The 71,450-nt window shown below is 47.8% G+C and overlaps 1 protein-coding gene and 2 pseudogenes across 2 annotated transcripts; 2 read left to right on the top strand and 1 right to left on the bottom strand.

Annotated features, from left to right (window-relative positions):
- The first annotated feature begins 12,186 nt into the window (after window positions 1–12,186).
- On the top strand, window positions 12,187–16,380 carry LOC104665470 (annotated as a pseudogene).
- Window positions 16,381–40,434: 24,054 nt separating this feature from the next.
- Window positions 40,435–42,754, top strand: LOC104665364 (annotated as a pseudogene). Its single transcript, XR_004058598.1, has one exon. The product of XR_004058598.1 is annotated as an LON peptidase N-terminal domain and RING finger protein 1 pseudogene (transcript).
- A 12,550-nt stretch (window positions 42,755–55,304) lies between these two features.
- On the bottom strand, window positions 55,305–60,520 carry TNFSF9 (TNF superfamily member 9). Its single transcript, XM_010367165.2, has 3 exons — window positions 60,218–60,520; window positions 58,573–58,603; window positions 55,305–56,630 (listed from the first exon to the last, which is right to left on the bottom strand). Exons 1-3 carry the CDS (start codon window positions 60,473–60,475, stop codon window positions 56,164–56,166), a joined length of 756 nt encoding a protein of 251 aa, XP_010365467.1. The 5' UTR covers window positions 60,476–60,520; the 3' UTR covers window positions 55,305–56,163.
- Between the last annotated feature and the right edge of the window lie 10,930 nt (window positions 60,521–71,450).

Genomic DNA, 71,450 nt, shown 5'->3' on the forward strand with positions numbered 1-71,450 from the left:
TCACGAAGGGAAAAAAGAATGGACTGAGCTTGTGAGGCAGGAAGATTTAAGAACCACTTGCCCTGAGTTGGAAAAGACTGGTGGAGCAGGTTTTCAGAAGAACAGTAGATGGGAGTGATAGAGGAGAAAGAAAAATATTGGCCTTCTGGAGTTGGGGCTGGAATATTGGCAGGTGTGGAGGCATTGGCTATTTGTTTTGCTGTCCTGTTGGCATAAGCATTTCCTTTTGCGATAAGATCAGTAGGTTTCTGGTGTCTTTTACAATGAATGACTCCAGCCTTGGCTGGCAGGAGAGCAGCCTTAAGGAGGGCCTTTGTTAGGGAGGCATTAATAATGGAAGAGCCTTGTGTGGTAAGGAAGCCTCTTTCAGTCCAGATGGCAGCATAGTCATGGAGGACGTGGAAAGCATATTGGAGTCAGTATAAATGCTAGTGTGCATTCCTTTAGTGAGAGAGAGCACACAAGTTAAAGCAATTAGTTCAGCTTGTTGGGAAGTGGGGGAGGGAGGAAGTGCAGCAGCTTCGATAATGGAGGTGTGTGACATGACAGCATATCCAGCTTTAGCTGGTGAAAATTGATTGGGTTTAGAAGAACTCCAATTGATAAATCAAGTGTGGTCTAGGTTTGGAATTGGAAGAATAGAAATCTGAGGAAAGGGGGAAGATGCTATGTGTATTAGGGAAACACAGTCATGTGGTTCAGGACTTGTGTTGGGTGTTAAGTGAAAAGCTGGGTTGAAATGGGGCCCTTGGGCAATAGTTACTGTTGGGGTTTCAATAAACCGTGAATAGAGCTGGAGGAGTCAAGGGCCAGACAGTAAGTGTGAAAGGTGCAAGAAGGATATTAATGCTTGAAGGCTGTGAGAACTGTAGCGGGTCAGTGGAGCACAGCCTGTCATTTTGAGGGTTTTCAGATGTATTAAAGCAGTGGCTGCCACCACATACACACATGAGGGCCAGCCTAAAATAGTAAAGTCAAGTTGTTTGGACAGAAAGGCTACAGGGCACGGTCTTGGTTCTTGTGTAAGAATTCCTACTGCACAGCCCTGCACTTAGTCTCTGTGTAATGAAAAAGGGTCAGGATGAGTCAGGGAGAGCTAGTGTGGGAGCAGTCTCCAGAGATGTTTTCAAGGAATGGAAAGAGGAGTGGGGAAAGGATTTAGGATCTATGGGATCAGCTAGGTTTCCCTTTGTGAGTTTATATAATGGTTTTGTTAGGATGGCAAAACCAGGTATCCAAATGCAAAAGTACCCAACCATGCCCAGGAAGGAAGGAGTTTTTGCTTTGTAGAAGGGGTTGGGGTTTGAGAGATCGGCTGGACACAGTTGGCAGGGAGAGCATGTGTGTTTTCATGAAGAATTATGCCAAGGTAGGTAATGGATGAAGAAGAAATTTGGGCTTTGGAGGGGGATACGTGATATCCATTTGAGAATAGATGTTGGAGGAGCAGGAGGGTGTCCTGTTGGGAAGATTTGTAGGAGGGGCTATAAAATAGAAGTCATCAAAATATTGAATCAGGTGAGAAGCAGAGGGGTAGAAAGAAAGTAAATCATGAGAAAGAGCTTGGCTGAAGTAACGAGGGCTGTCCCTGAAGCCTTGCAGCAGTACAGCCCAGGTAAGCTGCTGGGACTATGGGTGTCAGGGTCAGTCCAGGTAAAAGCAAAGAGAGGCTGGGACAAGGGGTGCAGGGGAATAGAAAAACCAAAAGGCGTCTTTAAGATCGAGAATGGAATAGTGAGTTGTGGAGGAAGGTATTGAGGACAAAAGAGTGTATGGGTTGGTCTCCACAGGGTGGAGAGGCAGAACAACATGGTTGATGAGGTGCAGATCCTGAACTAACCTGTAAGACTTGACTGGTTTTTGGACAGGTAAAATGGGGGAACTGTAAGGAGCTTATAGGTTTTAGAAGCCCATGCTACAGCAGGCGAGTGATAACAGGCTTTAGTTCCCTTAAAGCCTGTTGTGGCATGGGATACTGGCGTTGAGCTGAGTAAGGGTGATTAGGTTTTAATGGGATAGTAATGGGCATGTGATCGGTTGCCAGGGAGGGAGCAGAGGTGTCCCATACTTGTGGGTTAAGGTGGAGGGGATACAAGAGGAAGATGTGAAAGAGGCTTTGGGTTGGGGAGAAGGGTAGCAATGAGATGAGGTTGTAGTCCAGGAATAGTCAAGGTAGCGGATAATTTTGTTAAAACTTCTTGACCTAATAAGGGAGCTGGGCAGGTGGGGATAACTAAAAAGGAGTGCATAAAAGAATGTTGTCCAAGTTGGCACCAGAGATGGGGAGTTTTAAGGGGTCTAGCAGCCTGACTGTCAATACCCGCAACAGGTATGGAGGCAAGGGAAACAGGCCCTTGAAAAGAAGGTAATGTGGAGTGGGTAGCCTCCATATTGATTAAGAAGGGAACAGACTTATCCTCCACTGTAAGAGTTACTCAAAGCATCTGTGATAGTCCAGGAGGCTTCTGAGGCAATCGGGCAGTGTCAGTCTTCAGCCACTAAGCCGAGAAGATCTGGGAAGGAGTCAGCCAGAGAGCCTTGAGCCAGAGTTCCAGGGGCTCTGGGAATGGCTGCCGGGCAAGTTGGACAGTCCAATTTCCATTGGGGTCCCAAACAGATGGGACATGGCTTAGAAGGAATCCCAGGCTGCAGGCATTCCTTGGCCCAGTGGCCAGATTTCTGGCACTTGAAGCAAGATCCTGGCGGAGGAGGTCCTGTAGGAATGCCTGACTGCTGCAGCTTAGGGTTTTGAAGTTCTTGTGTGCTGGAGATGTGGTTAAGGTTTCTCTCACAGTACAGGCAAGTAATTGCAACTCAGAAATGCGTTGCAGCTTGGCTGCCTCTTCTCTATTATTGTACACATTGAAGGTGAAGTTAAGTCCTGTTGTGGGGTTTGAGGGCCAGAATCTAATTTTTGGAGTTTTTCTAATGTCGTGAGTGGGTTGGGTAATAAAATGCATATTGAGAATAAGACAGCCTTCTGGACTCTCTGAGTCTAGGGCAATCTAAGGCATCTAAGGGTTGTTGCCAAACAGGCCATGAACTGGGCTGGATTTCTATACTCAACAAAAAAGAACCTCAATGCTAACTGATTTGGGAGAGGTCAGCTAAAGAAAAAAGAGCATTAACCTTGACTATGCCTTCAGCTCCAGCCACCTCTCTAAGAGGAAATTGTTGGGCAGGTCAGGGAAAGCTAGTCATGGAACAAAACTGTAAGCCAGACCAGGTGAGAGGAGGGGAGGTGATAGAAGGATTACAGGGTGAGGGAGTGGAGGCTGAGGAAGAATTGGGATCTGCCTCAGCCTGGTGAGGAGCAGCCTGGGGAGGAGAGGAGAGGCCAGATGAGTCCATAGAAAAGGGGGATTCAAAGGACTCAGAGCTTGGAATGGAGATTGAAGGAACAGACAGGAGGGAAAGAAGAAAGATTTGAGATGAGTTGCATTGGGAGCAGAGACTAGGGAGGGACTGATGTGTAAAAGAATGCCTGAAGTCAGGCACTCAGACCATTTGCCCATTTTTCAACAAAGTTATCTAGATCTTATAGGATGAGAAATTGGAAGTGCCATTTTCTGGCCATTTAGAACCATTGTCGAGTTTGTACTGGGGCCAAGCGGTGTTGCAGAAGAAAATAAGACGCTTAGGTTTTAGGTCAGGCGAGAGTTGAAGAGGTTTTAAGGTTTTTAGAACACAGGCTAAGGGAGAAGAAGGGGGAATGGAGGGCGGAAGTTTGTCCATAGTAAAAAGCTAAGTTTAGAGAAAAAAGAGGGTAGAGACACGGAGAGAGGAAGATGGTACTTGCCACCCAGCGGAGGTGGTACTTGCCACCAAGGTGAAGGATCCAGGCAGGGGTCCCAGAGACCTCTGGAATGTGGGTGAAAAATCAGGCAGGCGTCCCCACAGTGATTAAACATCAAAAGAAGACTGTCTTCCCAAGTCCACGACCAGCGCCAGAGTTTTGAGTTCACGGATAAAACGCATCTCCTCTGTCTCTACCAGAAAGGGAAAGGAACTGAAATTAAGGAAGGGAGAGATTGAAGCGTGGAGGGATAGTGAGAGAGGTTGGAGAAGATAATAAAAAGAGGCCACTTACCTGATTTAAAATTGGTGAGATGTTCCTTGGGCTGATCTGAGGACCCGAGGTCATAGGTGGATCTCCTCATGGAGTGAGGGCGAGGACAGGGGACCAGTCTCCTGAAGGAGTCCTCCTGTCCCGGGTCTTTGGCACCAAATCAATACTGCTAAAACTTCCAGAGGAATCTACAAATTCAATGCAATCCCTACCAAAACAACAATGACATTCTTTACAGAAATAGAAAAAAAATCCTCAAGTTTATATAGAAATACAAAACACCCAGAATAGCCAAAGCTATCCTAAGCAAAAAGAACAAAACTGCTGGAATCACATTACCTGACTTCAAATTACACTACAGAGATATAGTAAACAAAACAGCATGGTACTGGCATAAAAACAGACACATAGACCAATGGAACAGAATAGGGAACCCAGAAACAAATCCATACATCCAGAGTGAACACATTTTTGACAAAAAAGCCAAGAACAAACATTGAGAAAAGGATAATCTCTTTAATAAATGACCCTGGGAAAACTGGATATCCATATTCAGAAGAATGAAACTAGACCCTTATCTCTCACCATATACAAAGATCAAATCAAATGAATCAAAGACTTAAGTGTAAGATCTCAAACTATAAAACTACTAAAAGAAAACATTGAGAAAATTCTCCAGGGCATTGGACTGGGCAAAGATTTCTTGAATAATATCTCACAAGCACAGGAAACCAAAGCAAAAATAGACAAATGGGATTATGTCAAGTTAAAAAGCATCTGCACAGCAAAGGAAACAATCAGCAAATTCAAGAGACAACACATAGAATGGGGAAAATATTTGCAAACTACCCATCTGACAAGGGATTAATAACCAGAATATATAAGGAACTCAAACAATTCTATATGGAAAAAATCTAATGATCTGATCTTAAAATGGGCAAAAGATCTGAATAGACATTTCTCAAAAGAAGACATACAAATGGCAAACAGGTATACAAAAAGGTGCTCACATCATTGGTCATCAGAGATGTGCAAATCAAAACTACAATAAGCTATCATTTCGCCTCAGTTAAAATCGCTTTTATCCAAAAGACAGGCAATAACAAATGCTGGTGAAGATGTGGAGAAAAGTAACCCTCGTACACTCTTGACGGCAATGTAAATTATTGTAGCCACTATGAATAACAGTATGGTATTGCAAGATCTGGCCAGCAGCCCGCGATGTAATGGGGCTCTCTCTTTGTTCCCAGGTGGATCGGCAGGTCGAGAAATAATAGACACACAACATAGTGAAAGCTGGGTACAAGGGAGTCACTGCCTTCTGGTCCCACAATGCCAACAATGCACTGGATATGCCAGCATTTATTATTAAGTTTAGTGAGGGTGGGGGTAGGTTAGTGAGGTATTTAGGGTCATTTGATTATGAGGTGAGATGGTTACATGGGGATGAAGTAATTCTGTATCATAACATCTGTATGCAGAAGTACAGTATACAGAGATAAGAATTTACAATATAGTGTGTGCATCAGTAATTTCTAACAGAGCCTTAAAACAGAAACACAGTCTTTCCATAACCTACAATTAGCAAGATATTAATCAGCAGTAACAGTTGCAACAAGAGCTGGTTACAAACAATCCATAGTAACAGGACGTGAAGCTAGACAACTGGTTAGACCAGAAATGCTCAGAAGAGAGTATGCCTTAACCCTAAAGAGGCCTAGAAGAACCATGGCAAGATGAGGGCATTTATAGCCCTATCTTATCCATATGGACAGGCACCCCCTATGCATCTGTTTATAGGCTCTCCACAAAGGTTGCATTCCATTCCCAGAGCTATGAACATCTGCTTTTCTGGGATAGGAATCTTGGTGATGTGAAACCTCCCTGACTGCACATCCATTCATAAGCTCTCTACAGGGGGAAGCACATCACGCACTGTTGGCTCATTCTGGCAGTCCAACCTGGCATTGTCTTTACACAATCCTGCATGCAATTTTGTATTTACAATAATCAGAAGCATTTCATCTTTTATTCCATAGCAATAGTTTCAGGGGGTCTCCCTACATCATGGAAGTTCCTCAAATAACTAAATCCATACAATCCAGCAATCCCACTGCTAGGTATATACTCAAAAGAAAGGAAATCAGTATATCAAAGAGATAGCTACACTCCCATGTTTATCATAGCATTATTCACAATAGGCAAGATTCAGAAGCAATCTATTTCCATCAACAGATGAATGGATACATAAAGTATGGGACATATACACAATGGAGTACTATTCAACCATAAAACAAGAGTGAGATCCTGTCATTTGCAACATGGGGATGGGACCTTTTAGCCCAATGGGGGCGTCACTCTGCAGATCCCTTTCTAATAATGGCCACTGTTATTATCCCTCCCCTACCCCTGATGTGGCTCCGTCAAGATCCAATTTGGGTAGAACGGTGGCCTCTGAAGGGAGAGAAATTGCAAAGAATCCATGAATTAGCTGAAGAGCAATAAAAAGCCAGCCATATAGAACCATCTAACAGCCCTTGGAATTCGCCCATCTTTGTTATTCCCAAAAAGTACGGTAAATGGAGACTTTTGCATGACTTACGTGCTATTAATACTAATTTGCAACCTATGGGGTCCCTTCAGCTGGGGCGATCAACCCCTCCCCCATGGCAATTCCTTGAGATTGGCCTATAATCGTCATCAGCTTAAAAGACTCCTTTTATACGGGAGGCTGAAGCAGGAGAATGGCCACTGCACTCCAGCCTGGGCAACAGAGCGAGACTCCATCTCAAAAAAAAAAAAAAAAAAAAAAGATTCCTTTTATATCATTCCACTTGCAAAGCAGGAGGGAGAAAAACTTGCGTTTACCATACCAGCTACCAATAATGAAAGGCCAGCTTGCCGATTTTGTTAGAAAGTGCTTCCTCAAAGAATGCTGAACAGTCCTACCATGTGTCAGTATCATGTAAATCAAGCTTTGCTCCCCAGTAGAAAAGAATTTTCTAATTGCAAGAGTATTCATTTTGTGAATGATATATTACTAGCAGCCCCAGTGGAGCCAATGCTTTTAAGTTTATATACCTCTGTTGTAAAGAATGTAAAGTTAAGAGGTTTCATCATAGCACCCACCTGAAAAAGTACGAATGTCTTCTCCTTGGAAATATCTTGGGTACGTACTAACTTCCTGATCAGTAAGACTTCAAAAGGTTAAATCAAATACTAGCAACTTACACATCTTAAATGATTATCAGAAATTACTAGGCAATATTAACTGGCTTCGCCCCAACTTGGGCATTACTAATGGTAAATTGCAAAACCTGTTTTCTATCTTAAAGGGCAATACAGCCTTGGATTCTCCCAGGTATTTAACCCTCACAGCGAAAAAAGAAATTGAAGAGATAGAGCAAGCTATCTCTCCAAGGCAACTAGATTACTTTGATCCATGGTATTCAATTCAATTGTTTATTTTTCCCACTAAACACTCCCCTACAGAGTTAATAGGACAGATGGCCCCAGGGCTACACTTTCTAGAATGGGTTTTTTGCTCACTCTCTCCCTATATCCAGTTAATCAGTGAAGTCATCTATTCAGGCCACAGATGATGCAATCTGTTGCTAGGTTATGATCCTAATGTCATAAGAATTCCTTTAAGTAAAAAGCAATTTGAAGCAGTTTTGCCCCTGTCGTTAGATCTACAAATAGCCCTCTCTGATTACACAGGCCATATAGAGCATGCCCTTTCTGCTGACAAACTCCTTCAGCTCTTATCTCGAACTACTGTGATTTTACCTACAAAAAAAGTTCACTCCCCCATACCTAATGCTTTCATACTGTGTACTGATGGCTCGGGTAAACATGGAAAAGTGGCTGTCTGGTGGAGACCACATAATTCTCTCACTCGATATGGGTTTACTAGCACTGAAAGAGCTGAAGTTGGAGCCTTAATATTGACTTTGGAGACTTTTTCCACTCAGCGCATCAATATTGTTAGTGACTCTGCTTACTATGTTTATTTATTGCAGAACTTTGAGACAGCACCCACTAAGTTTACTCTGGAGCCCACCCTGTGCACTGTTTTTCTCCAACTTCAGAAATTGCTAGATCAATGTACACAACCTATTTTTATTACCCATATTCGAGTCCACAGCTCACTGCCTGGCCCATTGGGTTAGGGCAATGATCAAGCAGACCTACAAGTTATGACATCACTGCTTGACCAAGCCACCCAATTGCCAAAACTGGAGAAACATATCTAATTTTTCCACCGAAACTGGAGAAACTTATCTAAACAATTTCAACTTACCCAGAGACTAGCTAAACAAATTATCCTACAATGTCCAGATTGCCAACTCACAGGCACACCCCCTCCTTCTACAAGTGTTAACCTTAGCGGACTCAAACCTAATCAGTTATGGCAAATAGATGTACACACATCCCTGAATTTGGAAAACTATGATATGTACATGTACCTGTTGATACCTACACTCATTTAATTAGCGCACATGCTCTTCCTGGAGAGTCCACTCAACATGTCATTAAACATCTTCTTTTAACTTTTGCGTTTATGGGGCAGACCACAAAAATTAAAACTGATAATGGTCCAACTTACGCCAGTTCACAACTTCAACAATTTCGTCACACATGGAACATCCAACATTCCACAGGCTTTATATACAACCCCCAAGAACAGGCCATAGTAGAACATGCCCACTCCATCCTTAAAAATATGCTCAGAAAACAAAAAGAGGGAAAGTATGAGTAAGCACCCTGCAACACTACTAGCACATGCCTCATTTACCCTTCATTTTTAAAATTTAGGTGACAAATTTCCACCAGCTATAGAAAAGCACTTTGCTAAAACTTCTCAAGACACAAAACCTGTAGTTTTATGGAAGGATGTAAATAGTAATGAATGGTGTGGTCCACATGATTTGCTAACATGGGGAAGAGGATATGCTGGTGTTCACACCCCCTCAGGTTCTCTTTGGATTCCAGCATGATGCATCAAACCTTACCATGGCATGGCTAGGACCCAACCCAATACCAGAAATGAAGGAGATGACCCTGCAGGACCCACAGCCCCAGATGATGTGACTTCATCAGACAACACAGGCCCCAGACATTATCTGGAGGATGCTGAAGAGGACAACTCCGAAGGCTAAGCAAATCCTACTCCAAACACAAACACCGTTCACTCCAGATAATCTGTTCCTTTTTCATTCTCTCACTTTGCCTGCTACCTGTACCTGCCACACTCTATTAAGCCCATCTTCTAATCTGCCTTTTTTCTGCCCTGTTGCTTAGACAAACAACCCCTTTCCAGCTTCTAAAAATGTGAGTGCTTCACTGGAAGAAACTAACATACCCCCAGTGGAGATCTTTAGTAACAGCACACATCAAACTAAAGTGCCAAGTAACATTACAGGTCACTCCTTGATTGGAAAAGAATGTTACTGATTATACTCACGTTTATCTCATGTGATTTGCTAATTCTAGGATGCAAAGCCAGAATAAGAGCAACGACTGCCTCGCCTGACAGACCTGTTGCTGCACACATCTGTACTCTTCAAACAACAAGGCCTGATGTGAAAAACAGAGAAGGGGGAGATGTAGGGGATCGGTCAGGGTGGTGGGAGAAATTATAAAGTTACAGGAAATAGACACAAACTTTCTTGGAAGCCCAGGAGTTTGTATAACTTAAGTAGAAGATTTGGCTGAAGGCAGCTGGATTATCTTAAAAGCTTAAGGCATAGATACATAGGACTGTAGAGGAGTTTATCTAAATAGCTTGTTTACTCATGTGGTCCTAAGACTGACCTTTGGTCATCTGTGGGTGCATGTCTGCTCTCTACTCAGGAGGTCGGCAATGTTAATTACCCTCCAGTGGTGTTTACTTGAGACCTTTGTCATTTAATCTGTACTAAATAAATGTGAATTTCACTGGCTTATCAAGGCCGATTCTGCTGACTCAGGCAGCAGAGCCCCTTAGCCACACTGACAGGCAAAATATCTGTGTCAGTGTATGTCTTTCATCCGTCACTGGGTCAGGGTCCGTAGGTCAGACCTGGCAACCTGGTACTACAGGTGCATACCACCATACCTGGCTTAATTTGCTATCTTATTGTTACAGTAAGTCTGTTGCATTCGTCTTGTGATTTTTATTTGACCATTAAGGCTGGTCAGTTATTGTGTCTAAACCACAAAAGGAAGGTATGTCTGGCCTCCCATCTCATTATGTCTGGGAACTAAGCTTTTAAGGTTTTTTTTTACAGGGGGTTCCCTTGGCCAAGGGGGGATCCATTCTGTCAGTGGCAGTGGGAAGGGGGAGCTTGGGATTTAATTATTAGTTTACATTCCCCCTTTTTTTGGTCATTATATACCAGATGCAGCATCAATGGCCAAACTTTTATTTTGTCCCATATTATTGCTGGGGTGGTGTGTCTGCCTACCCAGTCCCAACATGTCCCTTGGTGGGGCCCCTATGGCCAAAGGTCTTGGAGTCAAAATATTTATAGCCGACTAAATGTTCCAGGCCAGATGGGAATGGCAGTGGGCAGGTTCTCATTAACCTTGGGAATCCTTTAAGTAACATAAGAGCCAAAAATCAAATGCCAAAAGGCGAGGTTATAAAATTGACATCTATTTAAGTTCTATGCACTGAGCTACTGTAATATTGGTTGTAGTTACACACTTGCAGCACTTAGTAATACAAAACATAAGCATTTTCCTAAAACCATTTAAGGTAAGGAATTTAGAGACTTTCAATGTGCTGCAAGGCTTTTTGTAGTCTTTTTAGTAATTTCTCCTAAAGTGGCTGATAAACTTGTTTATATAATTGGCATAATTTTATTACTGGGAGCACTATACCCAGAAGGCTTTGTCACCAGGTGATATGGTTTGCCTGTGTCACCACCCAAATCTCATCTTGAATCCCCATGCATTGTGGGAGGGACCTAGTGGGAGGCAATTGAATCATGGGGACAAGTCTTTCCCATGCTGTTCTCATGACAGTGAATAAGTCTCATGAGATCTGATGGTTTTAAAAACAGGAGTTTCCCTGCACAAGCTCTCTTGTTGCCTGCTGCCATCCATGTAAGACGTGACTCGCTCCTCCTTGCCTTCCTTCATGATTATGAGGTTGCCCCAGACATGTGGAACTGTGAATCCTTTTTCCTGTATAAATTACCCAGCTTCAGGTATATCTTTACCAGCAGCATGAAAACAGACTAATACACCAGGCATCTGGATATCCTCTCCATAATTTTTGTTTAATTCTATGGCAAGCAAAACTTTCTGTGGTTGGGATGGATGGAGAGAGGCCACATAGCAGCCCAAGAGACAGTCTTATTTTTGGCAGATGTTTGGGCATCTGTGTGCCTGTTCTTGAGTATGAGGGTCTGAAATAATTCTATCCCTCAAATTTGGCCCTTACCATCTAACATGCCCACCTCTTCTGTGACAGTCCCTGGGCCTAGAGGGAAGGCGCTTATAGTTTTAGCAGCAGGCCATTAGCAATGAAAGCACATAAGTCCCAGTGATATTCTAAATAGTTTTTAAATTTCAGAGATATCAGGCCAGGCATGGTGGCTCACACCTGTAATCCCAGTACATTAGAAGGCCAAGATGGGAGGATCACTTGAGGCCAGGAGTTCAAGACCTGCCTGGCCAATATGGTGAAACCCCATCTCTACTAATAACACAAAAAATTAGCAGGGCGTAGTGTCAGGCACCTGTAATCCCAGCTACTCAGGAGGCTGAGGCAGGAGAATCACTTGAACCTGGGAGGCAGAAGTTGCAGTGAGCCAAGATCGCACCACTGCACTCCAGCCTGGGTGACAGAGTAAGACTCCATCTCAAAAAAAAAAAAAAAGCCTGGCATGGTGGCATGCACCTATAATCCCAGCTTCTGGGGAGGCTGAGGCATGAGAATCACTTGAACCTGGGAGGCAGAGTTTGCAGTGAGCCAAGAGCATGCCAATGCACACCAGCCTGGGTGACAGAGAGAGACTCTATCTCAAAGAAAAAAAGAAAAAATGAGAGTTGGCTAGGTAAAGGATAGATAAGTTTCAAAGAGAGAAAAGAAGGGAGTTCCTGAGCACAGGAACACCACTGGGGCAATGGCTGGAAATGGGAAGAAGGCAAAGGAGGCTAATGTGGATGAGGAAGAGGGCGGTGCAGTATCCTTCTGAAGAACTAGGCAGGGACTTGTTCACTCAGGCCCTTGCAGGACCCCTGAGGCACCATTTTCATGGTTGGCAAGAAGTTGAGTCTGTAGACCCTGACAAAATCTGACTGGTCCAGGGATCAGTGCTCAGGTCAAAGATGGTCCAATAGGATCTCTCCAGTTTGGATGGTAGCTAATGCAGCCAATCACCTCTCCCCTGGCATGTGTTCCACTGTCCATGGTTCTGAAGTATCTATGCAAAATAGGACTGGGGATCCCAATCAACAGGTTGGCCACATAACCCAGTGTATTAATCAGCTACTGCAGTGTAACAAATCATCACAAACTTAGTGGCTTGAAACAACACTCATTCATTATTTTCATGGTGTTTGTGCATCAGGAATCTGGCCAAGATTTATCTGGATTCTATTCTCAGGGTTACATAATCAAGGAGTTGACTACGCCGTGTTTTCATCTGGAGTCTGGGGAAGAATTGTGTTCAGACTCATTAATGTTGTTGGCAGAATTCAGTTCCTTGAAGTGCAGAACTGGGGCCCCTGTTTTCTTAGCTCATTGTTAGCCAGGGATCACTCTGCTCCTAGAAGATGTTCTTGGGTTTTTGTCATGTGGCCCCTACCATCTTTAAGGCCAGCAATGACAGGTCAAATCCTTCTCAAGGTCTGAATCTCTCTGGCTTCTTACTTTCTTGATATTTGCCTTCTACATTCAGATTTATAGAGTTTGTGTGATTAACTCAGGCTCACCTGGACAATCTCCCTTTGATAAATTTAAAGCTAGCTGAGGAAGTGGCTCAAGCCACAAGTCCTCAATGCCAGACTGTCCAGTGAGCAGCATGGCCCCAGCCATCAGCCAGAGCAGCCCTGGAGCAGAAGCAGCAGCTGCCACCATTTGCAAAGCCCAGTTGAGCTGGCCTTGGCATTGTCAATGACACTGAACAAGTTGAAGGAGGAAGACAAAGAGCCCCTCACTGAGCTCTGTGTCAAGGCGGTCAGTGATGGTGAAAGCACAGGAATCTGCCTTTTTTCCCAGAGATTCCTCATGATTCCAAAGGAGTTTTCTTTAGTGTCACAACTGTTGATCTTAAAAGGAAACCTGCAGATCTGCAAAGCAAGGCTCCTGGGAACAACCCACCACTTATAATTTTCAACTGTGAAGTCAAATAAGATTGAGGAATCTCCTGAAGAAGTCTTATGTCCTCCCAAGTACTTAAAGCTTTCACCAAAACACCCAGAATCAAATACTGCTGGAATTGACATCTTTGCCAAATTCTCTACATAGACCAAGAATTCAAGGCCAGAAGTTAATGAGGCATGAGTGAGGGATCTCTTAAAAACCCTACAGAAAATGGTGATTATTAAAAAGTCAAGAAACAACAGATGTTGGTGAGTTGTGGAGAAAAAAAAATGCTTTTACACTGTTGGTGGTAGTGTAAATTAGTTCAACCATTGTGGAAGACAGTGTGGTGATTCCTCAAAGATCTAGAAGCAGAAATACCATTTGACCCAACAATCCCATTACCGGATATATACCCAAAGGAATATGCATCATTCTATTATAAAGATACATGCATGCATATGATCACTACAGCACTACTCACAATAGCAAAGACATGGAATCAACCCAAATGCCCATGAGTGATAGACTGGATGAAGAAAATGTGGTACATATACACCATGGAATACTATGCAGCCATAAAAAGGAACAATATTATGTCTTTTGCAGGGACATGGATGGAGCTGGAGCAGGTATTCTCAGCAAACTAACACAGGAATAGAAAATCAAACATTGCATGTTCTCATTTGTAACTACGAGCTGAATGATGAGAACACATGAACACAGGGAGAAAAACAACACACACTGGTGTCTGTCAGCGGGGTGAGGAGAAGAAGAGCATCAGGAAGAATAGCTAATGAATGCTGGCCTTAATACACAGGTGATGGGTTGATCTGTGCAGCAAATCATCATGGCACACATTTACCTATGTAACAAACCTCCACATCCTCTGCACGTGTACCCTGGAACTTAAAAGTTGAAGAAAAAAAAAACCTGCAAAAACTTATGAATATGTGAGTTATCCTCTCCCTGATGAAATTGATGAAAATAGCATGGAGGACACTAAGTTTTCTACACGTAAATTTCTGGATGGCAATGAAATGGCATTAGCTGATGGCCATCTGCTGCCCAAACTGCATATTGTCAGAAACAAATCACAACTTTGATATTCCAAAAGAAATGACTGACCAGGCACAGTGGTTCATGGCTGTAATTCCAGCACTTTGGGAGGCTGAGGCAGACGGATCACTTGAGGTCAGGAGTTTGAGACTAGCCTGGCCAACATAGCGAAACCCCATGTCTACTAAAAATACAAAAATTAGCCAGGTGTGATGGCTGCCTGTAATCCCAGCTACTCGGGAGGCTGAGGCACAAGAATCGCTTGAACCCAGGAGGTGGAGGTTGCAGTGAGCCAGGATTGTGCCATTGCACTCCAGCCTGGGCGACAGAGTGAGACTCCAACTCAAAAAAAAAGACATACCCAAGACTAGGTAATTTATAAAGGAAAGAGGCTTAATGAACTCACAGTTCCACATGGCTAATGAGGTCTCACAATCAAGGCAGAAGATGAAAAAGAGCAAAGAGACGTCTTACGTGGTGGCGGGCAAGAGACCTGGTGCAGCGGAACTCTCCTTTGTAAAACCGTCAGATTTCCTGAGAGCACTTCACTACCATGAGAAACAGTATGGCGGAAACCCCTAATGATTCAATTATCTCCGCCTGGTCCCGCCCTTGACTTGTGAGGATTGTTAAAATTCAAGATGAGATTTTGGTGGCAACACAGCCAAACCGTATCACCTGGTGTTGACTTTTTTTTTTCCTCTCATCTCTGTCATGCCTGCCTGACCACCATTTGAAAAAAAAGAAAAAAATCTATTTTTGCATAAATCACTCACTGGATTCCAACACAGATTGAATTTTCAGTCTCAGGTGGTGTCTGCAGTTAAAGCAAGGTCATTGATTGTGAAGGAATATGGGATTATGAAAATTGGAATGGGGACTGAATTAGCCTGGTCTGCGAGCCATAACGAAATACCAGAGACTTACCCAGCCACAGCTATAATTCCTATAATTCCACCTATAATTCCTCCACTTTGGGAGGCCAAGTCGGGAGGATTGCTTGAGTCCAGGAGTTCGAGACTAGCCAGGGCAACATAGTAAGACCCCATCTCTACAAAAACAAAAATTAGAGAAATAGTCAGGGATGGTGGCTCATGCCTGGAGGGAAGCTGAGGCAGGAGGATGACTTGAGCCCAGGAGTTCTAGGCTGCAGTGAGCCAAGATGATGCCACTGCACTCCAGCCTGGGTAACAGAGCAAGATTCTGTCTCAAATGCTCTCACTGATAAGTGGGAGTTGAACAATGAGAACACATGGACCCAGGGAGGGGAACATCACACACCGGGGCCTGTCGGGGGGTGAGGGGCTAGGGGAGGGATAGCATTAGGAAAAATACCTAATGTACCGAGACGGGCGGATCACGGGGTCAGGAGATCGAGACCATCCTGGCTAACACGGTGAAACCCCGTCTCTACTAAAAAATACAGAAAACTAGCCGGGCAAGGTGGCGGGCGCCTGTAGTCCCAGCTACTCGGGAGGCTGAGGCAGGAGAATGGCGTAAACCCGGGGGCGGAGCTTGCAGTGAGCTGAGATCCGGCCACTGCACTCCAGCCTGGGCGACAGAGCAAAACTCCGTCTCAAAAAAAAAAAAAAAAAAAAAACCTAATGTAGAGGATGGGTTGATGGGTGCAGCAAACCACCATGGCACGTGTATACCTGTGTAACAAACCTGCACGTTCTGCACGTGTGTCGCAGAATTTAAACTATAATAAAAAAATAATAATAATAAATTAAATAAATGCTGGGCCAGGCATAGGATTCCCATTCCAAAAGGGAAGAAAATCAGAAGGAAGAAAGTGATGATGGGCCCCAAGCAAGTTCAAAATAGCAAGGCAAATTCCATTAGATCTTAAGGCTGGAGAATAATCCTCTTTGCTCCCATGCTCTGCCTCCAGGCCCACTGCAGCGGCAGCATCACCATTTTGGGAGACAGCGCATCAAATCCTAACCACTAGACCACCAGGGAAGCATCATCAATTCAGATCCGCAGGACAGATTCACCCCTCGGCTCAGGATCCCGAGGCTGTCTGTGGTGGTCCCTGATCCTTTGACAGTGAGGAAGAAATCCTGCCCTCTGAAGGTGAAGAGGAGCCAGACTCCTTTTGCTCTGAAAGGGACAGCCCTGATGATCTCCGAATTGCCTTTAAAGTCATTCCTCCCTTTTCTTTTTTTTTTTTTTTTTTTTTTTTTGGAGATGGAGTCTCGCTCTGTTGCCCGGGCTGGAGTGCAGTGGCCGGATCTCAGCTCACTGCAAACTCCACCTCCTGGGTTCACGCCATTCTCCTGCCTCAGCCTCCCGAGTAGCTGGGACTACAGGCACCCGCCACCTCGCCCAGCTAGTTTTTTGTATTTTTTAGTAGAGACGGGGTTTCACTGTGTTAGCCAGGATGGTCTCGATCTCCTGACCTCGTGATCCGCCTGTCTCGGCCTCCCAAAGTGCTGGGATTACAGGCTTGAGCCACCGCGCCCGGCCCCATTCTTCCCTTTTCTTAAAGGCTAATGCATACTCACAGCCGAATAGCTTCATCATCCCATCCTGTTGAATCCTAGAAGTCTGAAATCCTTCCTTTAGGTTGTTCTGTCTCTGTTCCTTTTAGTTTGAACCGGCAGTGTCTCTGCTGGTATAATCCCATCTGTATTCCTAGCTTCTGGGGAGATGGCTGATTAAATCCATGGCTCACATCTATGCTTGCGTTCTCTTCAGAACAAGCTTTCTCGTTTTTTGCAATGTGCGTAGACCAAGAAGTTTCCAAATCTTCAAGTTCTAGTTCCTTTTTGCTTAACAATTCCTTCCACTTACCTTTCTCTTCTTGCATTTTGCTATAAATTGTAAGAAGAAACCAAGCCACTCCTTCAACACCTTGCTTAGACATTTCCTCAGCTAAGTATCCAGTTTTGTCACTTCTAAGATCTGCCTTCTGCAAACCACTAGAACACAGTTCAGCCAAGTCCTTTGCTACTTTCTTAAATTTTTTTGGAGACAGGGTCTCACTCTGTTGCCCAGGCTCGAGTGCAGTGGCACAATCACAGCTCATTGCAACCTCAAATTCCTGTGCTCAAGTGATCCTCCCACCTCAGCTTCCCTAGTAGCTGGGACTACAGGCACACATCATTATGTGTAGCTATTTATTTTATTTTATTTATTATTTTTTTAGATGGAGTCTCGCTTTGTCACCCAGGCTGGAGTGCAGTGGTGCCATCTCAGCTCACTGCAAGCTCCGCCTCCCAGGTTCACGCCATTCTCCTGCCTCAGCCTCCCAAGTAGCTGGGACTACAAGAGCCTGCCACCACACCCGGCTAATTTTTTTTCTTTCTTTCTTTCTTTTTTAAGTAGAGACGGGGTTTCACTGTGTTAGCCAGGATGGTCTCGATCTCCTGACCTTGTGATCCACCCGCCTCGGCCTCCCAAAGTGCTGGAATTACATGCATGAGCCACTACGCCCAGCCTGTTTCATTTTATTTTATAGAGATGAGGTCTCACAATGTTGCCCAGGCTTTTTGATAAGTTATAACAAGGATCATCTTTTCTCCAGTTTCCAATAACCTATTCTTTATTTCCATCTGAGATCTCACTAGAATGATCTTTAACAGCCATATTTTTACCAACATCATTCTCACGATGTATTCTCTAAGATGACAGAGGTTTTCTCTGTAGCTCTCCTCTTTTCTTCGTGAATCCTCACCAGAATCATCTTTAATTTCCACTCCAAAATAACAACATGATTTTTCCAATTTACATAGTCAGAAAATCAGGGAAAATGTTCGAGACCAGACTGGCCAACATGGCAAAACCCTGTCTCTACTAAAAATACAAAAAATTAGCTGGATGTGGTGCAGCACACCTGTAATCCCAGCTATTCAGGAGATTAAGGCAGGAGAATCGCTTGAACCCGGGAGGCAAAGGTTGCAGTGAGCCAAGATCGCACCACTGCGTTCCAGCCTGGGCGACAGAGCGAGACTCCATCTAAAATAAAATAAAATAAAACTTGTAGGGGCTGGATGTAGTGTCATGCACCTGTGGTCCCAGCTACTTGGGAGGCTGAGGTGGGAGGATGATTTAAGCCCCAGAGTTCCAGGCTGTAGTAAGCCATGATTGCACCACTGCACTCGTGCCTGGGCAACAGAGTGAGACCCTGTCTGGAAATAAATAAATAAATTTGTTTAAGGAACCCCAGCATCCTTGAAGAGTTCTGTGATCAAGCCTTCCTGTAAATTAGTTCAAGGCTGGGCATGGTGGCTCGCACCTGTAATCCCAGCACTTTGGGAGGCCGAGATGGGTGGATCCCTCCAGGCCAGGAGTTCAAGACCAGCCTGGCCAACATGGTGAAACCCCATTTCTAAAAAAAAATACAAAAATTAGCTGGGTGTGGTGGTGTGTGCCTGTAATCACAGCTACTTGGGAGGCTGAGGCAGGAGGATCCCTTGAACCTAGGAGGCAGAAGTTGCAGAGAGCCAAGACCGCACCGCTGCACTCCAGCCTGGGCAACAGAGAGAGACTGTGTCTCAAAAATAAATAAATAAGTTCAGAAATTACAGTGGAAATACTGCCACTGAATCTGGAACCCTAAATATTATGGGGATAACTGGGTACCAGGTTATCAGGGGTCTACTGTCCCCACTTAATCACCAGCAACAAGGTGAGCATATTTACCATAATGAACAGAAAGTCAAAGCAGCCATCAGAACAGTCTAACTCACAGAGACTGACAGCACTAGCTGCTTCATGATAGTGTTCCCCGCAGGGAAATTGATGGGAAGTTGTTTACTAAATTATTATTATTATTATTATTATTATTTGAGTCAGAGTCTCACTCTGTCACCCAGGCTGGAGTGCAGTGGCGCGATCTCAGCTCACTGCAAACTCCACCTCCTGGGTTCATGCCATTCTCCTGCCTCAGCTTCCCAAGTAGCTGGGACTACAGGCACCTGCCACCACGCCCCACTAATTTTTTTTTTTTATTTTTTAGTAGAGACGGAGTTTCACCGTGTTAGCCAGGATGGTCTCAATCTCCTGACCTTGTGATCCACTTGCCTCTCAGCCTCCTAAAGTGCTGGGATTACAGGCGTGAGCCAGTGCATCCGGCCGATTTTAGCTAATTTATAGACCCGGAACACCTTGAGTAAATGAGAGGCCAAGCCCTCTTGGGAACGGATCCCAGCATGCTGTCAAAATATTTGTCTTGTTCATCTCTCTTTCAGTTGTCACCTCAGCGAAATAAAACCTTTTACCAGTTTGACTGTGCACTACACAAAAGGAAATCAAGCAGACTTTTCAGGGACTACTGCATACTACTTCTAAATGCCAATTTCAAGAGACCTGAAAGGCCACTGTGGTCTAACGGTCAAAGAGTAAAGGTTTATGGAGTTCAGATGACAGATAAAATTTTAAGCTTAATGAAGCATTGACTAATTGCAGCTGCTGTACCAGTTTTGGTTCATTATCTGAATAATCAACACATCCCCTGGTGCCTACTGTGCAGCTATTGATCTGGTCAATACTTTCTTTTTTTTTTTTTTTTGAGATGCGAGTTTCGCTCTGTCACCCAGGCTGGAGTGCAGTGGCGTGATCTCGGCTCACTGCAAGCTCCGCCTCCCGGGTTCATGCCATTCTCCTGCCTCAGCCTCCCAAGTAGCTTGGGACTACAGGCACACACCACACACCCGGCTAATTTTTTGTATTTTTAGTAGAGACAGGGTTTCACCGTGTTAGCCAGGATGGTCTTGATCTCCTGACCTCGTGATCTGCCCGCCTTGGCCTCCCAAAGTGCTGGGATTACAGGCGTGAGCCACTGTACCCAGCAATCTGGTTAATACTCTTTTGTCTTTTTTTTTTAATGGGGTCTCATTCTATCACCCAGGCTTGAGTGCAGTAACGCAATTTCAGCTCACTGCAACCTCTGCCTCCCAAGCTCAATTGATCCTCCCACCTCAGCCTCCCAAGTAGCTGGGACTACAGGCACACACCACTACACCCAGCTAATTTTTTTTTTTTTTTAGATGGAGTCTTGCTCTGTTGCCCAGGCTGGAGTGCAGTGGTGTGATCTCAGCTCACTGCAACCTCTGCTTCCAGGGTTCAAGCTATTTTTCTGCCTCAGCCTCCCAAGTAGCTGCGACTAAAGGTGCACACCACCACACTTGGCTAGTTTTTGTATTTTTAGTAGAGACAGAGTTTCACCATATTGGCCAGGCTGGTCTCGAACTCCTGACCTCATGATCCGCCCACCTCGGCCTTCCAAAGTGCTGGGATTACAGGTGTGAGCCACCATACCTGGTCACGCCAGGCTGATTTTTATATTTTTTATAGAGATGAAGTTTCGCCATGTTGTCCAGGCTGGTGTCAAACTCCTGAGCTCAAGCAATCCTCCTGCCTTGGCCTCCCAAAGGGCTGGGATTACAGGCATGAGCCACTGCATCCAGCCTGTTCCATGGTTTTTCACTCCATACGTTAATAAAGACGACCAGAAGCAGTTAGCATTCGTCCGGCAAGGCCAGCAATACACCTTCACGGTCCTGCCATAGGAGAATATCAACACTCCAGCCTTACATCATAATTTACTTTGCAGAGATTTTTTTTTATAATTTCGACTTTTATTTATTTGTGTATTTATTTAGAGGCAGAGTCTCCCTCTGTCGCCCAGGCTGGAATGCAGTGGTGCAATCTTGGCTCACTGCAACCTCCGCCTCCTGGGTTCAAACAATTCTCCTGTCTCAGCCTCCCTAGTAGCTGGGATTACAGGCATGCGCCACTGCTCCCAGCTAATTTTTGTATTTTTAGTGGAGACGGGGTTTCACCATGTTGCTCAGGCTGGTCTCAAACTCCTGACCTCAGGGGACCCACTCGCCTCGACCTCCCAAAGTGCTGGATTACAGCCACGGTGCCTGGCTTAGAGACTAACATTTAAATCAGTAGACTTTGAATAAAGTCCCTGGGAGACCCTCCATAATGTGGGTGGGCCTCAACCAATCAGTTGATGGCTTTAAGAGAAGAAGACTGAAATCCACCACAGGAAGAAGGAGTCCTGCCTCTAGTCTCTGACTTCAGAGTCAACAACTCTCCCCAGGGTCTCCAGCCTACCCTGCAGATTTCAGACTTGACAGCCTCGTCAATCATGTGAGACAATTTCTTAAAATCTCTCTCTCAACCTACAAAGAACTCAAACAAATTTACAAGAAAAAAACAAACAACCCCATCAAAAAGTGGGCAAAGGATATGAACAGACATTTCTCAAAAGAAGACATTCATACAGCCAACAGACACATGAAAAAATGCTCATCATCACTGGCCATCAGAGAAATGCAAATCAAAACCACAATGAGATACCATCTCATACCAGTTAGAATGGCAATCATTAAAAAGTCAGGAAACAACAGGTGCTGGAGAGGATGTGGAGAAATAGGAACACTTTTACACTGTTGGTGGGATTGTAAACTAGTTCAACCATTATGGAAAACAGTATGGCGATTCCTCAAGGATCTAGAACTAGAAGTACCATATGACCCAGCCATCCCATTACTGGGTACATACCCAAAGGATTATAAATCATGCTGCTATAAAGACACATGCACACGTATGTTTATTGCAGCACTATTCACAATAGCAAAGACTTGGAATCAACCCAAATGTCCATCAGCGACAGACTGGATTAAGAAAATGTGGCACATATACACCATGGAATACTATGCAGCCATTAAAAAGGATGAGTTTGTGTCCTTTGTAGGGACATGGATGCAGCTGGAAACTATCATTCTCAGCAAACTATCGAAAGAACAGAAAACCAAACACTGCATGTTCTCACTCATAGGTGGGAACTGAACAATGAGATCACTTGGACTCGGGAAGGGGAACATCACACACCGGGGCCTATCATGGGGGGGTGTGGAGGGATTGCATTGGGAGTTATACCTGATGTAAATGACAAGTTGATGGGTGCTGACAAGTTGATGGGTGCAGCACACCAACATGGCACAAGTATACATAAGTAACAAACCTGCACGTTATGCACATGTACCCTAGAACTTAAAGTATAATAATCCCTTCTCTAACCCCCCCCATATGTGCATATCCACAGAGGTTACACAGTGTCTGTTGCAGCTGCTTAACTCTGCTATTGCAGCATGAAGGCAATTATAGACATTACGTAAACAAATGATCATGGCTGCATTCCAATCAAACTTAACTTACAAAAACTGGCAAGGAGGCCGGGAACAGTGGCCCACGCTTGTAATCCCAGCACATTGGGAAACCAAGGCAGGTGGATCGCTTGAGCTCAGGAGTTTGAGACCAGCCTGGGCAACATGCCAAGACTCCATCTCTACAAAAAAAATCAAAAACCAGCCGGGCGTAGTGACACATGCCTGTAGTCCCAGCTACTTGGGGGGCTCAGATAGGAGGATCGCTTGAGTCTGGGAGGTCGAGGCTGCAGTGAGCCATGACGGTGCCACTGCATTCCAGCCTGGGCGACACAGTGAGAGCATGTCTCAGAAACAAAACAGACCATGGACTAGATTTCACCTGATCTAGATTTGACTCATGATCTAAAATGTAAACTGCTTGAGAGCAGAAACTAGTCTCTCTTCTTTTTATTCTGTATCATTGCACCTAGAAAAATGTGGGCACAGCTGGTGCAGTGGCTCACCCCTGTAATCCCAACATTTTGGGAGGTCAAGGTGGGAGAATTGCTTGACCCCAGGAGTTTTAGACCAGCCTGGGCAACATGGAGAGACCCCTGTCTCTACCAAAAAGTTTAAAACAAAAAATTACCTGGGCATGGTGGTGTGTGCTTTTAGTCCTGCTACTTGGAAGGCTGAGGTGGGAGGATTGCTTGAACCTAGGAAGGAGGCTGAGGCTGCAGTGAGCCATGATCATGCCACTGCACTCCAACCTGGGTGACACAGTGAGACTCTGTGTTTAAAAAAAAAAAAAAAGTAATAAAAATGTTAAAACAAAAAAAAAAGAGGACTGCTGATTAGCTGATATTTCATGCCCCCAGGGGCTAATGATATCATTTGATCTGCTTCAAACATGGGCCAAAGGACAGATCAAAGCTCACCCAACCAGTTCTGTATTTCTTTCTAAGAAATCGCCTTCACAAATGCCCCAAGACTCCCTCCTGTTTTCTCAAATCCTCTCACACTGCATGGGAAATTTCCCAGAACTTCCCTGGACTCTGAGGCTGTGGTATCCTCTGGCTTTGATTCTTAACCCCGGTCTTGTCAGATATAGAGAGATCAAGAGATGGATTGAGATAAAGAGACAGATAGAGATAGAGATGGAGATGGAGGGATAGAGATAGAGATAGAGACAGAGATAGAAAGATAGGTAGAGATACAGAGATAGGTAGAGACAGAAAGATAGAGATGAGATAGAGATGGAAGGAGAGAGATAGGCAGAGATAGAGAGATAGGTAGAGAAAGAGATAGAGGTAGAGAGATAGAGATGGAAAGAGACAAAGGGAGGAAAAGATTGAGAGATTGAGATAGAGAAGTACATGGAGATGAAGAGATAGAGATAGGAAAAAGGAAGAAAAAAACAAAAATAGAAAAAATAAGAAAATTTAAGCATATTTTAAAGAGATAGAGATAGAAAGATAGAGAGATATAGAGAAACAAAGAGAGACAGAGATAGAGACAGAAAGGGAAAGAGACAGAGAGAGGAGGAGAGCAAATGATAATGCAAGCGGGCCTGAATATTAACTGGGGAACCTGGGTAAAAGACACGATGGGTGTTCCTTGTACACCTTTCATTCATGTAACTTTCCGTTTTGTTTTGTTTTGAGAGAGTCTTTCTCTGTTGCCAGGCTGCAGCGCAGAGTCTCTATCCCGGGCTCACGCAGTCCTCCCACCTCAGCCTTCCAAAGTGCTAGCACTACAGGCAAGCACCACTACGTGTGGCTAATTTCTTCCAATTTTTGTAGAGGCAGGGTCTCACCCTGTTGCCCAGGCTGATCTCAAACTCCCAAGCTCAAGCAACCTTCCCACCTCGGCCTCCCAAAGTGCTAACATGACAGGCATGCGCCACTGTGCCCGGCCGACTTTGCTTTACATTTGAAGTTATTTTCCAAAAACAGTCTTCTAAAAGAAGCTCTTTCCATAGGCGATCTTAAATTCTTCCCTTCTCACTAATTTCTCAAGCCACTCATGCAACTAGAGTCATTCCCATCACTAAAAATAGCCCTTGTAGGGCCGGGCGCGGTGGCTCAAGCCTGTAATCCCAGCACTTTGGGAGGCCGAGACGGGTGGATCACGAGGTCAGGAGATCGAGACTATCCTGGCTAACACGGTGAAACCCCGTCTCTACTAAAAAAAAAAAAAAATACAAAAAACTAGCCGGGTGAGGTGGTGGGCGCCTGTAGTCCCAGCTACTCGGGAGGCTGAGGCAGGAGAATGGCGTGAACCCGGGAGGCGGAGCTCGCAGTGAGCCGAGATCCTGCCACTGCACTCCACCCCGGGCGACAGAGCGAGACTCCGTCTCAAAAAAAAAAAAAAAAAATAGCCCTTGTAAAATCACCTTGTGACTCCAGTTGTTCAAACTCCAGTCAATGTTTTCAGTTATCTTTTAAGTTTTTTTTTTTTTTTGAATGTGTGGGAATGTGTGGGTTCCGCGTGAGACCAAATGTTAGAGTGGAACAAAAACTGAGCCACAGAGACAGCCCAGATTCACCGGGCTGGGTTTACTTGTGTTTCATTTTGTTTCGTTTGAGACAGAGTCTCACTCTGTCACCCAGGCTGGAGTGCAAGGATGAACTCTTAGCTCACGGCAAACTCCACCTCCCAGGTTCAAGTGATTCTCCTGTCTCAGCCTCCTGAGTAGCTAGGATTACAGGCACCCACCACCATGCCTAGCTAATTTTCTGTATTTTTAGTAGAAATGAGGTTTCACCATATTGGACAGGCTGGTCTCGAACTCCTGACCTCAAGTGATCTGTCCACCTCAGCCTCCCAAAGTGCTGGGATTTCAGGCATGAGCCACCTCGCCCAGCCTGGGTTTACTTTAAACTCACAGCTAAGGTAGAAATGGCTAAGCAAAAGCGACTGAAGAGAGAATGAGCCTCTCTATGATTCTTTTTTTACAGAAGTTTATTCTTGAGGGGGAGAAGGAAGAGAAGCTGATTAATGCGTACAAACACACAGTTTGATAAAAGAAATAAGACCTAGTGTTTGTTAGCTCAATTGGGTGTCTAAAGTTTACAACAATCTATTGTCTCACTGGGTGTGGTGGCTCACACCTGTAATCCCAGCACTTTGGGAGGCCCAGGTGGGCAGATTACTTGAGGCCAGGAGTTCAAGACCAACCTGGCCAACATGGTGAAACCCCATCTCTACTAAAAATATGAAAGTTAGCCAGGCATGGTGGCAGGCACTTGTAAACCCAGCTACTCGGGAGACTGAGGCAGGAGAATCGCTTGCACCCAGGAGGCGGAGGTTGCAGTGAACCGAGATCGCGTCACTGCACTCCAGCCTGGGCGACAGAGTGAGACTGCCTCAAAAATATATATATATATATATATATATATGTGTGTGTTTAAGATAAAAAATATAAACACATAAACTGGGTCTGTGACCACAATATGTTGCTGCAATCAGGACCATTGCAATAAAATAAAACACTCAACTACTATGAAGCCGTCGCCTGGCCCAGGTCTCATAGAACTGGCAGCTGCCATTGCCTCCTCCGCATCTCACTCATGTTGATGATCTGTTTCTGCCACAACCACACTGTCACTCACCATCGAGTGCCAAATAAAGAGGACTCTTCATTAGATCATCCTTTTATTTCAGAGGGCACTACGTTAAAAGATTTAATTTACAATATGACAATATCAGGCTCCGGATCAGGTCTACCATTGCTTGTTCAGAGAGCAATTGTGAAAACTCTCATTGTTACAGGAAAGCACTGGCAAAGGTGGATGTGAAGATTTTTGGCGAGGCAAGTGGCGGGGAGAAGTTGCCATTAAGGTATTCCCTTCTTGCCTGGGCACAGTAGCTCACGCCTGTAATCCCAACACTTTGGGAGGCTGAGGTGGGCGGATCACTTGAGGTCAGGAGTTCGAGACCATGGTGGCCAACATGGTGAAATCCCGTCTTTACCAAAAATACAAAAATTAGCCGGGCGTGGTGACGCAAACCTGTAATTCCAGCTGCTTGGGAGGCTGAAACAGGGGAATTGCTTGAACCCAGGAGATGGAGGTTACAGTGAGCTGGGATCACGCCACTGCACTCCAGCCTGGGCAACAGAGGGAGACTTCGTCTCAAAAAAAAAATAACTTTAAGGTCAGGGGTACATGCGCAGATTTGTTATATGTGTAAACCTGTGTCATGGGGGTTTGTTGTACAGATTATTTCACCCAGGTGTAGGGCCCAGCCCCACAAGGCCAGTGGGTTTTTCTTCCCGTGTGTGGAGTTGAGAGATTGTAGAAATAAAGACACAAGACAAAAAGATAAAAGAAAAGACAGCTGGGCCCAGGGGACCTCTACCACCAAGACGCGGAGACCAGTAGTGGCGCTGAATGCCAGGCTGTGCTGTTATTTACTACATACAAGACAAGGGGGCAGGGTAAGGAGTGTGAGCCATCTCCAGTGATAGGTAAGGTCACGTGGGTCACGTGTCCACTGGACAGGGGGCCCTTCCCTCCCTGGCAGCCAAGGCAGAGAGAGAGAGAGGAGAGAGACCGTTTATGCCATTATTTCTGCATATCAGAGACTTTTAGTACTTTCACTAAGTTTGCTACTGCTATCTAGAAGGCAGAGCCAGGTGTACAGGATGGAACGTGAAGGCAGACTAGGAGCGTGACCACTGAAGCACAGCATCACAGGGAGATGGTTAGGCCTCCGGATAACTGCAGGCAGGCCTGACTGATGTCAGGCCCTCCACAAGAGATGGAGGAGTAGAGTCTTCTCTGAACTCCTCTGGGGAAAGGGGGACTCCCTTTCCTGGTCTGCTAAGTAGCGGGTGCTTTTCCTTGGCACTGACACTACTGCTAGACCACGGTCTGCTTGACAACAGGCAGCGTCTTCCCAGATGCTGGCATTACCACTAGACCAAGGAGCCCTCTGGTGGCCCTGCCTGGGCATAACAGAAGGCTCACACTCTTGTCTTCTGGTCACTTCTCACTGTGTCCCCTCAGCTCCTATCTCTGTATGGTCTGGTTTTTCTTAGGTTGTGATTATAGAGAGAGGATTATTATAATATTGGAATAAAGAGTAATTGCTACAGACTAATGATTAATGATAGTCATATATAATCAAATCTATGATCTATATCTAGTATAACTATTCTTATTTTATATATTTTATTATACCGGAACAGCTCGTGCCCTCCAGCTCTTGCCTCGACACCTGGGTGGCTTGCTTCCCACACCCAGGTACTAAGCCTAGTACCCATTTGTTATTTTTCCTGATTCTCTTCCTCCCCCAACGCTCCACCAGTCTGAGGTCTTGCTCTGTCACCCAGGCTGGAGTGCCGTGGCGTGATCTTGGCTCACTGCAACCTCCACATCCCAGGTTCCAGCGATTCTGCTGCCTCAGCCTCCTGGGTAGCTGGAATTACAGACGCACGCCACCACGCCCAGCTAATTTTTGTATTCTTAGTAGAGACCGGGGTTTCACCATGTTGGCCAGGCTGGTCTCAAACTCCTGACCTCAGGTGATCCATCCGCCTTGGCTTCCCAAGGTGCTGGGATTACAGGCGTGAGCCACTGCGCCTGGCCCCAAGTCAAATTTTTAAAAATTTATGTGTATGGAATCATGGAGAACTTCTCCCCTAGAGAAGAATGTTTGTGACTCCATGAGGCAGAGATTTATCAAATTGGCAGATTACGTCATGATAACCTCCTGGGAGGGCCGGGCCCCACCACGCCTGGCCACAGACTAATTTTTTCCACAAGGGAAAGTTTGACCAGCTTCTTGTGAAAACTCGTGTGGTATTGATGGCTGTAGTGGGCTGTCTGGCTGCTGGCATCACACCAGCTGCTGTAGGGAGGGCCCAGGGAGGAGGCTGACAGCTCCCCCACCATGCAGCCCGCAGCCCACAGCCCTCAGCACAGCACTGGAGCAGCAGGGTCCGGCAGAGAGGGGCCCCGATGTGGAGCCGAGGCATGCTTTGCAGGGCAGGGGCAGGAAGAGGGAGCAGCGCCCTCTTTGGGGACTAGCCAGCAGCGCAGCCACTGCACCCACCCCACAGAGGGTTCAAGGATCCTGGGCCTCAGGAGGAGGCTCTGTGCAGGGCCTCCCAGCCGTGTTCCTGGGGTTCATCCAACATCAGGGCGACCGTCAAGCCTGCCACTCCCCATGGCCAGGCCGGGGCCAGGATCATCTCCCCCGAGGCTGCCCCTGAGTGCTGGGGCAACAGGGGCAGTTCCTGGTGATACTGCCCTGCCCTGGACGCCAGCCCAGGCCCAGCAAGGTTCAGGAATCCCCGCCCCAGTCTGCAAGGGGGCTCACCTGAGGCTGCATCCTGGGCTTCTGCAGCCACCCAAGTTGTGGCCACAGATTCAAGCCTCCCTCTGCTCTTGGGAGGCCAGGGAGGCCCCCCTGCCCTTGCAGGCTCCAAAGCACCTGCTCCCACTGCCTGGTTTCTCCCTGCTCTCAGCACCCGCTCTGATCTTGGAGCAAAGTCAGGGCCCAACCTGGGGCCACGAACAGCAGCAGGAGTCAGTTTGGTTCCTGGCAGAAGGGAGCAAGTCCCCGCTAAGACCCCACCTTCAGGCCAGGGAGGGCCTTAAGGCTGAGGGCCGCCAGACCTGTGGACCAGAGTGGGAACTTCTGATGCCTTTTCCAGGCCCACCCACAGCTGTCGATGGACCAGTCGGCACACACTGCATCCCCTCTGCAGTCCATAAAAGCCCCAGGCTCAGCCAGAGCAGGGCAGAGAAAAAGAGAGACATTGGGATGACCAGCTGCAGAAAGGAGCTACCCTCTCTACTGAAAGCTGCAGTAAGGATGGGATGACCTGCTGGGCAAAGAGAAGCTACCCCCTCCAAGGCCTCCTCTCTGCTGAGACCTGCAGATACCAGGAGGACCAGAGAGGAACTACCCTGTCTGGGGTCTCCGCTCTGCTGAGAGCTGAACACTCAGTGGGACGACCTGCCTACCGAGAGGAGCTGCCCACTGTGAATCTTCTCGGAGCTGCTCTAACACTCAATAAAGCTCCTCTTCATCTTGTTCACCCTCTACTTGCCTATGTACCTCATTTTTCCTGGATGCAAGACAAGAACTCCGGCAAAGGTGCCCGGATCCACAGATGTTTCTGACCAGGAAAGTGACATCCTAAAGGTTCTGTAACAGTATTATGTAAGCCTTTTGTTTTTTCTTTCTTTTCTTTTTTTTTCTTTTTCTTTTTTTTTTTTTTTTTTTTTTTTTTTGAGAGGGAGTCTTGCTCTGTCACCTGGGCTGGAGTGCAGTGGCGCAATTTTGGCTCACTGCAACCTCCGCCTCCCAGATTCAAGCGATTCTCCTGTCTCAGCCTCCCGAGTAGCTGGGATTACAGGCACACGCGGCCATGCCCGGCTTTTCGTATTTTAGTAGAGATGGGGTTTCACTGTGTTGCCCAGGCTGGTCTCAAACTTCTGAGCTCAGGCAATCCACCCACCTTGGCCTCCCAAAATACTGGGATTACAGTCGTGAGCCACCGCACCTGGTCTGTGTAAGTCATTTTTATCTGTTCAAAGACGGTGGTTTTTAAGAAATGAATTACATTTAAACTTAGAATATGGTTAATGTTCAATAATAGGCCTTTTTCTAGAAAGGCAAAGAAAGTTAATGATTTGGATAGATAACAGGTGTGCCAGAGCCACATTTGTAATGCAGAAGTAAATGTTCAGTGTGTCCTCTGTCTTGGTGACTGAGGTTACAGTTGGAGCGGTTGTGAGGTCTCACTACACTTTGAGGAAGGCAGCTTTTCATTTAGCGTTTCCATTTGTTTGTATGCCATTGGAACTAATTCACACGTGATTTCTGCCATGAACTCAGTGCACCCTTGATATTTGAGAGAGAGGTAACTAAAGAACATTCTGAGTACAGCTTCTCCATTTACAGAGCTTTTCAGTCAAATTAAATGCTTTGGTTTTTTGGGTTTTTTGTTTGTTTGTTTTTTGTTTTTGTTTTTGTTTTTGTTTTTGTTTTTTGAGACAGGGTCTCACTCTGTTGACCAGGCTGAAGCGCAGTGGCACAATCATGGCTCATTTCAGCCTTGACCTCCCAGGCTCCAGTGATCCTCCCACTTCAGCCTACATAGTAGCTGAGACTACAGGCGTGCACCACCATGCCTGGTAACTTTTTAATATTTTGCAGACCTGGGCCCCAGAGGTGGGGCACTAGGTTGCCCAGGTTGGTCTTGAACTGAGCTCAAGCAATCCTCCCACCTCAGCCTCTCAAAGGGCAGGGATTATAGGCATGAGCCACAGTACCCAGCCACATCATCTGTAGTTTCTGTTTTCTGTATTGTATTTGTGGAAAAAAAAAAATTGAGACAGAGTCTCGCTCTGTTGCCCAGGCTGGAGTGCAGTGGCACAATCTTAGTTCACTGCAACCTCCGCCTCCTGGATTCAAGTAATTCTCCTACCTCAGCCTCTGAGTAGCTGGGATTACAAGTGTGTACCACCAACGCCTGGCTAATTTTTATATTTTTTGTAGAGACAGGGTTTTGCCATGGTGCCCAGGCTGGTCTCAAACTCCTGACCTCAGGTGATCCACCCACCTCAGCCTCCCAAAGTGTTGAGATAACAGGCATGAGCCACTGCACCCAGCCTTGCACAGTTATTTTCTTTATGGGTGTAATCTCTACCCTTCAAGATATGTACAGAGGCGGGCGCGGTGGCTCACACCTGTAATTCCAGCACTTTGAGAGGCCGAGGCGGGCGAATCACAAGGTCAGGAGATCGAGACCATCCTGGCTAACACGTTGAAACCCCATCTCTACTAAAAATTAAAAAAAAGTTTAGCCGGGCGAGGTGGCGGGCACCTGTAATCCCAGCTACTCAGGAGGCTGAGGCAGGAGAGTGGCATGAACCCGGGAGGCGGAGGTTGCAGTGAGCCAAGATTGCGCCACTGCACTCCAGCCTGGGCGACAGAGCAAGACTCCATCTCAAAAAAAAAAGATATGTACAGAATATGTCCATATAAATTTCCACTTACATGATATTGAGAAGCAGTAAAGAGGAAAAAAATAAATAAAGCTTCATTTCCCCGTTAGTTTGTTTTTTGGGTTCTTTTGTTTTTGTTTTTATTTTGTTTGTTTGTTTGTTTGGTTGTTTGTTTGTTTGTTGAGACAGGTTCTGGCTCTGTCACCCAGGCTGGAGTGCAGTGGTGCAATCTCAGCTCACTGCAGCCTCTGCCTCTCAGGTTCAAGCAATTCTTGTGCCTTAGCTTCCCGAGTAGCTGGGACTACAGGCGCATACCACCATGCCAGATAAGTTTTGTATTTTTTAGAGACAGAGTTTCACCATGTTGGCCGGGCTGGTCTCCAACTCCTGACCTCAGGAGATTGCCCACCTCGGCCTCCAGAAGTGTTGGGATTATGGGCCTGAGCCACCACACTGGGCCCCCCATTAGTTTTTTCAATTGCATACTGTATTTGTAACAATAGCCCAAATGAATGTAAGTAGGAAACGGAAGAGTGGTGCCTATATGAAGTGCTAATACTGCAGTAGAAAAATACTGCAGTAGAAAAAAATTAGCAATGCAAATAAATTACTTTTTCCCAAGTGACAGTGGTATACTTTTTTAAAGTGTATATATTGGAAAAATAAAAGTAAAAAATAAAATAAAATATATATAATATAAAATATAAATAATATATGTATAAATGTATATAATATTAAGTATTATTTTTTACATTTTTATTCTTTCTTTTTGGAGACAGGGTCTGGCTCTGTCACCCAGGCTGGAGTGCAGTGGTGCAATCTTGGCTCACTTCAATCTCTGCCTCCCGGGCTCAAGCGATTCTCATGCCTCAACCTCCTGAGTAGCTGGGACTTCAAGCACATGCCACCATGCCCAGCTCATTTTTCATATTTTTGGTAGAGATAAGATTTCACCATGTTGGCCAGGCTGGTCTTGAACTTCTGGCCTCAAGTGATCCACCCACCTTGGCCTCCCAAAGTGCTGTATTACAGGCATGAGCCACCATGCCCCGCCTTTATTCTTTAAAATTATTTACTTCACTTGTATTTCTATGCATCGTATTCAACCTCAAATATTAAATAGAAATATAAAACAAAAATAAATTTAGCCTGGGTGCAGTGTCTCACAACTGTAATTCCAACTCTTTGGGAGGGCAAGGCGGGCAGATCGCCTGAGCTCAGGAGTTCTAAACCAGCCTGGGCAACATAGCAAGACTCTGTCTCTACAAAAAAAAAAATATATCTATATTAGCTAGGCATGGTGGTGCACCCCTGTAGTACCAGCCACCTAGAAGGCTGAGATAGGAGGATTCCTTGAGCCTAGCAGGTCAAGGCTGCAGGGAGCCGTGATCACACCTCTGTACTCCAGCCTGGGCAACACAGCAACACCCTATCTCACAAATCAAGTAATTAGTTAATTTTAAATTTAGCCAGCCCCAGTGGCTCGCTCCTGCAGCCCTAGCTACACCAGAGGCTGAGGCAGGAGAATCGCTTGAGCCCAGGAGTTTGAGGCTGCGGTGAGCTATGTGACTGCATCACTGCACTCCAGCCTGGGCAACCAAATGAGACTCTGTCTGAAAAAAAAAAAAATGAAATCCTGTCTTTTACAGCAACATGGTGTGAAGCTGGAGACCGTTATCTTTAAGTGAAACAACTCATAAACAGAGAGTCAACTACTGCATGCTCTCACTTACAAATGTGTTGGGAACAGGCCCCCCAAAATCTGCCCATAAACTGGCCTCAAAACTGGCCCTAAACAAAATCTCTGCAGCTCTGTGACATGTTCACGATGGCCATGACGCCCACACTGGAAGGTTGTGGGTTTACCAGAATGACGGCAAGGAACACCTGGCCCACTAGGTGTTCTTTAAGGACAGAAAACCACTTAAAGGCATTCTTTTTTTTTTTTTTTTTTTTAAATTAAGTTCTAGGGTACAGGTATACATGTGTTAAAGGCGTTCTTAAACCACAAACAATAGCATGAGCAATCTGTACCTTAAGGACATGCTTCTGCTGCAGATAACTAACCAAACCCATCCCTTTATTTCAGCTCATCCCTTTGTTTCCCATAAGGAATACTCTTAGTTAATCTATAATCTATAGGAACAGTGGTTATCACTGGCTTGCTGTTAATAAATACGTGGGTAAATCTCTGTTCGAGGCTCTCAGCTCTGAAGGCTATGAGACCCCTGATTTCCCACTCCACACTCTATATTTCTGTGTGTGTCTTTAATTCCTCTAGCACCACTGGGTTAGGGTCTCCCCAGCCAAGCTGGTCTTGGCATAAATGGGAGCTAAACACTGTGTAGATGTGGACATCGTTTTTGCCTCAAAGCCCTGTCTTCTACATTCATCTCCCTGGCCTGTTTCAGAGGATTCTTGCCAACTTCATGGCCGGACATGGTGCCTGCCTCCCTTCCTGCCTCAGCTTCTCATCCTAACAGACTCTCAGAAGTTGAATCAGACACCACTGACCACCACTTCCTTCTTGAAACACATTTCTCGAAACTTAATTTTTTTCTTTCCTGTCTGGTCACTCCTCCAAACCTCCAAATATGCTGAACACCTGACTTACAGACACTGCATATATATATATATATATATGCACACACGTATATATGTATATGTATATATACACACACATACAGTGAAACCCAATCTCATATACATATATAGGCTTTCTGTTGTATATCTAAGTTTCTCGGCACATGGTGAAACCCCATCTCATATATATATATACTTTCTGTTATATATCAGAGTTTCTTGGCAGTTGAGCTTAGACCCTCCTCTCTTCTACACCTTTGTCTGTGTAAGAGATTCATCCTGCCCCCAAAACTTGTATTATAGAAAATATAGCAACAACTCTCAAATGTGCATTCCAGGCAAACAGCTTGCATAGCTACAGAATGGATTCAACACTCCCCCTTGGCCATCCAGGTCAAAGTCCCTCAAAGACATCTAGAAATCCCACACAACTCAAAGTGACCTGTGATCAGGTTCCCCAAGTCCATAAATGCCTCCACCGTCTACCCTGTTTGTGGCATTATTATATATACAGGCTTTCGTCCATGGTTCCTGGCTCAGAACTACTAAAATCCTTGAGATCTCCAAAATGCTGTCTTTTGTGTATCTTTTGTCTGATAGGTTCAAGGTGGGGCTGGTCACCAGAAAGGACCAAGGCAGGATTAGAGGGTTGGGACTTTCAGTCCCAGCCCTCAATCTTCAGGGGAAGGAGAGAGGGGCTGAAGGTCAAGTTGATCCCAATGGCCAATGGTTTAATCAATCATACCTATGTAATGACGTCTCCATGGAAACCCCAAAAGACTGGGTTCAGAGACCTTCCAGTTAACTGAACACGGGAGGATCTCAGAGGGTGGTACGTCCAGGGAGGGCATGAAAGATCCATCCCACTTCCCCCATACCTCACCCTATACATCTCTTCATCTATATCCCTAGTAACATCATTTATAATAAACCAGTGAACGTAAGTATTTCCCTGAGTTCTGTAAGCCGCTCCAGCCAATTGATCAAACTCAAACAAGGGGTCGTGGGAACCACAACTTGAAGCCAATCAGTCAAAAGCTCCAGGCCAGGCGTGGTGGCTCACGCCTGCAATCCCAGCACTTTGGGAGGCCGAGGCGGGCAGATCACAAGGTCAAGAGATCGAGACCATCCTGGCCAACATGGTGAAACCTCATCTCTACTAAAAATACAAAAATTAGCCGGGCGTGGTGGCAGGTGCCTGTAGTCCCAGCTACGTGGGAGGCTGAGGCAGGAGAATTGCTTGAACCTGGGAGGCAGAGGTTGCAGTGAGCCGAGATTGTGCCACTGCTCTCCAGCCTGGGTGACAGAGCAACACTCCATCTAAAAAAACAAACAAACAAAACCTTCCGGAAGCCCAGACTTGCAACTGGTGTCTGGGGGAGTGGGGGTCACTCTTGGGGACTGAGCCCCCAGTCTGTGCAATCTGACACCATCTCCAGGTAGATGATGCTGGAATTGAATTGTAAGACACCCAGCTGGTGTCAGCTGCTGGGTGTGTGGGGGGAAAAAAAAACCCCACACATTTGGTCACAATAGACTTCTTCTGTATTGATGATTCCGGTGGTAGTGGTGGTAGTGGTTTTGGTGTTACAGCAGAGGAAAAATACAGTTTGAGGCGGGCTCAGTGACTCACGCCTGTCATCCCAGTATTTTGGGAGGCCACGGCGGGTGGATCATTTGAGGTCAGGAGTTCAAGACCAGCCTGGCGAACATGGTGAAATCCCATCTCTACTAAAAATACAAAAATTAGCCAGGCATGGTGGCGGGCGCCTGTAATCCCAGCTACTCGGAAGGCTGAGGCAGGAGAATTCCTTCAACCCGGGAGGTGGAGGTTGCAGTGAGCCAAGACCATGCCACTGTGCTACAGCCTGGGCAAGACAGGCAGGCCACCTGAGGTCAGGAGTTCGAGATCAGCCTGGCCAACAGGGTGAAACCTTGCCACTGCTAAAATTACAGAAATTAGCCAGGTGTGGTAGCTCACACCTGTAATCCCAGCTACCTGGGAGAGTGAGGCAGGAGAATCGCTTGAACCCAGGAGGTGGAGGTTGCAGTCAGCCAAGATCGCACCACCACACTCCAACCTGAGCAACAGCACAAGACCCTGTTTCAAATAATAATAATAATGATGATGTTAGTAATAATAACAGATTTCACATATGAAATCCGACGTCAGCCACTGTACAATTGAAACTGTTAGCTCATTTAAAACTCCCAAGAGCACCGGGCACAGTGACTCACACCTGTAATCCCAGTACTTTGGGAGGCCGAGGCAGGTGGATCACCTGAGGTCAGGAGTTCGAGACCAGCCTGGCAAACATGGTGAAGCACCATCTCTACCAAAAAATACAAAAATTAGCCAGCCGTGGTGGCAGGCGGCTGTAATCCCAGCTACTCGGGAGGCTGAGGCAAGAGAATCGCTTGAACCCGGGAGGCAGAGGTTGCAGTGACCTGAGATTTGCGCCACTGCACTCCAGCCTGGGAGATAAGAGCGAGAATTCTCAGAGGGTTTTCCACCCTGCTTTCCCCACCCAGGCATCTCACCCCCTTGAGATACCATGACGAGCCCAACCAAGGCCCTCATCTCCATCCCCATCTCGGGCACCAGAGATTTCCTGAGCAGACCAAGCCAGAGATTGTGGGTAGCAAGACAAAGCTGAGATGCACCACGACAAGATGTGACCATCAGGAAAGTCGACTTGAAAAGTATCCCCTGCTGGGAAACCTCAGAATGGGGATCCCCTGAACAGAAATCCCCCCTGAAAGGGGCACACCTACCTCAGTGGTGTGGGCATATCTCTGCTTCTTGACATCTGACCTCTTATAAACATGCAGTCTTTGTTCCTACCCTATGCCCTCGGACAAATCCGCACTCCCTGATCCCAAACCCTAGAAGCCAAATTTGGATATCTAGAATTTAGAGGCCAGGCGTGGTGGCTCACGCCTGTAATCCCAGCACTTTGGGAAGCCGAGATGGGTGGATCACTTGAGGTCAGGAGTTCGAGACCAGCCTTGCCAATATGGTGAAACCCTGTCTCTAAAGATTTTTTTTAAAAAAAAGAATTAGCTGGGCGTGGTGGTGGATGCCTATAATCCCAGCTACTTGGGAGACTGAAGCAGGAGAATCTCTTGAACCTGGGAGGCAGAGGTTGCAATGAGCTGAGATCTCCCCATTGCACTCCAGCCTGGGCAATAGAGCAAGACTCTGTCTCAAAAAAAAAAAAAAAATTAGAATTTAGAAAGGTAGTATGATGTGTGTAGCATGGATTACCCGCTCTGGGGGCTCCCAGGACACCCGTCCATAATCAAGCATACTTGATTGATGTAAACATCCCTGTGTCATTGCAGGTTATGCAATGAATAAAGACCATCAATACAATTACATGGGCACAGTCAAGTTCAACTGCCAAAGTAGTTACGACAAAGGCAAGTTTCTGCTTGGGAGATTAACATTTTTCCAGCTTTAGATATATGAATACACCATGTATGTAAATTACATATAATTTTAAATTATATGTGTAAAATGTGTATATATGGTTTACCTTTTTTTTACATTATTAAGGATACAGTTCAGTGATAATAAATACATTTGTATTCTTATTTTTTCCTCATCCCCCTCTCCCCTCTTCCTAGCCTCTGATATATATATCTGATGAGAGAGAGAGAGAGAGAAAGAGAGAGAGAGAGTCTGGTTCTGTCACCCAGACTGGAGTGCAGTAGTGCAATCATGGCTCACTGCAGCCTCGAGCTCCTGGCCTCAAGCGATCCTCCCGCCTCAGCCTCCCAAGTAGCTGGGACTACAAGTGCACGCCATTGCACCCAGTTAATTTTTTGCAGAGACAGGGTCTCCCTATGTAGCACAGGCCAGTCCTGAACTCCTGCACTCAAGTGATCCTCCTGCCTCGGCCTCCCAAAGTGCCGGGATTGCAGGCATGAGCCACCACAACCAATCATATTTATATATATATACATATATTTAGTCCCTGGACTAAAGATGTGAGTGAAGGCTCAAATCCAGCCGATAATCTGCCCCCAGTCTGTGCACCTTGGCTTCTGTCTGGTAGAAGAAGGCGGTTCTTGGCCAGGCACAGTGGCTCACACCTGTAATCCCAGCTACTCAGGAGGCTCAGGCAGGAGAATTGCTTCAACCCGGGAGGCAGAGGTTGCAGTGAGCCAAGATCACGCCACTGTGCTACAGCCTGGGCAACAGAGTGAGACTCCATCTCAAAATTTAAAAAAAAAAAAAAAAAACAGGTCAAGCATTGGCCAGGTGCAGTGGCTCACGCCTGTAATCCCAGCACTTTGGAAGGCCGAGATGGGCGGATCACGAGGTCAGGCAATCTAGACCATCCTAGCTAACACGGTGAAACCCCGTCTGTACTAAAAATACAAAAATCCCAGATACCTGGAAGAGTGAGGCAGAAGAATCGCTTGAACCCAGGAGGCGGAGGTTGCAGTGAGCCAAGATTGCACCACTGTACTCCAGCCTGAGCCACAGCACAAGACCCTGTTTCAAATAATAATAATAATAATAACAGATTTCACATATGAAATCTGATGTCAGCCACTGTACAATTGAAACTGTTAGCTCATTTAAAACTTCCAAGAGCACCAGATGTGGTGGCTCATGCCTGTAATCCCAGCACTTTGGGAGGCCAAGGTGGGCGGATCACCTGAGGTCAGGAGTTCGAGACCAGCCTGGCAAACATGGCGAAACCCCATCTCTACTAAAAATACAAAAATTAGCTGGCCATGGTGGCGGGCGCCTGTAATTCCAGCTATTCGGGAGGCTGAGGCAAGAGAATCACTTGAACCTGGTAGGCAGAGGTTGTACTGACCTGAGATCGTGCCACTGCACTCCAGTCTGGGAGATAACAGCGAGAATTTCTCTCTGAATAAATAAACAAATAAATAAATAAATCTCCCAAGAGCCTATGAGAATTATTTTCCAGTTTTATAATTGAAGACACCAGCACAGAGAGGTGAAGACCCTTGCCCGGGGGTGCACAGCCTAGCCAGCACTGGCAGAACCAGGGCTCAAACTCAGCTCTGTCCGCTCCAAAATGCATCCTCTGCAGACCACACTATCCATCTCCACTCCTTCCTGGCCACATAACCCCAACACACACATATTCACAAGAGTTGCTGGTGGAAGGTGCTGGGTTTTCCACTCTGCTTTCCCCACCGAAGCGTCTCACCCCACTGAGATACCGCAAGGATCCTGACTAAGGCCCTCATCTCCATCCTGATCTTGGGCACCGGGGGTTTCCTGTGCAGACCAAGCCAGAGATTGTGGGCAGCAAGACAAAGCTGAGATGCACCACGACACGATGCGACCGTCAGGAAAGTCGACTTGAAAAGTATCCCTGCTGGGAAACCTCAGAATGGGGATCCCCTGAACAGAAATCCCCCCTGAAAGGGGCGCACCTACCTCAGTGGTGTGGGCATACCTCTGCTTCCTGACATCTGACCTCTTGTAAACATGCGGTCTTGGTTCCCACCCCATGCCCTTGGACAAATCCGCACTCCCTGATCCCAAACCCTAGAAGCCAGATTTGGAGATCTAGAATTTAGAGGCCAGGCGTGGTGGCTCACGCCTGTAATCCCAGCACTTTGGGAGACCGAAGCGGGTGGATCACTTGAGGTCAGGAGTTCGAGACCAGCCTGGCCAACATGGCGAAACCCCATCTCTAGCAAAGATTTAAAAAAAAAAAAAATTAGCCGGGCGTGGTGGTGGATGCCTATAATCCCAGTTACTTGGGAGACTGAAGCAGGAGAATCTTTTGAACCCGGGAGGCGGAGGTTGCAACGAGCTGAGATTGCACCATTGCACTCCAGCCTGGGTGACAGAGCAAGACTCTGTCTCAAAAAAAAAAAAAAAATTTAGAATTTAGAAAGGTAGTATGATGAGTGTAGCATGGATTACCGCCTCTGGGGGCTCCTAGGACACCTGCTCCATAATCAAGCATACTTGATTGATGTAAACATCCCTGTGTCATTGCAGGTTATGCAATGAATAAAGACCATCAATACAATTACATGGGCACAGTCAAGTTCAACTGCCAAAGTAGTTACCACAAAGGCAAGTTTCTGCTTAGGAGATTAACATTTTTCCAGCTTTAGATATATCAATATACCATGTATGCAAATTATATATAAATATAACTTTAAATCATATGTGTAAAATGTGTATATATGGTTTACCTTTTTTTTTTTTTTTTTTTTTTTACATTATTAAGGATTCAGTTCAGTGATCATAAATACCTTTGTAGGGGCCGCTTGCGGAGCCGCGCGCCCGGGAGGCTCCGGGACCGTGGCGGCGGGTGGCGGCAGCGCAGCCCTCCGTGGGCCATGTCCTCTCCCGCAGTGGCGAGGAGTTCCCCGGGAGGGAGTCGGGAGATGGCCCCCGGCGCCGCAGGGCCGAGGCCGGTTCTGGGAAGTGGGCGGCGGCAGCGGCCTTCGGCTGGAGCGCGCGGCCGCGGAGTCGGAGCGCTGGGACCTGCTGCTCCGCCTGGGGGAGCTGCTGGCGCTGGGCGGCCACCTGAAGGGCGCGCTGGAGACGTTCGCGGCGGCGCTGCGCCGCGGGGCCCCGGCCAGGCCCGAGTGCCTGGGCGCCCTGGTGGACTGCCTGGTATTCAACTACCGGCTCCGTCACGGGCTGAGCTGGAGCGCGGCCTCGGCTGCGGGCGCGGACGGCGGCGCCTGTGGGCTCCTCAGATGCCTGGGCTGCCTGGGCTTCCTGAGCGAGCCGGTGCCGTGCCCTGTGGCCACAGCTACTGCCGCCGCTGCCTGCGGAGGGAACTCCGCGCCCGCTGCCGCCTCTGCCGGGACCGGCTGCCGCCCCCCACCGCCAGTGCCACCGATGCTGAAGGGACCGCCCCGCGGCCGCCGCTTCTGGCCGCCGCCGTCGCCGCCTCAGACTTCAGACCCAGCTTCGTCCTCAACCACCTGGCGGAGAAGTGGTTCCTGGGCCAGCGCGAGCGGGCCCGGGCGGCTGGCAGACTCGGGAGCTGCTGCACCAGGGGCGCTACCGGGAGGCCCTGGCCGCCCCCTGCGAGGCGCTGCGAGCAGAGCCCAGGGACTTGATTGTAAAAATGTACACAGCGGAATCATATGCTGGTCTCCAAGAGTTTAAAGCAGCCATAGAAGATTTAAATGCAGTTTTTTCCACTTCCAGATTGGCCTGAGGTCTACTTCAGGAAAGGAAAAGTACTCTATGATGCTCGTTTTTTAGGTGATGATGCCTGACAACTCTTTCTTCAGTGCTTAGCCCTTGATGAAGATTTTGCACCTGCAAAGCTGCAAGTGCAAAAGATTTTATGTGATTTATTATTACCTGAAAACTTAAAAGAAGGCCTGAAGGAATCTTCCTGGAGTTCATTACCATGTACTAAAAACAGACCTTTTGATTTTCCTTCAGTGATGGAAGAGTCTCAGTCTCCCAGTGAACCTAGCCCAAAGCAGAGTGAAGAAATACCAGAGGTCACTTCAGAGCCCGTCAAAGGAAGCTTAAACCGTGCTCAGTCAGCACAGTCTATACATTCAACAGAAACGCCTGCCAGAGAGGACCGTTTAAAAAGAGTGTCCTCAGAACCTGTTCTGTCTGTTCAAGAAAAAGGTGTTCTGCTGAAAAGAAAGTTGTCTCTTTTAGAACAGGATGTGATTGTAAATGAAGATGGAAGAAATAAGCTTAAAAAACAAGGAGAAACTCCCAATGAAGTCTATATGTTTTCCTTAGCTTATGGTGATATTCCAGAAGAATTCATCGATGTCTCGGATTTCGAGTGTTCTGTCTGCATGAGGTTGTTTTTTGAGCCAGTAACAACCCCTTGCGGACATTCATTCTGTAAGAATTGTCTTGAGTGTTGTTTAGATCATGCACCATATTGTCCTCTTTGCAAAGAAAGCTTAAAAGAGTATCTAGCAGATAGGAGGTACTGTGTCACACAGCTGTTGAAAGAATTAATAGTGAAGTATCTGCCTGATGAACTGTCTGAGAGAAAAGAAAATATGATGAAGAAACTGCTGAACTCTCACACTTGACAAAGAATGTTCCAACATTTGTTTGTACTATGGCCTACCCCACTGTGCCTTGCCCTCTCCATGTATTTGAGCCAAGATATAGACTGATGATTCGAAGAAGTGTACAGACTGGAACCAAACAGTTTGGCATGTGTGTCAGTGATGTACAAAATAGTTTTGCAGATTATGGTTGTATGTTACAAATTAGAAACGTGCATTTCTTACCTGATGGAAGGTCGGTGGTTGATACAGTTGGAGGAAAGTGGTTTAGGGTTTTAAAAAGAGGAATGAAAGATGGATATTGCACTGCCGACACTGAATATCTGGAAGATGTTAAGGTTGAGAATGAAGATGAGATTAAGAATCTCAGAGAGCTTCATGATTTGGTTTACTCTCAAGCCTGCAGCTGGTTTCAGAATTTAAGAGACAGATTTCGAAGCCAAATTCTTCAGCACTTTGAATCAATGCCCGAGAGGGAGGAAAACCTTCAGGCAACCCCAATGGACCCGCATGGTATTGGTGGCTTCTTGCAGTTCTCCCTGTACATCCATGATACCAGCTGTCAGTTTTGTCAATGAAGTCTTTGAAAGAACGGTTGACAAAGATACAGCATATACTGACCTATTTTTCTAGAGACCAATCTAAGTAACTGCTTGGATCTCCCTTTAAAATTACCCTAATCTGGCTGCGTCGATGGCCAGATTGTCCGCTGCCTTTGCATATCTAGTGCTGTTTTCAGAAATGTAATGAAACTTTTCTTTTTCCTTCAACCTCCTGAATCATGTGGTTCTGCAAATGAATACCTTCAACTAGGATTTAGACCACTAAGAACTTGCACAGAAAAACACGCACTGAATGTGTGTTAAACCTCTACATTGTGAAGTTGCACTATGTACCATACTCTAAAATGAAATAAGGACTCTGTGAGAGAGTGTGTGCGCGTGCGTGCGTGTGTGCTTGTAGGGGTTGGGTAGTGTGTGTGCATTTTCTCTGGCTTTAAAATTTTAAAACAAACAAGCCATAGAGAGCAGAACTTGCTGAGGGTCATTTGTTGCCCAAGTTTACAAGAATAGCGATACACGTTTTTGGAAATTGAATTTGCCTCAGATATATCTGTCCTAATGCTTATATTTGCACAAGTATGTAAAATATCGTGTTGAGGATCATTCTTTGTTGGAAATACTGCTCTTGCTGAACTGTCTTGACCATTGATGATGACACAGTTTCTTATTTATGTAACTACTTGCATCACAGTGGCTGACAGGCATTGGATGCAGAACCTAGAGCCAGATTTCAGGAACAATTGTAAACCTGACATGGTACTGTGCATCTATTCATAAAACACTCAAAACTGTGAAAATATGGTTTACATTTAATTGTACGTAAAGGTAAATGGAGAACTCAATTCAGTACCAGTTAGTTTATACATTTTAGGAGGCTTTTCACATTAACTGCCCATTTATGTAATTTATAGTTTGACATGATGTGTTTAAAAAAAAAAATGCATAGTATAAACCCATTAAGTATCTGGGAGAAGAGAAGAAGTTTAATATAGAACTAAGCTTTTAAAGTTTGTTTTTGTTTTTAATTCTGGTCTCGGTGCAAATGTTAGTTATGCCTTATTCTTATCACAGTTAGATGACCATGCTGTGACATGGCTTATATTCATGCTGCCCTAGAAACTTTTGTAATTATTTGTTGCAAATTTGTGACTGTCCTTATTAACTTTTATGTAAGTAATTTGTAAAAATGTCTTAAAATTTTTGCTTTTGCTTATTGAATTTTGAATAAAAGCTAAATTCCTTAAAAAATAAATAAATAATAACTAAATAAATACATTTGTATTCTTATTTTTTCCTCATCCCCCTCTCCCCTCTTCCTAGCCTCTGATATATATACCTGATGAGAGAGAGAGAGAGAGAGAGAGAAAGAGAGAGTCTGGTTCTGTCACCCAGACTGGAGTGCAGTAGTGCAATCATGGCGCACTGCAGCCTCGAACTCCTGGCCTCAAGCGATCCTCCTGCCTCAGCCTCCCAAGTAGCTGGGACTACAAGTGCACGCCATTGCACCCAGTTAATTTTTTGCAGAGACAGGGTCTCCCTATGTAGCACAGGCCAGTCCTGAACTCCTGCGTTCAAGTGATCCCCCTGCCTCGGCCTCCCAAAGTGCTGGGATTGCAGGCATGAGCCACCACACCCAATCATATTTATATATATATATACACATATATTTAGTCCCTGGACTAAAGATGTGAGTGAAGGCTCAAATCCAGCCGATAATCTGCCCCCCAGTCTGTGCATCTTGGCTTCTGTCTGGTAGAAGGGGGTCCTTGGCCGGGCACAGTGGCTCACACCTGTAATCCCAGCACTATGGGAGGCCAAGGTGAGTGGATCACTTGAGGTCAGGAGTTCCAGACCAGCATGGCCAACATGGTGAAACCCCATCTCTACCAAAAACTACAAAAATTAGCCTGACTTGGTGGTGAGCGCCTATAGTCCCAGCTACTAGAGAGGCTGAGGTAAGAGAATCACTTGAACTCGGGAGGTAGAGGTTGCAGTGAGCTGAGATCACCCCACTGCACTACAGCCTGAATGACAGAGAGAGACCCTGTCTCAAAATTAAAAAAAAAAAAAAAAAAAAAAAAAAAAGAGGAAGAAGAAGGAGGGGGTTCCTTATCAATCCAAAAAGACCCCCCCCCCTTTTTTTTTTTTTTTTTTTTGAGACAGAGTCACGTTCTGTCTCCCAGGCTGGAGTGGTATAATCTCGACCCACTGCAACCTCCACCTGCAAGGTTCAAGCAACTCTCCTACCTCAGCCTCCTGAGTAGCTGGGATTACAGGCACCCGCCACCACAGCTGGCTCATTTTTGTATTTTTAGTAGAGATGGGGTCTCACCATGTTAGCCAAGCTGGTCTTGAACTCCTGACTTCAAATGATCCACCCACCTCGGCCTCCCAAAGTGCTGGGATTAGAAGCGTGAGCCATCTTTCCTTCTTTTTTTTTTTTTTTTTTTTTTTTTTTTTTTTTTTTTTTTGACGGAGTTTTGCTCTTGGTGCCCAGGCTGGCGTGCAATGATGTGATCTCCGCTCACTGCAACCTCCGCCTCCTGAGTTCAAGTGATTCTCCTGCCTCAGCCTCCCGAGTAGGTGGGATTACAAGCATGCAGCACCACGCCTGGCTAATTTTCTATTTTTAGGAGAGATGGGGTTTCTCCATGTCGGTCAGGCTGGTCTCAAACTCCCGATCTCGGGTGATCCATTCAGCCTCCCAAAGTGCTGGGATTACAGGCGTGAGCCACCGCGTCCGGTCTCATCTTTCTTAACTGAATGTTTGTATCCTTTGACCAATAGCTTTCATTTTACCCACCCAGAGCCCCTGGCAACCACCACTCTATTCTCTGCTTCTATGTGTTTGATTATTTAGATTCCACATATAAGTGAGATCATGTAGTATTTGCCTTTCTGTTTGGCAATGTTAGAGTAATGGCTATGATATTATAAAGCTGTGGTTGGTTTACAATATCCCATCCTTGCATAATTGCTTTTATAACATTATGACTTTGTAATGCCCTTCTTGGCAAGAGGGTTCTTTTTTTAAAGATAGGGTGTCTCTCTGTTGCCCAGGCTAGAGTGCAATGGTGTGATCACAGCTCACTGCAGCCTCGACCTCCTGGGCTCAAGAGATCCTCCCGCCTCGGCCTCCCAAGTAGCTGGAGCCACAGGTATGTACCACCATGCCCAGCTTGAGGATATGTCTGTAACATCACAGCTGTGTCATGGCAAGGCTCTTCTGTGAGCTGTTGCTTCTTTCTAAAACCCACATCTGTCATTGTATGATGTCATCTGTAAACCTGTGTGTCACTGCTTGAGAAATGTACCTTTGTGTTGTCTTAGTCATATCTCTCAACGCATCCTGTTCAACGTATAGTATTTTCACTATCTCTTATTTCACTATCTCTCATGGTATTTTCACTATCTCTTATTTCACTATCTCTCATAGTATTTTTACTCTCTCTATATTATTGCTTGCCAGTTTTGAATCAAACCTTTTTTGTTTGTTCGTTTGTTTGTTTGCTTGTTTGTTTGTTTTGAGACAGAGTCTCGCTGTTTCACCCAGGCTGGAGTGCAGTGGCAAAGTCTCAGCTCACTACAACCTCTGCCTCCCGGGTTCAAGCAATTCTCCTGTCTCAGCCTCCAGGTAGCTGGGATTACAGGTGCCCACCACTACGCCCAGCTAATTTTTGTATTTTTAGTAGAGGCGGGGTTTCACCATGTTGGCCAGGCTGGTCTCAAACTCCTGACCTCGTGATCTGCCTGCCTCAGCCTCCCAAAGTGCTGGGATTACAGGCACGAGCCACTGTGCCTGGCCACAACCCCTCTATTGTACCATTGTGTTTCTGTAACATCGTTTCTGTCCATTTGAGTGTCCTTAATAATTGCTAACCAGGAGCCAGACACTGTGCATTGAAAGTGTATTAAATTATCAACTCCTGGCTGGGTGCAGTGGCTCACGCCTGTAATCCCTGCACTTTGGGAGACCGAGGCGGGTGGGTCACTTGAGGTCAGGAGTTTGAGACCAGCCTGGCCAACATGGCAAAACCCCATCTCTGCTAAAAATACAAAAATCAGCTGGACATGGTGGCATGTTCCTGTAGCCCCAGCTACTCGGGAGGCTAAGGCAAGAGAATCACTTGAGCCCGGGAGGCAGAGGTTGCACTGAGCTGAGATCGTGCCATTGTACTCCGCTTGGGTGACAGAGCGAGACTCCATCTCAAAAAAAAAAAAATATATCAACTCCTTTAATTCTCTTTTTTAATTGATATGGCTGTTATAACAAAGTAGCTCATACTGGGGGCTTCAACAGCAGAAATTTATTGTCTAACAGTTCTGGAGGCTGGAAGTCCAAAATCAAGGCACTGGCAGATATGGTTCCGTCTGAGGGCTGTAAGGGAAGGTTCTGTTCCAGGCCTCTCTCCTTGGCTTGTAGATGACATTTTTCTTCTTCTTTTTTTTTTTTTTTTTTGTTTTTTGTTTTTTGTTTTTTGTTTTTTTTGAGATGGAGTAGCTAGGATGACAGGTGCATGCCTCCACACCCGGTTAACATTTGTATTTTTGGTAGAGACGAGGTTTCACCATATGGGCCAGACTGATCTCAAACTCCTGGTCTCAAGTGATCCACCAAAGTGCTGGGATTACAGGCGTCAGCCACTGGGGCCTGGCCATAGATGCTATTTTCTTCTGTACATGGTGCTCTCCCTGTGTGTGTCTGTGTCCAAATTCCACCCCCCCATCCCCACTTTTTTTGGAGACAGGATATTGTTGTGTCACACAGGGTGGATTGCAAGTGGTAATTATAGCTCACTGCAGCCTTGACCTCAAGGTTCAAGTGATCTCCCACCTCAGCCTCCCTAGCAGCTGGGACTACAGGTGTGCACCACCACACCCAGCTAATTTTTTGTATTTTTTGTAGAGACGGGGTCTTGCTATGTTGCCCATGACTGGTCTCAAGCCCCTGGGCTCAAGCAATCCACCTGCCTCAGCCTCCCAAAGTGCTGGAATTACAGGCATGAGCCACCCTACCATATCTAGCCAAAGCCTCCCTTTTATAAGAACATCAGTCATATTGGATCAGGGATTACCCTAATGACCACATTTTAACGTGATCACCCCTGTAAGACCCTATCTCTAAACAGATGCAAAGTCAGGCTGAAAAGGCTGGAACTTAGGTACTTTCCCCATTTGGGACTAAACTTACTCGTCAGAGAATGGGCCTCAGAAGCAAGGTTCCCGAATTTGTGGTTGGGTCATTGTAGATTCAGGGTGTGGAAAAGAAACCTCAAACAAGAAAAACTGTTCCAATAAGAAATACCGGGGAGGACGGACTTGGTGGCTCATGCCTGTAATCCCAGCACTTTGGGAGGCTGAAGTGGGTGGATCACTTGAGCCCAGAAGTTGGAGACCAGCCTGACCAACAAACCCTGTCTCTGCTAAAAATGCAAAAATTACTGGGTGCAGTGGTGTGTGTCTGTAACCCCAGCCACTCAAGAGGCTGAGGCAAGAGAATCGTTTGTGAACCAGGGAGGTGGAAGTCGCAGTGAACTGAGATCGCACCACTGCACTCCAACCTGGGTGACAGAGTGAGACTCCGTCTCAAAACAAACAAACAAAAAAAAAAACAGAAATATAATTTTCCTTTTTTCCCTTAACAATTATACAATACAATCAACAGACTGTAATAGAAAACTGTCCCTGCTTCCAAATCAACAGAGGACCATTGTATACATTGTCAGGTCTTTACATAAGAGTTAAGCTTTATTTATAATTGTTTGTGGGCCAGGTGCGGTGACTCATACCTGTAATCCCAGCACTTTGGGAGGCCGAGGCGGGCGGATCATGAGGTCAGGAGATTGAGACCATCCTGGCTAACATGGTGAAACCCCATCTCTACTAAAAATACAAAAAAAAATTAGCTGGTCGTGCTGGCGGGCACCTGTAGTCCCAGCTACCCAGGAAGCTGAGGCAGGAGAATGGCGTGAACCCAGGAGGCGGAGCTTGCAGTGAGCTGAGATCGCGCCACTGCACCCCAACCTGGCCGACAGCGTGAGACTCCATCTCAAAAATAAAGAAATAAATTAATTAAATAATACTAATAATTCTTTGTGACTAGAGAGTGAATTTAAAAACTTCTTAGGTGAAATTAAAAACAGGCCAGGCACAGTAGCTCACGCCTGTAATTCCAGCACTTTGGGATGCCGAGGCAGGCAGATCACTTGAGGTCAGGAGTTTAAGACCAGCCTGACCAACATGGTGAAACCTATCTCTACTAAAAATGCAAACATTAGCCAGGTGTGGTAGCACATGCCCATAATCCAAGCTACTCAGGAGGCTGAGGCAGGAGAATCGCTTGAACCCAGAAGATGGAGGTTGCAGTGAGCCGAGATCGCACCACTGCGTTACAGGCTGGGTGACAGAGTAAGACTCCATCTCAAAAACAGAAAAAAAAGGGAATTAAGAACAGTGACTCATCCCTATAATCCCAGCACTTTGGGAGGCCAAGGCTGACAGAGTCGGAGCATTGTCATCTCAGACAAATCCTGCCACTTCAAGTTCCAGCTCCCTTTCTTTCTTTTTTTTTTTTTTTTTTTTTTTTTTTTGAGACAGGAATTTCACTCTTGTCGCCCAGGCTGGAGTGCAATGGTGTGATCTTGGCTCACTGCAACCTCCACCTCCCGGATTCAAACGAATCTCCTGCATCAGCCTCCTGAGTAGCTGGGATTACAGGTGCATGCCAGTGTGCCCAGCTAACTTTTGTGTTTTTAGTAGAGACAGGGTTTTGCCATGTTGGCCAGGCTGGTCTCAAACTCCTGACCTCAGGTGATTCACCCGCCTCGGCCTCCCAAAGTGCTGGGATTACAGGCGTGAGCCACCGCACCTGACCTCCAGCTTCCTTTCTAGCCTCATGCATTTCAAGAAAATCACTTCTTTTCTAACTACAAGCAGCCAGAAAGATCAGACAGTAAAACACAGATAAGGCAGCTCAGACACAGCAGGAGGTGAGGGGGAAGTCTCTTGGGTAATTGCCAAACTTCACCCTCAATCAATGGGCCCCAGTGAAACAGTGGGGTCTTACTTAATAAGCACATTCCTTTCCCTTCAGATGCACTAACATAGGGAAGCTAAAGGCAGACTCCGCGGGGAATGCCTGCAGCTGCAGGAAGATGCATGGGGACAGACATGCAACTCTCCCTCCCAGATAAGCACAACAAAGAAACACAGGACTGGGCATGGTGGCTCACACCTATCATCCCAGCACTTTGGGAGGCCAAGGCGGGGCAGGTCGTCTAGGTCAGGAGTTTGAGACCAGCCTGGCCAACATGGCGAAACCCCATCTCTATTAAAAACACAAAAATTAGCTGGGAGTGTTGGCGCACGCCTGTAGTCCCAGCTACTCTGTAGGCTGAGGCAGGAGAATTGCTTGAACCGGGGAGGTAGAGGTTCCAGTGATCCGAGATTGTGCCACCACACTCCAGCCTGGGCAACAGAGCGAGACTTCAACTAAGAAAAAAAAAAAGAAAGAAAGAAACACAGAAGCAGTCCAAGCTTCTGATAAATTCTCCCCGACTAAATCTTTAAAAACTCCTAGTCTGGGCCGGGCGCGGTGGCTCAAGCCTGTAATCCCAGCACTTTGGGAGGCCGAGACGGGCGGATCATGAGGTCAGGAGATCGAGACCATCCTGGCTAACACGGTGAAACCCCGTCTCTACTAAAAAATACAAAAAACTAGCCGGGCGACGAGGCGGGCGCCTGTAGTCCCAGCTACTCGGGAGGCTGAGACAGGAGAATGGCGTGAACCCGGGAGGCGGAGCTTGCAGTGAGCTGAGAGCCGGCCACTGCACTCCAGCCTGGGCAGCAGAGCAAGACTCCGTCTCAAAAAAAAAAAAAAAAAAAAAAAACTCCTAGTCTGTAAGAGAGTGTGCCTCTGACCTAACTCGGCCAGAAGCCCCTCTCAGGTTTATTTTCTCTGAAAATAAGAGAGAAAGGTGGCTTGACTGTTAAGCCACCTTTCATGTTTCTTTCCTCTTTCTTTAATTCTTACAGAGTTGGGAGGATCACTCAAGCCCAGGAGTTTGAGACCAGCCTAGGCAACATAGCAAGACCTCGTCTCTACAAAAAAACAAATAAAATTGCCAGGCACAGTGGCTCACACCTGTAATCCCAACACTTTGGGAGGCTGAGGTGGGCAGATCATGAGGTCAAGAGTTGGAGACCATACTATCAACATCGTGAAACCCCATCTGTACTAAAAATACAAAAATTAGCCAGGTTTGGTGGCGGGCACCTGTAATCCCAGCTACTCGGGAGGCTGAGGCAGGAGAATTGCTTGAACCCAGGAGGCAGAGGTTGCAGTGAGCCGAGATCGTGCCACTGCACTCCAGCCTGGTGACAGACCAAGACTCCATCTCGAAAAATAATAATAATAATAACGATAAATTTTAAAATAATAATAAAAATAAAAATAAACAAAATTAGCCAGGCTTGGTGGTGCACACCAGTAGTGCCAGCTACTCAGAGGCTGAGGTGGGAGGATCACTTGAGCCTGGGAGGTTGAGGGTACAGTGAACTGTGATCATACCACTGCTCTGCAGCCTGGGTGACAGAGCAAGACCCTGTCTCAAAAACAAAACAAAACAAAAAACAGATCATGTTAGAACAAAAAATAAACAAATAAATAATTTTATTTATTCTGCAGTTCTGGGGGTTAAGACTTCAACATGTGAATTTGAGGGTGGAAGGAGCATAATTCAAACACGCTACCCTCTTGTATATTCCATGGGATTACTTGGAAAAGATCCAGGGCTCCAGGAAGTCCATCTCTAGAACTCACATTGTCAACCACTCTGCCTGTTACTGGGACTGTGTGGTGTTAAGCCCACTTCCCTGGGCTTCAGTTTCCTTGTCTATAAAATGGGAATGATTACAGAATAGCAGCTTCACACAGGGGTCATCATAAGGCAATTAGTGCCTGGGACCAGTAAACATTAATAAATGCATCTGGGCCAGGCGCAGTGGCTCCCACCTGTAATCCCAGCACTTTCGGAGGCCAAGGCGGGAGGATCACTTGAGGTCAGGAGTTCAAGACCAGCCTGGCCAACGTGGCGAAATCCCTTCTCTACTAAATATACAAAAATTAGCTGGGCGTGGTGGTGGGCACCTGTAATCCCAGCTACTAAGGAGGCTAAGGCAGAAGAATCACTTGAACCCAGGAGGCAGAAGTTGCAGTGAGCCAAGATCGTGCCACTGTACTCCAGCCTGGGTGACAGAGGGAAACTCTGTCACAAAAACAAAAAAATAAAGTAAATGCACCTGGGTTGAATAGTGATTCACAAAATTCATGTCCTTCCTAACATTTCAGAGTATGACCTTATTTGGAAATAGCATCTTTGCAGATGCAATAAATGCATAATGCCTGGGACTAGTAAACATCAATAAATGCATCTGTGGTTATTGTTACTACTGTAGAATTTCAGCTGCATGCATAGTCTTGGGTCTTGAGAACATCCTAGAACATTATGGAGTCCAAGCATCCCTGCTGTGAGGCACACCCAGGCCCCACATAACCCCAAAAGCAGGGCAATCACTCAAATGCCAAAGCCACCTGAGGGGACACTGAGGGACCTGGAGGCCTGCATGCTTAGGGGTTCTTGTCTTAGAGGTTATTTGGCTACAAATTTGGAACAAAATCCACGCCAGAAGAAAATTCATGGGAACACACCAGACATTCCATGGTCCTCAACACTTGATACTAGACTGAGTTGAACAGTGGCCCCTCACTATTTTCACCCTTCCTGGGTATGACTGTATTAGTCTGTTTTCACACAGCTATATAGAACTACTTGAGACTGGGTAATTTATAAAGAAAAGAGGTTTGGCTGGGCGCAGTGGCTCATGCCTGTCCAGCACTTTGGCAGGCTGAGGCAGGCAGATCACGAGGTCAGGAGATTGAGACCATCCTGGCTAACACAGTGAAACCCCGTCTCTACTAAAAATACAAAAATCACCTAGGCGTGGTGGCAGGCGCCAGTAGTCCCAGCTACTCGGGAGGCTGAGGCAGGAGAATGGCGTGAACCCAGGAGGTGGAGCTTGCAGTGAGCCAAGATCGTGCCTCTGCACTCCATCCTAGGTGACAGAGTGAGACTCTGTCTCAAAAAAAAAAAAAGAAAAGAAAAAGAAAAGAGGTTTAATGGACTCACAGTTCCATATGGCTGGGGAGGCCTCAAGAAACTTACAATCATGGCGGAAAATGAAGGGGAAGCAAGGCACATCTTACAAGGCAGCAAGAAGGAAAGCGCAAGCAGGGAAGTGCCACACTTTAAAACCATCAACTGCCAGGTGCAATGGCTTATGCCTGTAATCCCAGCACTTTGGGAGGCCAAGACAGGAGGATCCCTTGAGGTCAGGAGCCCAAGACCAGCCTGGGCAACATGAGGAGACCCCCGTCTCTACAAAATAGAATTAAATTAAATTAAAAACAAAGCCTCTAGACGTTGGGAAAACAAGGAAAGCAATTCTCCTCTAGAGCCTCCAGAAGAAATGCAAACCTTCAGTCACCTTGTTTTTAGCTTAGGGGAGCTCAGAACCCCAAGGGGGCCGGGTAAGGTGACTCACGTTTGTAATCCCAGCACTTTGGGAGGCCAAGGCAGGCAGATCACTTGAGGTCAGGAGTTCAAGGCCAGCCTGGCCAACATGGCAAAACCCTCCACAGAAAGCACAAAAAAAATAGCCAGGAGTGGTGGCCTGCTCCTGTAATCCCAGCTACTCAGGAGGCTAAGGCAGGAGAATCCCTTAAACCCAAGAGGCAGAAGTTGCAGTGAGCCAAGACTGCACCACTACACACCAGCCTGGGCGACAGATGAGACTCTATCTAAAAAAAAAAAAAAAAAGAGCCGGGCGTGGTGGCTCAAACCTGTAATCCCAGCACTTTGGGAGGCCGAGACGGGCGGATCACGAGGTCAGGAGATCGAGACCATCCTGGCTAACACGGTGAAACCCCATGTCTACTAAAAAATACAAAAAACTAGCTGGGCGAGGTGGCGGGCGCCTGTAGTCCCAGCTACTCAAGAGGCTGAGGCAGGAGAATGGCGTAAACCCAGAGGCGGAGCTTGCAGTGAGCTGAGATCCGGCCACTGCACTCCAGCCTGGGCGACAGAGCGAGACTCCGTCTCAAAAAAAAAAAAAAAAAAGTGGGTGGGGACACAGAGCCAAACTATATTAATGACCTTCTTTGGAAATAGGGTCTTTGCAGATGTAATTATTTAAATTAAGATGAGGTCATATTGGAAGAGGGTGGGCCCTGAATCCAGTATGACTGGTGTCCTTATAGAAAGGGGAGAGTTCAGGCCTTGTGCCTTACACCTGTATTCCCGGCACTTTGGGAGTCTGAGGCAGGAGGGTTGCTCCGAGTTCAAGATGAGCCTAGGCAACATAGCAAGACCCTGTCAGCAGCAGGGACCCCTGCCAAGCCCCTTGAGGTAGAGAAATTACCAGAAAAAAAAAGAAGAAGAAGAGGGCAGGCACAGAGGCTCATGCTTGTAATCCCAGCACTTCGGAAGGCCAAGGCGGGCGGATCGCTTGAGGTCGGGAGTTTGAGACCAGCCTGGCCAACATGGTGAAACCCTGTCTCTACTAAAAATACAAAAATTAGTTGGGTGTGGTGGTGCGCCTGTAATCCCAGCTACTCTGGAGACTGAGGCAGGAGAATCGCTTGAACCCAGGAGGTGGAGGTTGCAGTGAGCCGAGATGGCGCCACCACACTCTGGCCTGGGTGACAGAGTGAGACTCCTTCCATCTCAAAGAAAAAAAGAGGAAGAAGAGACAGGGAGATGGAGTCACACAGAAAGAACACAGCCATGCGACCAACAGAGGCAGAGACTGGAGGATTGCTGGTAACCACCAGAACCCAGGAGGCGGCAAGGAAGTCCTCTACCCTGGAGTCTTTAGAATGAGCATGGCCCTGTCAACATCTTGACTTTGGACTTTGGCTTCCAGAACAGAGCGATAACAACTCCCGTTTGCTTTAAGCCACCCACTTTACGGTACCTTCTTATGGCAGCCCTAGAAAACTATTAGGTTGATGCAAAAGTAATTGCAGTTTTGCCATTAAAATGGCAACCCATGTCACCAGCAAGAGGCAAGAAGGAAATCAAAGTAGCTCCTGTAACTCTGTGGTCGCATCTGAGTCTTTGCACAACTTCCTCCTCTCCACTCTCCAGCCTCTGTGGCCCAGCCCACTCACATTCCTGGGGAGGAGATCCGATTAGCCCAGCTTGAGTCACGGGTCCAACCTGACCCAATCAGCTGGGACGAAGGAATTGAGTCACCTGTTGCCAGGAGTGTTATTCAAAACAGGCAAACTACCCTGTAGCCAGACAGACGGTGACCAATCAGGTTTGACCAATCAGATTTGGCACTGGCTCCTGGACCAGAGTTGGGGGGACCATCCTTCTCTCCCCACAAATCCTATGTTAAGGCCTGGGTTGCAGGGTCACGGGGCTATCCTAGCGGGCCAGAGGATGCGTCTAGTTATAGGGGTGGTCGTGAAAGGTCTGTACGGTGGGGAAATTATGGGGCTGAAGAAACTGGCCAGCTCTGTAGAGTAGACAGGGACAGGGTGCGCTGGTAAATGTTTAACAACCAACTCTCCAGAGGGAGGAAAAATGAGTATTTATTATAAATTGTATTGGCATGTAAACAACCTTGGAGACATAATGATACCCTGTCTCCGCAAAAAAAATAAAAAGCCAAGTGCGGTGGTGCACACCTGTGATCCCAGCTACTTGAGAGGCTGAGATGGGAGGATCACCCGAGCCTGGGGAGGTCGAGGCTGGAGGCTGCATTGACTCATGATTGCACCACTGCATTCCAGCCTGGTCAACAGAACAAGACCATCTCAAAAAAAAAAGAAAGAAAAAAGCTAGTCCCCAAGTATCATACAGGAGGTGGAGGCTGGAGATGAGTCTTTAAATTCCTCACATATTACCATAACTCAGATTTCCTTTCAGTCTGTTTCTGGATGTTTCTCTAGCCCCCTAGCCCTGGTACAATGCTGGCACATTACAGATGCTCAATACACACAAATAAGCAAATAAGTACAATGAATTAATAGAAAGGATGAATCCCAGTTGCTTGGGAGGCTGAGGCAGGAGGATCGTCTAAGTCCAGGAGTTCAAGACCAGCCTCGGCAGTGTCGAAGACCACCTCCCCCCAACAACTCCCCTAAAAAAGCCCATTCCACAAACTCAGGAACCTCTTTAAATAGATACATAGATATAGATATATATAATATATATAATACATTATCTGAGCTCAGGCTCAGAATAAATATCAAGGGCCAACTTGAGGAAGGAGTGGGTGAGGAGGGTCCTCAAGGGGAGGTCAGCAGCAGGGACCCCTGCCAAGCCCCTTGAGGTAGAGAAATTACCAGGGACCCAGCACCAGGGGTCTCCATGAAGGATGGAGTAGGGTTCAGTCTCTGTCCAGGTGGGCTGCACCCAGGCTGGGGTTATTCAGACCTCGGTGAGGGGAGTCCGGCTGGGACTTCCGGGGTCACCCGGAAGAGCCCCAAGACTGTGGCGCCCTGGGTAAGCTGCCAGGCATGGCATGCCCTGGCCTCAGTGTGCAGATGGACACCCAGGCGCTGGCCGGCACCCAGGTGCAGCAGGCGGCCCTGGAAACCGAAGGCCGAGTTCCGAGCCTCGGAGGAGGCGGATGGCAGGTCCACGGTCAAAGCCAGGGCGGCGGCCCCAGCAGCAGAGCGCAGTGGCTGCAGGTGCAGCGCAAGCGAAACGGAGCCTGAGCCCTCGCCGGCCACCACGCGCTGCAGCTCTAGTTGCAGGAAGACGTAGTAGACGCCAGCCTTGGCCACCACCAGCTCCTTCGTGTCCTCCTTGTAGCTCAGGCCCTCCGCCAGAGACACGCCTGCCAGGCCTGGGTCGCTGTACCAGCTCAGGGGCCCATCGGTCAGCAGAACTGTGGGAGGAGAGGATGCACTTAGTTTAGCTGAGCTTGTCCCAACACAGCTGGGCGTGGCCACCGAGCAGGACAGCGCAGCCCTGGGAGAAATGAAAGGGTGGGGGGGTAGAGGGGAGACGGGGGAGGGGGGCTGGGGGGTCGGGGGGACGGGGGAGGGAAACGGGGAATGGTGGGGCGGGGAGTGGGGCAGGGGAGTGGGAGGAGGAGCTGGGGGTGGGGGGCGGCTGATTGAAGGAGACTGAGGTCGTGGGGGACGGGACTTTGAGCGCGAGTAGGGCTGGGGGAGGGAAAGAAGGGGATAGAACAGAGGAAGGGAATCCAGGGGGAAGGCCAAGAGTCAGGACAGGGCAGAACTCCAAGAGGCTGGTTGGGGAAGGAGTGATGCGGCTGCGGGGAGAGACTTTCAGGAAGAGGAGGAGGGGGTGAAAAGCAAAAGGCAAGGCGAGGCTGGCTGGAAGAGACCTCGGGGAGGGGTAAGGGGACTCCTGGAGAGGGCAGTGAGGGTGTTGGAGGGAGCAGCAGATCCCAGACAGAATGGAGATGGGGGAGAAGGGAGAGAAGGCCGGAAAAGGGAGAGGAGAGGTGGAGAGGGAGGCTGGGAGGGAGCTGGGAGGGAGAGGGAAGGTTGTTAGGAAAGGGGGAAGTTCTAGAGGAAGGATCCATCAGGGAATCAAGGGAACTTTGAGAGGGGTGGACAGAGGACCTGGTAAGAGAGGACTTCAAAGAAAGGAAAAGGGAGGAGGAAGGAGCGGGGGAGGGGTTAGGGAGAAGGAAGCACCAAGGAGAGAAGATGGCAGGGAGGGGTCTCTCGACCGGGAGGGGAAGGGGTAGGGAGGAGTATTGGGCAAGGGGAGGGAAAGAGGGTAAGGGGATCTCTGGAGTGGGGAGGGAAAGGGGATGGGGTCTCTGGAGGGAAGGGGGAAGAGGTCTCTGGAGGGGGAGGGATGGGGGAAGGGGTCTCTGGAAGGGGAGGGAATGGGTCTCTGCAGGGGGGAAGGAAGGGGGGTGGGGTCTCTGGAGAGGGAGAAGAGGGAAGGGGTCTCTGGAGAGGGAGGGAAGGGGGAAGGGGGTCACTGGAGAGGGAGAAGAGGGAAGGGGTCTCTGGAGAGGGAGAAGAGGGAAGGGGTCTCTGGAGAGGGAGGGAAGGGGGAAGGGGTCACTGGAGAGGGAGAAGAGGGAAGGGGTCTCTGGAGAGGGAGGGAAGGGGGAAGGGGTCTCTGGAGGGGAGGAGAAGGGGGAAGGGGTCTCTGGAGGGGAGGAGAAGGGGGAAGGGGTCTCTGGAGGGAGAGGGGAAGGGAGAAGGGGGTCTCTAGAATGGGAGGGGAAGGGGGAAGAGGTCGCGAACGGGAAGGGAGTCTCTGGACGGAGAGCGAAGGTGTGGGGCGGAGGGTCTTGGAAACGGGGAGAGGATGGGGTTGGGGAGGAGGGTTTGGGGAAGGGGTAGGGTAAGAGACAGGGAGGAGGGTCTAGGGGAGGGGAAGGGGAGAGGAGGAGGGCCTGGGGATGGGGGAGAGAATGGGAGTAGGGAGGAGGCTCTGGGGGAGGAGAAAAGGTGGGGAAGAGAGGCTGGGGGAGTGGGGAAGGGGCAGGAAAGAGGGAAGAAGAGCAACAGGGAGGAGGGTTTCGAAAAGGAGGCCAGAGATACAAAACCAGGCTGGGGGTTGGGGACATGGAGCCCCAACTCTGAGAGGGCAGGGGTCCCAGGTGGGCCCAGATGGGGGTCTGATGGGGAGGCCATGGTATCCAGAGAGTCAGGGCAAGTCAGAAACAGGGACGAAAGAGGGATCGGTGGCGTTCAAAGAGGTGAAGTGGCAGCTTTCAGAGAAGGCAGCGGTCGAGGGTCAGAGCGGGTGGGCGGCAGAGCCCCACTCTCCAGGTGTTCCCCCTTCTTAGTATCCCCAGGAGGGGCCAGGGACCGGAAGTGGCGCAGGACACTCACCATTTTGGGCCACCAGCTGCGCAAACATGCCCTGTTAAAAGTGGAAAGGAGGAAGGTGGATGGGGGTTCCCCGAGAAAATGGAGGTTCTGTCTCCACTCACTTCAGCTGTCAGGGTCCCCAGGGTCTGTGCAAACCTGAAGCCTACGCTTCCCTTCCCTTCCAACTAAAGAACACTGAGAACACACACACAGAATACACACACAAACACACACACACACCAAACACACCACAAACACCACAAACACACACAAACACAAACACACGAACACACACACAAACACACGAACACACACAAACACACGAACACACACAAATACACCACAAACACACACGAACACACACAAACACACACGAACACACCACGAACACACCACAACACACGAACACACCACAAACACACGAACACACACAAACACACCACAAACACAAACACACACACAAACATACACGAACACACACAACACACCACAAACACACAAACACACACAAACACAAACACGAACACACACAAACACACACGAACACACACAAACACACGAACACACACAAATACACCACAAACACACACGAACACACAAACACACACGAACACACCACGAACACACCACAAACACACGAACACACACACAAACACACGAACACACACAAACACACACACACACGAACACACACAAACACACCACGAACACACAAACACACGAACACACACACACACAAGAAACTGGTGGCTCAACCTGCCCCAAGGACAGACCTTGCGGGGATTCCCCTGGGGGTCTTGCAAGGGAGAGGGGGATGCCTCAACGGTTGGGGATAAGGCTCTTTGGGAGTTAGCAAAGGAACTGGGGGTCTCCTTGGTGGTCCCAGATAAAGAGGAAGTGCCCCCCTCAGATCGGGGATGGAAAAGTTTCCCCCCAGGGATGTGGATCTTGTGAGGTTGCGGGGTAAAAAGAGGCGCCCTCTATGTCCTAAGTCCTACACAGAGAAAGGAGGCTATGGAGGGTTGGAGAACCGCGGAGGGTCTCCCTCCCAGGCTGCAGATGGGGTGCCTTGGGAATGCGGAATGAAGAGGGGTGCCCCCACCCAGTGCCACATGGAGGAGGAAAGCCAGCCTTTCTCCGACCCGGGGTGCAGAAGACGTGTCCTTGGGGGGTTGAGGACAGTGGGGGTCTCCTCCTCCTGGCCTGGGGTGCTGATGGGGTCTCGTGGGGATGCAGAATGAAAGGGGTGCCCTCCCGTGCAAGACGGAGAAGGAGAGCCCCTAGAGATCCAAAAAGCAGTTGTGGGGGTCTCCTCTCCCCCGTCCGGGATACAGATAGGGTCTGGTAGCGGGCGCAGGATAAAAGGGGTGCTCCCCGGGCTAGAAGAAGGAGACCCTTGGGGGGGTCCAAAAAGAACTGTTGGGCAGTCTCCTCCCCGCCCCCGGCCTGGAGTACTGATGAGGTCTCGTAGGGGTGAGCGATGAAAGGTGTGCCCCCTCGCCCCGCCTCGGTGCTAGATGGAGAATGGGAGCCCCCGTGAGTCTCCTCTCCCCGGCCGGGAGTGTAGAACAGGTGTCCCTGGGGGTGCGGGAGGGAGAAGGGAGTCCCACAGGGACGGTAGGGGTCTCCCGCGAGACCAGCTACCGAGGGTCGGGGCACGTCTCACCTGCCGCAGGTCCAAGAGGCCGGCGGGATTGACGGGCGAAAGCTCGGGACCCTCGCGGAGTCTCGGGCTAGCCGCGGAGCCAGGCGAGGCGTGAGCCCCGGACACGGCCCAGGGGCGGGCGAGGAAGACGGCGCAGGCGGCAACGAGCAGCAGCAGCACGGCCACCAGAGCCCAAGGCAGCAGGCGGCAGGCGTGGGCGCGGGGCGCGGGAGGCCACGGGGCCTCGGGGTCCAGGGCAGCGTCAGAGGCGAATTCCATGACCGGCGACGAGAGACTGCTGGCGGACACAGCGCGCCGCCTTTTATAGCCTTCAAAAAAAAGCCGGTAATAGCTTTTCTACCGCTGTCACGCCCCTCCGCCCGCGGCCGACGGCCACGCCCCTCCGCCCGCGGCCACGCCTCTTCCCAGCCCAGAGCCTTTCCCCTTGCCCCCGTGACTCTGCGGAATTTTCTCCACTCGGATCTCTCTCTGCCTTTCGCTCCCCTTTGCGTTTCCGGCCTTCCAAGCTCGGCCCCAGGTTCTTTTCTGCCTGCTGCCTCTCCACTGCCCTGGTTCTCCCTCTCTGCCACTCTTTCCCGGTATCTCTGTGGGTCTCTTGCTGACTCAGTCTCCTTTGCTCTGTGTGTCTCCCCGTTAACGTCCTTCTCTCTCTCTCTCTCCCTGTCTCTGGCTCTTTTATGTATCTCTGTCTCTCTGTCTCTGACTCTCTCTGTCTCTGACTCTATCTCCGGCTCTGTTATCTCTCTCTGTATCTCTCTCTGTCTCTGCCTCTCCCTGTCTCTGGCTCCCTCTATGCGTCTCTGTGTCTCTCCCTGTCTCTGTATGTCTCTGGCTCTCACTCTTTCTGTCTCTCTGCCTGTTTCTCTCTGTCTCTGATTCCCTCTGTCTCTGACTCTGTCTCTCCCTGTCTCTCTCCTTTTCCTTCTTAGTCTGTCTCCTTCCCCTCCTCTCAGTACCCCCTAGCCTCCCATCACTAGTACTCCCCCAGGTTCCCCCACATCTAGTACTTCCTAAGAAGGGTCAGGCTTCAGCCAGGCCTCAACCACCCCCACTTCTGCAGCACCTGCCCCCAAGCCCCAACCCCCCCAATGGAACCCTGAGTGTCATGCTCAGCCCTCCTGCCCACCTTCCCCAGGATCCCTGGGCCTTCCCTGGACTGCCCCCACCCACCCACTGGATGCTTCCCGGCAGGAGCCCCTCGGGACCCTATAAGCAGAAGCTCGGAGAGTCCAGGTGGAGAAATTCCCCTTGCGAGAAAGGGACAGTGTTGAGCCAGTTGGAGGAAACTCACATTTCCCATCTGCTCTGGCCTGCTGGAGGCGGCCAATCCGGGGCTGGGAGGATGGGCCAAAAAGCAGTGAAAACTTGGCCCCAAAAGAGGAAGCACTCCCCGATGGAGAGGGACGTGACCCGGGGAAAGCCCTTGGCTGGTGTTGAAGTCCTGGTCTGCCCAGACCAGTGTGGGTCCACACTAGCCAACTCCCTTCCTGTCTCCCAGCCCCACGGGAGATAGGAGGGTAGACCACGCCTTTTATCCCTCTGCTAGCAGGAGTCAACAGCCCATAAAATAAAGGGACTTGTTTTGTTTTCAGATACCAGCTCTGTTGCCCAGGCTGGAGTGCAGTGGCACGATCATAGCTCACTGCAGCCTCCAATCCTGGGTTCAAGCCATCCTCCTGTCTTAGCCTCCTGAATAGCCGGAACTACAAGCACATACCACCATGCCTACCAATTTTTTTTAATTTTTTACTTTTTTATAGAGACAGGGTCTTGCTATGTTACTCAGCTGGTCTCAAACTCCTGGACTCAAGCGTTGCTCCTCTCTTGGCCTCTCAGCGCTGTGAGTGCAGGCATGCATTACCGTGCCTAGTCATAAGGGAGCCTTCTCACACAACAGAACAAGTATCTTCCGATGTCAGCACCATGTCTGATCCTGTATTGGGCCTCCCTGCGGGATTACAGAGAAAACAATAATGATACTGGCTAGTGTTGAAGGAACATTACCAAATGCTAAACACTTCCTATATACGGTTTGTGTTCTCCACGTGTGAGGCCCAACCCAGCAACAGGGCCACTATCAATTAGCTATGCAAATTCTCTAGCACCCTGGCCTAAACCGGAAACTCTCGGAGGGGGCGTCCTCCAGAAGATTCTGACGGCCCGTAAGTTTGAGAATGCCACTTGTGCCCACGTTTTTCCTTCGCAGCTGCTGTTCCTCAGCCTGGAACATTCTTTCCCCAGACCTGCAACTGCCAGACACCTTCTTACCACTCATGTCTCCCTATATACCATCCCTTCCGGGTCAAGGTGACAAACTGAACCAGCCTCTGCTTTCACTGTCTCCTGAAACTTCGCTGTAGTGACACTTAAGCAATTGTTCGTAAACCAAAAAAAAATTACAAGCCAGCAGAATGGAAAGGTGAGTTTCCTTAGATTTCCACCACCCCCAAGACTTACTTGTTGGTGAATTCCCTCAACCATGAACAACGTGGTGGATGGCGGCTAAAATACAGAAGTTTGCCATAGATAAATTTGCGGAAGGAGGCAGGACGCAGTGGCTCATGCCTGTAATCCCAGCACTTTGGGAGGCGGAGGCAGGTGGATCACCTGAGGTCAAGAGTTCAAGACCAGCCTGACCAACATGGTGCAACCCCATCTCTACTAAAAATACTAAAATTAGCCAGGCGTGATGGCAGGTGCCTGTAATCCCAGCTACTTGGAGGCTGAGGCAAGAGAATCGCTTGCACCGGGGAGGTGGAGATTGCAGTGAGCCAAGATCATGCCACTGCGCTCCAGCCTGGGTGACAAAGTGAGACTCTTATCTCAAAAAAAAAAAAAAAAAAAAGTGCGGAAGGGACATGAGCTCCTCTCCACTTTCCATAAGATAGAATCAGAGAAGGAATTTTTTGTTTTAAGATAGGTTCTCAGCCCAGCCTGGTGGCTCACACCTGTAATCCCAGCACTTTGGGAGGCTGAAGCGGGTGGATCCCTTAAGTTCAGGAGTTCAAAACCAGCCTGGGCAACATGGTGAAGCCCTGTCTCTACTAAAAAAAAAAAAAAAAAACTACAAAAATTAGCTGGGTGTGATGGTGCATGCTTGTAGTTCCAGCTACTTGGGAGGCTAAGGCGGGAGAATCACTTGAACCCGGGAGGTGGAGGTCGCAGTGAGCCGAGATTGCACCACTGCACTCCAGCCTCGGTGACAGAGCAAGACTCCGTCTCAAAAAAAATAGCATCTCACTCTGTTGCCCAGGCTGGAGTGCAGTGGTGTCATCATTGGCTCATTGCAGCCTCGAACTCCTGGGCTTAAGTGATCCTCCCACCTCAGACTCCCAAAGTGCTGGGACTATAGGTAAGAGCCATGTCACTTGGCCCTTTCTAAATCACTTTTATTTTTTTGAGGCAGGGTTTCACACTGTCACCCAGGCAGTGGGTAATCACAGGTCACAGCAACCTCAACCGCCGGGCTCAAGCAATCCTCCCACCTCAGCCTCCCAAGTAGCTAGGACTATAGGCACGCACCGCGATGCTCAGCTAATTTAGTATTATTTGAAGAGATGAGATTTCACCATATTGCTCAGTCCACCTCCTTGGCTCAACTGATCCGCTCATCTCGACCTCACAAAGTGCTGGGATTATAGGCGTGAGCTACCTTGGTGGGCTGCTGGGCTGCCAGGCCCTTTTTCATTCTTTTTTATTTTTATTTTTTTTATTTTATTGCATTTTTTCCTAAGTGAATGCACACAGGATATTTTATTTTATATTTTAATTGAGACAGAGTCTCTCCATGTTGCCCAGGCTGGTCTCTAACTCCTGGGCTGAATGGATCCTCCTGCCCTGGCCTGCCAAAGTACTGGGATTACAGGTGTGAGCCACTGCATCCAGTTTTTTTTTTTTTCCTTAAGAGAAAGGAAAGGCCGGGGGCAGTGGCTCACGCCTGTAATCCCAGCACTTTGGGAGGCCAAGGCGGGTGGATCACAAAGTCAAGAGATTGAGATCATTCTGGCTAACACGGTGAAACCCCATCTCTACTAAAAATACAAAAAATTACCTGGGCATGGTGGTGCACGCTGTAGTCCCAGCTACTCGGGAGGCTGAAGCAGGAGAATTGCTGGAACTTGGGAGGCGGAGATTGCAGTAAGCCAAGATCGCACCACTGCACTCCAGCCTGGCGACAGAGCAAGACTCCGTTTCAAAAAACAAAAAAAAAGACAGAAAGGAAAATGGGCTGGGTACCGTGGCTCATGCCTGTAATCCCAGCACTTTGGGAGGCCTAGGTGAGTGAATCACCTGAGGTCAGGAGTTCAAGACCAGCCTGGTCAACATGGTAAAACCCCGCCTCTACTAAAAATACAAACAAAATCAGCCAGGCATGATGGCATACACCTGTAATCCCAGCTACTCGGGAGGCTGAGGCAGGAGAAATGCTTGAACCCAGGAGGCAGAGGTTGCAGTGAGCGGAGATCACGCCTTTGCACTCCAGCCTGGGTGACAAGAGTGAAACTCTGTCTCAAAAAAAAAAGAGAGAGAGAGAGAGAAAGGGAAATGGCAGAGTTTCTGGAAAGAGAAAAAAAATTGCAGGTAGTGGGAAACAGGAGTGTTCATTGAACGTGGAATGTGAATGTTGAAATTAAGACACACACATGCCCTCAGTGCTCACCTCTACTCCCTCCGCATCCAGGATCCAGAAGATGGATAGGCAGAAGGTTCCTCTTCAAGGAAGCTGACCAACCAGGAATAAAGATATTTTTTTCTTTTTTTGAGACAGTCTTGCTCTGTCATCCAGGCCAGAGTGTAGCGGTACCATCTCGGCTCACTGCAACCTCTGCCTCCTTTTAGTAGAGACAAGGTTTCTCCATGTTGGCCAAGTTGGTCTTGAACTCCTGACCTCAAGTGATCTACTCGCCTCAGCCTCCCAAAGTGCTGGGATTATACACATGAGCCACCGCACCATGTGTAATAAAGATTTAAAGATACTTTATTTAAAGATTTAAAATCTTTAAAGACCCTGTCTTTAAAAAAATAAATAAAATAAATAAAAAATAAATAAATAAAAAAAGGAAAAGAGAAAGAAATATAACATAAAGGTTAAGAGTACTCTAGGCCGGGCGTGATGGCTCACACCTGTAATCCCTACATATTGGGAGGCTGAGGCAGGCGGATCACTTGAGGCCAGGAGTTTGAGACCAGCCTGGCCAACATGGTGAAACCCCATCTCTACCAAAAATACAAAAATTAGATGGAAGTGGTGGCACGAGCCTGTAATCTCAGCTACTCAGGAGGCTGAGGCAGGAGAATCACTTGAACCTGGGAGGCGGAGGCTGCAGTGAGCCAAGATCACGCCACTGCTCTCCAGCCTGGGAAACAGAGCAAGACTCTGTCTCCAAAAAATAAAATAAAATTTAATACATTTTAAAAAGATTTAAAGATACTGGTGCCGCTGGACATGGTGGCTCATGCCTATAGTCCTAGCTACTCAGCCTCCCAAAGTGCTGGGATTATACACATGAGCCACACTCAGGAGGCTGAGTTGGAAGATCACTTGAACCCAGAAGGCTGAGGCTGCAGTGAGCTAGGATCGCACCACTGCACTCCAGCCTGGGTGACAGAGTGAGACCCTATCTCTAAAAACAAAAACAAAAACGAAAATCAAAAGGAAACAAGAAATAATTATAGCAAAAAGGTTAAGAGCACTCTAGAGCCAGGATCAGCAAACTTCCAGCCAAAAGCTAAATATGGCCCACTACCAGTTTTTGTGCAGCCTTGCAAATGAAGATTCTTTCACTTAATTGCTTTTGTTTTTGAATGTCTGGAAAAATATCAAAAGAAAAATAACATTTCCTGACACATGCAAATGCTATGAATTTCCCATTTACTGTCCATAAATAAAGTGTGCCTGGCACACAGCCACACTCATTCATTCCGTATTGTCTTTTTTTTTTTTTTTTTTTGAGATGGATGCAGTCTTACCCTGTTGCCCAGGCTGGAGTGCAGCGGCATGATCTCGGCTCACTGAAAACTCTGCCTCCCAGGTTCAAGCAATTCTCTGCCTTAGCCTCCCGAGTAGCTGGAATTACAGGCACCCGCATCCACGCCCGACTAATTTTTATATTTTTAGTAGAGACAGGATTTCACCATCTTGGCCAGGCTGGTTTTGCACTCCTGATTTCCTGATCCACCCTCTTTGGCCTCCCAAAGTGCTGGGATTACAGGCCTGAGCCACCGCACCCGGCCTTCATTCATTTGAACTCCCAGGCTCAAGTGATCCTCCCTTCATTCCATATTGTCTATGGTGGCTTTCCTGACACTATGGTGGAGTTGAAGAGTTGTGACGAGGGACTGACTAGCTCACAAAGCCCAAAATATTTACTGTCTGGTCCTTCTCAGAAAAATGTTTGCTGTTTCTGGAGCCTTCAATTCCAGCTCTTCAGAGTTCTTGCTGTGTGGGATGGGCGCGGTGGCTCATGACTGTAATCCCAACACTTTGGGAATCCAAGGTGGGAGGATCGCTTGAACCCAGGAGTTCAAGACCAGCCTGGGCAATATAGCAAGACCCCATCTCTAAAAAAACAAACAAACAAAAAACAAGGCCAGGCCAACATCCTGAAACACCGTCTCTACTAAAAATACAAAAGGCCGGGCGCAGTCCCTCATGCCTGTAATCCCAGCACTTTGGGAGGACAAGGCCGGCAGACCACGAGGTCAGGAAATCGAGACCATCCTGGCTAACACTATGAATCCCCGTCTGCACTAAAAATACAAAAAATTCTCCAGGCGTGGTCGTGGGCACCTGTAGTCCCAGCTACTCGGGAGGCTGAGGCAGGAGAACGGTGTGAGCCCAGGAGGCGGAGCTTGCAGTGAGCCGAAATCGTGCCACTGCACTCCAGCCTAGGCAACAGAGTGAGACTCCGTCTCAAAAAAAAAAAAAAAAAAAAATCAGCCAGGCACGGTGGCACACGCCTGTAGTCCCAGCTACTTGGGGGACTGAGGCAGGAGAATCACCTGAACCCGGGAGGCAGAGGTTGTGGTGAGCCAAGATGGCGCCACTGCACCCCAGCCTGGGCAACAGAGCGAGACTCTGTCTCAAAAAAAAAAAAAAGTAGGCCGGGCACGGTGGCTCAAGCCTGTAATCCCAGCACTTTGGGAGGCCGAGACGGGTGGATCACGAGGTCAGGAAATCGAGACCATCCTGGCTAACACGGTGAAACCCCGTCTCTACTAAAAAATACAAAAAACTAGCCAGGCGAGGTGGCGGCGCCTGTAGTCCCAGCTACCCGGGAGGCTGAGAGGCAGGAGAATGGCGTGAACCCGGGAGGCGGAGCTTGCAGTGAGCTGAGATCCGGCCACTGCACTCCAGCCTGGGCGACAGAGCCAGACTCCGCCTCAAAAAAAAAAAAAAAAGTAATTAACCAAGTGTCATGGCACACACCTGTGGTCCCAGCCTACTCAGGGAGGCTGAGGTGGGAGGATCGCTTGACCTAGGGAGGCAGAGGTTGTGGTGAGCTATGGTTACACCACTGCACTCCAGCCTGGGCAAAAAAGAGCAAGACCTTGTCTTTAAAATAAAAACAAAAACAAAAAAAGAAAGACAGGCTGGGCATGGTGGCTCATGCCTATAATCCCAGTACTTTGGGAGGCCGAGGCAGGTGGATCACCTGAGGTCGGGAGATTGAGACCAACCTGACTAACACAGTGAAATCCCATCTCTACTGAAAATACAAAAAATTAGTTGGGCGTGGTGGCACATGCCTGTAATCCCAGCTACTCAGGGGGCTGAGGTAGGAGATTCGCTTGAATGCGCGAGGCGGAGGATGCAGTGAGCACAGATCGTGCCGCTGCACTCCATCCTGGACAGCAGAGCAAGACTCTGCCTCAAAAAAAAGAAAAAGAAAAAGAAAAAAAGAGAGAGAGTGTGAGAGTGTTTGCTGTGTGATCTTGGGCAAATGGCTTCACTTCTCTGATTCAGCTCATTGTTCAGATGTGTTAAATGGAAATCGTAGTGGATCTCAAAGAATGGTGGAAAGCTTGCTCTGAGCACTGTGCCCAGCACATAGTAAATGTTCGATAAAGGCAACCTGTCATTGTGATGGTCACTGAATTTTCTCTACAGTTCTGTGGTACACCATCGTCCCTAAAACGTGGGCACAGAAATTGAAACTCCAGAAAGTGACGTCTCTTGGCCAAGGTCTCACTGAGACCGGTCTGAACTCCTATCTGTGCTGGGGGGCTTGGCGGAGTTCTGAAAGGCGCCCCAGGGAAGGGAAACAAGACCTCAACGCCTGGGGAAGGCTCAGGCCGCAGTCAGGGAGCGCCGTGACGTGCTGTGGTTGGGACATCTGAGCCAGGCGGCCCCACCCACCGTGGAGACTCAACGTCACCCTCTTAGCACCTCACGTTTGCTGGAGTCACACCTCTTGTGCTCAGCTGTCTCCTCGAAGTAAGCGTGGGCTCTGGTTTTCCTCACCCACTGGGGAAGGGCCCCACTCTCCACCCTCACCATCACAGGCCTTGAGGGAGGGATTGCACAGGAAGTAGTTGGAAGGCACAGCACCCCAGGCTGTGCCAGGGGGGCCCCTCCTTCTTCTGCCTCTGAGGTTGAGTGAACAGACGCCTCCCCCATAAAGTCTACCTTGATTGTTTCCTAGCAAAAATCCTCTCCTCTCAGGGTCTCTGTAGTGTGTCTCCCATCACGTTGCCAGTGACCTCTTCGAGTGTTAACTTCTACCTGGCCTGGGTCCTCTGTCTACCCCAGGGCAGAGGTGAAGCCTCACAGAGCATTAGTGGTGTGAGCAGAGAAATTTGCATGAGTCAGACAGCTAGAGAGTGAGCTAGGGACCAGATAGAACTGAAGAAAAGAGGGAAGGAAAGTATGGAGTGAAGTGGATCTTTTTTTTTTTAAGACAGGATCTCGCTCTGTCGGCCAGGCTGGAGTTCAGTGGCATAATCATGACTCACTGCAGCCTTGAACTCCCAGATCCTCCCACCTCAGCCTCCTGAGTAGCTGGGACTACAGGCACATGCCACCACACCCAGCTATTTTATTATTATTATTATTTCTTGTACAGATGGGGTCTCACTATGTTGCCCAGGCTGATCTGGAACTCCTGGGCTCAAGCGATCCTCCTGCCTCAGCCTCCCATGTATTAATATCTGGGTCTACAGGTACACACTACCATACCGTGCTAGTTTTATTGATTGATTGATTGATTGATTGAGATGGAGTCATGCACTATAACCCGGGCTGGAGTACAGTGGCTCGATCTCAACTCACTGCAACCTCTGCCTCCTGGCTTCAAGCGATTCTCCCGCCTCAGCCTCCCAAGCAGCTGGGATTACAGGCGCCTGCCACCAAGCCCAGCTAATTTTTTGTATTTTTAGTAGAGACGTTGTTCCACTATGTTGGCCAGGCTGGTCTCAAACTCCTGACTTCAAGATCCTCCTACCTCAGCCTCCCAAAGTGCTGGGATTACAGGCATGAGCCACTCTGCCCAGACTTTTTTTTTTTTTTTTTTTTTAGAGACGGGATTTCACTATATTCCCCAGGCTGGTCTCAAACTCCTGAGCTCAAGTGATCCTCCTGCCTTGGCCTCCCAAAATGCTGGGTGGTCAGGCATGAGCACCCAGCCTGAGATTGATCTCGAGCCATGAAGGAGTGTTTACACATGTTGAAGGAGGAAGGAGACAGGAGAGGGGAATTACATAGTTCAAATGAGTCCAGTTGCTGGAAAAGCTACATCCAGGTCTCTGGAAAACACGGACTGGCACCCGAGTGTGTGCACCTGGGGTTTTGTGTAAGCGTTGCAAGGTACAGGCCAGGCATGGTGGCTCACGCCTGTAATCCCAGCACTTTGGGAGGCCTAGGCAGGCCGATCACCTGAGGTCAGGAGTTGGAGAACAGCCTGGCCAACATGGTGAAACCCCCGTCTCTACTAAAAATACAAAAAATTAGCCGGGCGCGGTGGTGGGTGCCTGTCATCCCAGCTACTTGGGAGGCTGAGGCAGGAGAATCGCTTGAACCCGCGAGGCAGAGGTTGCAGTGAGCCAAGATTGTGCCACTGCACTCCAGCCTCGGCATCAGAGCAAGACTCCATCTCAAAAAAAAAAAAAAAAGAGTCACAAGGTACATTCTCACTACGTCGCTCAGACTGGTCTGGAACTCCTGAAGTTAAAGAAATGACCACAACATTTCCTCAAGAGATCCTCCTGTCTCAGCCTCCCAGAGTGCTGGGATTAGAGGCAGGAACCACCACTCCCAGCTTGCAAGGTATGATTATGCAAAGCAGTTGAGCTTTGTGAAGTTGGGGCACACACCCTGCTACTCTGGGACCGAGTGTCTCCGACGTGATACACAGTGTCTCTGCTGTGTATTCAGGAGGATGCATGTCGGCATGGGTGTGTTTCTAGTGGAACAGCACCATAGCGTAGGATTCAACTCACTTGGCTTCAAACCCCAGCTCTGCCTCTGCTGGCTACATGACCTTGAAATCTCTCCATCTCTTTGTGCCTCAGTTTCCCCATATATGAAATGGGACTAACACCAGTGACCACCCTGTGGGACTGTTGTCCAGAATCAGGGAGCCAGAATAGTGCCTGGCATACAGCAGCTGCCCAACAGGACCCATCATCATTGCTGCCAGTGGGCTGAGAGTGAGGTGCCTCCACGTGACTGTGTACAACGGTTGATCTTGTCTGGGCAAAAAGGCGGGCAGGGCTGGGCGTGCTGGCTCACGTCTGTAATCCCAGCACTTTGGGAGGCTGAGGGGGGCAGATCACCTGAGCTCAGGAGTACAAAACCAGCCTGGGCAGTATAGTGAGACCCTGTCTCTACTAAAAATACAAAAATTAGCCAGCTGTGGTGGCAGGTACCTGTAGTCCCAGCTATTAAGGAAGCTGAGGTAAAAGAATCGCTTGAACCTGGGAAGCAGAGGTTGCAGTGAGCCAAGATTACATCGCTGCACTCCAGCCTAGAGATTCTGTCTCAAAAAAAAAAAAAAAGAAAAAACAAATAAAAAAGCTGGGTGCGGTCGCTTATGCCTGTAATCCCAGCACTTTGGAAGGCCGAGGCGGGCAGATCACAAGGTCAGGAGTTCAAGACCAGCCTGGCCAACATGGTGAAAACCCATCTCTACTAAAAATACAAAAATTAGCTACTCGTGGTGGTCCACACCTGTAATGCTAGCTACTCGGGAGTCTGAGGCAGGAGAATCACTTAAACCCGGAAGGTAGAGGTTGC

This window comes from Rhinopithecus roxellana, chromosome 8 (assembly GCF_007565055.1).
Source record: "Rhinopithecus roxellana isolate Shanxi Qingling chromosome 8, ASM756505v1, whole genome shotgun sequence".
NCBI lineage: Eukaryota > Metazoa > Chordata > Mammalia > Primates > Cercopithecidae > Rhinopithecus > Rhinopithecus roxellana.

Excerpts from the sequence above, each read along its gene's own strand:
- TNFSF9 (XM_010367165.2), bottom strand. The coding sequence starts at position 60,475 with ATGGAATTCGCCTCTGACGCTGCCCTGGACCCCGAGGCCCCGTGGCCT. Across the intron at positions 58,604-60,217 it reads GCCTCTTGGACCTGCGGCAG|GGCATGTTTGCGCAGCTGGT; the intron begins GTGAGACGTGCC and ends CACTTTTAACAG. Across the intron at positions 56,631-58,572 it reads GCAGCTGGTGGCCCAAAATG|TTCTGCTGACCGATGGGCCC; the intron begins GTGAGTGTCCTG and ends CTCCTCCCACAG.